This window comes from Malus sylvestris, chromosome 6 (genome assembly GCF_916048215.2).
Source record: "Malus sylvestris chromosome 6, drMalSylv7.2, whole genome shotgun sequence".
Lineage (NCBI taxonomy): Eukaryota > Viridiplantae > Streptophyta > Magnoliopsida > Rosales > Rosaceae > Malus > Malus sylvestris.
In genome coordinates this window covers 1,640,871-1,712,528 of record NC_062265.1, presented here as the reverse complement: position 1 = coordinate 1,712,528, position 71,658 = coordinate 1,640,871, and the positions used below count along the sequence as shown (strand labels likewise).

Below are 71,658 nucleotides of genomic sequence, written 5' to 3'. Positions count from 1 at the left end.
GCTTCGAACGTCAAGCCCATTGACTTAAGTTGTATGACAACTTAATGAATAATGATTCATAAAGGCCCAATTAGCCCAATAGTACCCTAAGGCCGGCCATTTAGAGATGGAGTGAGTTTTGGACTTATTTACAAGTTTGCCACTCCAATGAATTAAGGTATAAATATGACTTTATAGCCAAAATTCATTTAGGGTTTTCTTTTGGGGAAAGGATGAGAACACAAGCTCTCATTTCTCTCTAAAGTGGCCGGCCTCCTTGGAGGGTTTAGCTAGCAATCCTACTACTCCAAGGTCACTCATTTCTTCTCCAATCTAACCTTGGTGAAGAGACTTAGAGGTTCTCAATTTTGGGAACTTGGAGAACCATTTCATCCATCCAAATCCATAGATCTAAGATGCAAGGAATGAAGGCCCTCTCTTTGGGTGATTAGCCTTTGCTTATGCAAAGAGGAATCTACAAAGGTATAATTTCTCAACTAACAAATGTTGTTTTAAGTTGAGTCAAGGTTCACCAATCTACTAGGCTTTGAATTTCATGGTTAATGTTTTGTTTTTAAGTGCATACAAGCATGATTCCGCCTTTAATTTGTTAATTGCATGCTATAGATGTTGCTTAAATGAACATGTTTTTCACAAAATTTCCTTCAAGTGGTATCAGAGCCTAGGTCTAGTAGTTGGTGAATCCTTTTGGGTTTTGTAGTTCATAGTCTTTGATTCAAATGTTGTAATATGTTACAAGCTTTATTCTTGCTTCTTTGAATGTAAATTTTGTTAGAAAATTTGCCATCTCAAATGTTGTAGATGTAGTTCATATGAGCATGAATTTTGGAGCTAAAATTTGGTGCCATGTTTTTGGGAATTTTCGGCCAAATCCAAAGGGTGGATTTTTGGGTTCTTGTTTGACTTGTTAAAAATGTTTTCAAGTAACTTTTGGAACCCCTATGTACCCTAGTTTGGTTATATGTTATTTTCCTTAAGTTTGAGTGTTTTTGGGATGTCTTTGGATGAAAAATGTTCATGAAGCTTTTATGGGTTTTTTCATGAATGTTCTTCATTGTTCTTGACATTTTAGCCAAGAACAAAAAGTTTGGTGTTTTGATTCAAAGTTTTGATTTATTTCATAAAGTCTTTGTTTTGTGCTTTATCAAATGTTTTAATGTGATTAAAATTTTGAAAGGTGATAGAAATGGTGATGGGTGTGTAAGAAGTACTTCTCTTACACACACACCACTTGCATGAATTTATGTCACACACACCACTTGCATGACTTTATGACTTTGTTGAAAAATTTCAAAATTTTGCATTCCTCACTCTCTCTAAAACCGGCCACCCTACAAGTGAGGTGCTTTTGGGGCTTTTATGCAATTACATAAAGTTTTGGTACTTTTGTGTAATTTGTAGTTTGACCCAAAAGTTTACGTATTTACGTAAAGGCCCAAAATCATTAAAGGACAAATTGTTTTGTTCCTTTAATGAAGTTTTTGAATTTGTTGAAATTTTTGGGTTGTAGTTGTAATTAAATGAAGTAGTGGACTTTTGTGTTTTTACAAAATGAGCTCAAAAGTTTAAGTTTTGCAACATAGTCCAAAAAGTTGAGGTTATTGCATTTTGGCCCAAATTAGGTTGAGAACAAAATAGTTTTGTCTCTTTAAATGAGAATTGGATTTTCATTTCATTTAGCTCCATTTAAATCAATTCTATGGATACAAAAACCAAATGAAAATGTTGCATTCAGTTTAATTAGTTAAAGTATTAATTAATTAAAGGGTGATTATGAACCTAAGCCTACGATAATTGAGCTATGTGAAAGGCCGTTTCAAATTTGTTTGAACCATGGGAATGTGTAGATTAGATTTTGGTTGTAATTTGATTTGATCAAATGTTGTAAAAGAGCATAAGCTCATCTTTACTTTGAAGTACTCCTTTCTTGTATTATTTGATATGCATGAAAATGGAGTAGAGGGTCCAACGCCCCTAAGACAACACGCCTTAATGTGATTAAACGCGTAACTAAAATCAATCACCATCCCTAGACCGAGATTCAACACTAGGCTCGTGTTGAATCTAAACAAAGGTTCATAGTCATCCTAAGGCCCTAAGGCAACTATATAGTCCATCAAATGAATGCAAAGTTTATGTTAGTAGTATCATATACTCTTGCTTTAAAAACCGTTTTATAAGCATAGTGGGAGTATTATATACAACTAAATTCAATCAAATGGACCAATAGTTGTAATAGGACCAAAATTGTTTTAATAAAGATTAAAATGAATATTTATATGTGATGAGACCTAAAAACCCTCAACCAAACCATTATTAAGTTGAGAAGCGTGAAAGTGCTTTGAACACTCTTTCGTGGCCTTCCACCGTGGTAGGCTCCGATCGTTTATGACTCGTACACCAGCTTCACCCTATCATGGGGGAGTACAAAGTGCGTGCTTACACTCAGGAGGAGTCTATATGCATACTTGATGTTGTGAAAGGTAGGCAACGAGAATAGCCAACATCATATCATTGTGAGGTTGTTCTTGAACCCCTACCCGAACTTGCATGGTGGGAATGACTTAACTAAGTGCAATGGAGCCAACATCATATCATTGTGAGGCTACATTCTCTAGAGGCCAAATAAGATGGGTACTTGCAAGAGATGCAAATGAGTAAGCGTACTCTCTCATTATTATTAATGCTAGCCAACATCATATCATTGTGAGGTGGGCTTGGTAATAGTGAGTCTCCCATACCCTACTAAGAGTTTCCTCCAAAACTCTCGAATTCCAATGAGGGATATGGAATTTGCTAAAAATAGTGGGTGGTGCTATTTGATTTAAAGACCCGAATCAAATGGCTTAAAATCAATCAATTTAGATTCGTTATGTATTTATTTACCAATATATTTGCAAACGCTATCCAACACTTGACAAATAAAAGCCGAAAGCTTTAGTTTCCAGATTTGGTACTACAAAACCATAGATTGTCTTTAATGGCTTGTAAATGTACCTAAGTAGTCTCATTCTCACAATCTTCCTATTGATAATGTATCATTAGAAGAATATGTTAGAAAAAGTCTATCATAAAGAGGACAACACTTTTAATGTCATAAATTCTTCAATTACAATTTGTTGTATGAAGAAATAAGAGTTGCTTTGAACAACTCTTAGTTAAATGCAAACATTAATGCTTGTTTCTTTGTTACATGAACAAGGAACTTTAGAAGTAAGCACAAGGGCATGGACACTTTATGTGCCATGATTCTTCACTTACAAATTGTTGTATGAAGAAATGAGAGTTGCCTTGAACAACTCTTGAAAGTTTGTAATTATGTTTAGAACATAATGGTTGTTTGACAAAAATAGTCCATTAACGTGGACTTATGATGATTTTGAATCGTTGAGTGTTGAAGTGATAAACCACTTAACGAGACGGAAACTAGGCTAGGACTTCACCTTTAAGTCCCTATCCAAATGGTTCACTAAGTTTATTGTAAACTATATAGTGAACAATAACCACACACTCTCCAAATCGTTTGATGTGTATAACACAATTGAAATAAGTTTCAAGAGAGATAGTGGGAGTTTAGGGACCATGACTATTGTAGTCAAAGGAGAAGTCAAATGAAGAAAGCGAAATAACTCCAAGGGAACAAACTTTCTTTATGAAAGGATGGACATTGGAAGGGGTATTTGCAAGAAAAGTCTTGCCAGTGTCAAGAACACACCTTTCGAAGGTGATGTAAATTGTTCTTGAATAGTTCAAAACAGTTGGTTCTTCTACTTGAATGCTTGATTCCGTATTAGTAACTATGTTTTACAATCATTGTAAAAGTGTGACTAATAAGAAGTAGAAGAAATATGAGAGAAGAAAAAGGTGCTTCACATTCGGAACGTGAATAAATAAAGATCTCTGCGAAAGCAGATAGTACTTACTTCTTCATATGAACTACCAAAGAAATTGGAAAAACCCAAAGATTGTCTTTACATTCCAATTTTAAGGAACTTAATTCCATCACTATAGTAGAGATGGATGAATGTTTTGTTTGACAAAACATTGTTCTTTATTAGTCAATGATTGGATTATAGTAATCTAATTGATTGTCTCTATAGTATAGATGATATGGTAGTGTTAACTGTTTAGAATATAATGATGCTTAAAACCCAAAAGGTTGCAAGGTAGTGACTAATCCCAACTGAGTTGTGATACCTCTAAAACATAAATTACGAGTTGGTCATAGATGGATGCTTTGGATCGTTAGATCCGGATCCAATACCTTCTTATTAAAATTGTATAGAGGCGAAATGTTCGAATCTTTATTCTTTTGGAAAGAAGAAAGAATCACAAAGTTGTTGAGGTTAATTCACTTAGATGTTAGTGGCACTTGTCCACAACATAATACTACTCATGTTGTATGACATTCACCGAAGATCACTCTCGGTTGGACTATAGTTTATTTTGAATAAACACAAGTCCGAATACTTTGCAAAAGGTTTCAAAGAATTCAAGAAATGTAAGTTGATGAGTAAGACGTCTAAAGTATTTGCCTCCTTAGATTTGATCAAAGGAAAGATAACACTTTAGAACAGTTTCGTTGAATAATATCAAGGAAAGAAGCATCAAAAGATAATGGATTTCTCCATTAGGAGAAGAACGAACTTGAATAAGATTTAGTTCGTTGGATGTTATCAATTACCCATATATAGGATATATGCTTCTAAGACAATATGATTGTCAATTAGAAGATCTTCCAAAATTTTCATGACTCCATAAGATGTAGTTGGAAAGAAAGACAAATCTTAATCATGTTAAGATTTGGGGTTGTGTGCTAATAAGCAATATTTGTTTGAGAATTATCTTGTGGGTATCCTTAAATTAACATTTGGATATCACTTCTATAAACCAACTAACAAATGTTGTTTGTTGGGTAGTTCATTGTAATCCTACACTAGGATTTGCCTAAGATAGTGCAAATGAACAAGATATAGAACTCAAAGAATGGGTTCTTTGAGAAACAAGATAGTGATCAACAAATATAACAACCTAGTTCCTATATCACAAGCTCCAAGGTAGTCGAGAATGATTTATAAACCGTCTCAGTTGAATGGTTTGAACTTTATGACTATGTCATAGAGTTACACCTCTTAATTCAAAAGAAATAAGAATGAAAATCCTTATGACTACATTGAGTGTATATACGACATATACTCAAGGAAATGGTAAAGTATCATTTGACCCGAAATAATGAAACCTTTATAGCTAATTGGTAGCTTAAGGTGACTACAATTAAAGAGATTGGTTGACTTGGAAGAAACCATCTTTAACGTAGTCTTGGTTTCAATTAATTCGAAGATTGCTAGCTACAACTAAATGGTGATTCAATGTTTGGACATTATATGGGTTTTCGAAACCATTATTAAGATAGTCTTGATAATATATATGTCTAAAACTATGAATCACAAGACATGTAAGTTGTAAAGATCCATCCATCATGGATCTTAGCAAGCTAGTGGGAGCTATAAGCGTCTTATGAGAGAAAGATCAAATCATTTGATTTCTCATAAAGATGTGAATGAATTTTTTGTTTATTAGGTTTACAAAAGATTAGTGGGAGTTAATCATATTCCTAAATTTAAATATATATATATATATATATATATATATATATATATATATATAAACACATATATTATATATTAATTTTGGAAATGACAAGAATACTTCTTCGTTAAAGTTATGACTTTAAAACATTATATGAAGATAGAATGTATATGGGAGATATAGTCTATATACATGGGATGAAAATCTATATTGATAGATTTTAGGATATAATTGGATTATATCAAGCCCTAAATATAGACAAAAGATGATAGGAAGTTTCTCATATGATGATGAACTTCAATCAAAAAGGACAACTCTAGTGAGACTAAGAAGTTGCTCTTCTCAAAGAGAACATACTCTTTGACTCCCAAAGAAATAATGCGTAAATAGAATCCTTTATGCATACGCAGAAAGGTGATTTATGTATTTCATATTGTATGAAAAACATTGATATGAGTTGTACCTAGAACGGTACAAGACGATATCAGTGCAAGCCCAGGATCAGAACCATGGCAACTGTCAAGTGAGTCCTTAAGTATTTAAGAAATACTAAAGGATAAATTCCTCAAAGATCGAGGAAGAATTAGAGTAACGTAATGGAAGCATAAATGTATTAGATTATGAATCTAATCCATCATTGGATGTTTCTTCATTATGAATGAAGAGATAAACAGATATCTCTTTATTATGACTAACGAGATATTTGGATGGAAACATTAAAGTAATGACTTTAGTGTGTTCCATTATGAATGCAAAATATATTGCCATATAGAAGTTTACAACAATGTTGTTTGGATGGGAAAGTTCATTTATGAACTTTCTATTCGGTTCCAACTAGAAAGTGTCTCTAGTGTACTGACACTATGACACTAATGGGGCGATAGCTCAAGCCAGGGAATCAAGGTCTCATCACGATCCGAACCCAAATGAGAGACTGAACCACATGATTAAGAATCATGTATAATGGTGACGTCGTTATTCTCAAGGTTGCTTCTATGGATAACATATAGATATCCATTGTCTAGGCCTACTACTCAGCCATTTATGAAATGACTACAGAAGAGGTATCATCACTGATGTCCAAGCTGATTGGCTCTAGTGCAAGTGGGAGATTGATGGAAATGTGCCCTAAAACCAATCATATGATGATACTTTACGGACATTTCACATGTTAAACTAATCTAGTTTAATATGAAGGGCAAAGATTATTGTTTGAGCTGTCTCATATAAATGTTATACGCTTAAACGATAAGTCCAAGGAATATGTGATTGGGAGAATGCGATCTAAAGAAGTTAGATTCATGAGACCATTCTGTCGTAGACACATCCTAAACATTCCTGATCATAGGATTGCCAATTGGGCATTGACAATCCGTTAAGATCAGTACGTGCTGTGTCTTCTCTCAGGGAGAGTGACTAGTCTCGAGTCATTAGTGTGTGTGACATCAAGACAAGTACGTAGGTGCTCAATAGAGAATGAGTTCATTGAACACGATCAACGAAGAGTTCTCATACTCATGTCACATGAGAACTCATGGTTGGGATAATGCAAAGTAGTCATTTGACCTGAAGCATCATAGTTGTCTTGTGGTTAAGTCCTTGATCTTTGATTATGTCAAAGTCACCCCATCCGCGGGTGTCCACGGCATCGTCGGGGTTAAGCCACATAGCCATGAAGGCAAGTGAATGCGCAACAAGGGATCTCTAACCTTCAAACCGTTTGGGGGAGAATACTCTATAATATGATTAAGAATCTCTGGCCAGAGTATGAATGAGATTTAGGAAGTCGTTCCAAATCACATTCAAGGTAATCATATAAGCACACGAATCACATTGGATAGTAGACATGAATAACTATCAAACCAAACAATGTGGTCAAGAGTATTGTATTAGAGAAATACCGTATTGCATTTGTAATCCTAAACTGAATAGGTTCTCCACCTCTTCTGATTAGCTTGGGTAACCATGATATGCTGCTAGGTGTCACTCATGGTTTGTGTAAGCCCTAAATGTGTATAATCACTAAAGGGAGAATTGAAAGTAAGTTTCAATTCACAATCGATTTGAAATGGTTTTAATCGCCCACTGCCTCGCTAAAAGGAACCTAATGGATCGTACACTGTGTAAGGTGGAGATTGAAGAAACAATGGAGATGAGTAAGAATAATTAAATGATTTAATTATTTATGGCAAAGATTAATTAATATGTTAATTAATCAAACGAATAAGTTCGTTAAAGACCTCGGGATAATTTTGGAACTTAAGGCCCAATGGGCTTCGAACGTCAAGCCCATTGACTTAAGTTGTATGACAACTTAATGAATAATGATTCATAAAGGCCCAATTAGCCCAATAGTACCCTAAGGCCGGCCATTTAGAGATGGAGTGAGTTTTGGACTTATTTACAAGTTTGCCACTCCAATGAATTAAGGTATAAATATGACTTTATAGCCAAAATTCATTTAGGGTTTTCTTTTGGGGAAAGGATGAGAACACAAGCTCTCATTTCTCTCTAAAGTGGCCGGCCTCCTTGGAGGGTTTAGCTAGCAATCCTACTACTCCAAGGTCACTCATTTCTTCTCCAATCTAACCTTGGTGAAGAGACTTAGAGGTTCTCAATTTTGGGAACTTGGAGAACCATTTCATCCATCCAAATCCATAGATCTAAGATGCAAGGAATGAAGGCCCTCTCTTTGGGTGATTAGCCTTTGCTTATGCAAAGAGGAATCTACAAAGGTATAATTTCTCAACTAACAAATGTTGTTTTAAGTTGAGTCAAGGTTCACCAATCTACTAGGCTTTGAATTTCATGGTTAATGTTTTGTTTTTAAGTGCATACAAGCATGATTCCGCCTTTAATTTGTTAATTGCATGCTATAGATGTTGCTTAAATGAACATGTTTTTCACAAAATTTCCTTCAGTGAAGCAATACGAACATGAGTCTACAGAAGATTTCATGATGAGGTTTAGAAAGACAAGGATGACGTGCCAATTCCCTATCAATCATGACCAACTTATATCTATTTCTCAGAAGGCATTAAGGTTGCCTTTGAGGAAAAAGTTTATGATGTACATTTCAATGAATTGTAAGAGTTGGTGATTGCTGCCACTAAGTATGAGAAACTCTTGATAAACACTCTTCTAAATCACTGCCATTCTACAAAAACAAAGATGTCATTCATCAACTGGAGTTTGAAGGAGAGACAGAAGAAAGTGATGGTCATGAGAGAGAAGGAATGGACATGTGTGCAGCAAAGATGACTATGCCCTTTAAACCATTAACAGTGAATGGCTTAGTTCAGCCAGTCAAAGATCAGAATGTAGTAATGAATGATAGGGGATTTTTCCCAATGAAACCCTCTAAGTACCAGAGTTATTATTTTAATTTGATTAAAGCCTTAGAAATCTACGAAGAATTGGTGTGGGTAAGAGTGATTGTGCCCGACAACACCAAGAAGATGCCTAAGCCAGAAAAATTAAGAGGAAAGAAGTATTGCAAGCTGCATTATACCTTCAACCACTCCATAACCAACTATGTCTAGTTTAAGGATTGGATACAAGACCTCACAGTGAAGGGAAAATTGTTGTTGGAAAAACAGCAGGCTAATATGATGATTGACACATATCCCTTCCCAGAAGCCCTAATAAACATGATCAACCTGACTTGGGCTAAGAAAGGGAAGGGAAAAACCACTTGGAAAGTGAAAGCAAAAAGAAGGCAAATAGACAAACCTACAGAAGGTACTATCAAGTTGCCCGAGAAACCCAAATCAGCCATAGTTAATAAGCTGGTATTGTGTAGCAAATGCCAATGTGAATGTGAGCTAGAGGTGCCAGCATCAGGAGCCATTATTGATCAAGAATTGATTAGAAGAAGAGAGAAAGAAGAACAAGAAACCCGTAGAAACATCATGAGGGCTGTTGAGAAATAAACCTCTAGGAATGTCTTTCAAAGGTTGGTAGGAGATTTTCAGCCCAAAAACTTGTCTGAGGTGTTCATAAATTATGAAGCCTCAAAAGAAGGAGAAGACAATAAAGCTAAGATGCCAAGATGGGTGGAAGTAAAACCTCCACAGCTAAGTTATAATGGAAGTGATGTTAGGATAAAGGGAAGAGTGAGGAACTCAATGTCTCCAATTACCAAGAAGGATTCTGCCTGACTTGGGCTAAAATGGTATACAGTTGGAAAGAATGGGAGACTTGTCAAGAAAATAGGAGTTTCTATGATCAGAAGAGTCCAAAGGCAACACAAGGCCTATATGAACTCACTAAAAGTCCCTACTACATTAGAAACCTCTGAAAATGTGAAGTTTGATAAAGTACCTCATAGGGGAAGAAATCAGCTTCACTAGAGAAGCAAAAAGGAGGTGGAGAAGGCCAATAGCAAGACTGAGGGAAATGGAGATCATGTGCCATAAAGCCCTCATCTAGGAAAGTATAGAATCTTGAGAAGAGCTCAAGATGATATGGTAATGATGCCAGCCCCAAGATGGAGCCTAGAACCTATATGTTTTGCGACTATCTCGCCCGAAAGGAGAATGCCCTCACCTTTGTTGGTTGATACCCTTGGTGAAGTTCCTAGACAAATGCCAAATTTTGGTATAACTCAGGAGGAAAGGTTGCCCAAGCTAATGTTGCCAAAAGAAGCACAAGCCTGGTTTGATGAATTCATGGACCACATTGGGGGCAAGAAGGAGGATCTACCTGAACTTAGCAATTTCCACGTAAACATGGCGTATGTTCTATCTGCCATGTTTTGCTCCGAGCTTGATCAACCTCCCACGATGGAAGGTGACTACTTGGCAACAGAACTTATGACACATGTTAGTGTTGAGGAAGTAGGGAAAGAAGAATCGAGCAGAACATGCTTACCTAAGCTTGCAAAGAAAGAGCCCGAGATAGTATATTCAGACAGAATGGTCTTTAGTCGCTCGAGTTTGGCTAGCTAACCATCTTAAACCTATATATGTAACTGCTCATCTGGAAGGAGTACCCTTCAAAAGGGTTTTGATTGATGGTGCAGTTGCGGTCATATAAGCAGATGAAAAGAATGTGTGGAGGTGAGGATGATCTCATCCCCACAGATTTAACAGTTTCTAGTTTCTCTGGAGCCATTACTAGAACTCATAGGATACTACCATTGGAGGTTGACTTGGGTTCCAAGCAAATCATGAGCCTTCTTCGTTGTGGACATTACTTCCACATATGAAGCTTTATTAGGTTAAGATTGGATTCATCAGTCTCTCAGTGCCTTCCACCCTACATCAATAGGTAGCAGTTTACCATGAGGAAAGGGTCGTGAGACTAGGATTTTAGGAGATGGTGGAGGCTAAGTCACGTCCATTCCTCCCCACAGCCAATGTAGCAGAAACCAGCTTTTACAATCCTACTATTGGGATTCTTCAATGCTTAGGAGCAGATAAAAACGGTCGCCCGACTAAGGTGACATCCTAAAAACTGCTAGAACAAGGGTTGTCCATCACAAGGGAGGAATGGGATAGACCCTATATTGTCCCAACTCCCCAACACCAGTAATGTCAGAACAAAGAAAAAAGGACCAAGTAGTTACAGTCAGGTCATTAATAAAAAAAATTGTTGGTGTATGAGAGATAGAGAAAGCAAGAAAGGGAAAGCTTGTCTAGAGAACAAGAGAAATGGAAGGAAGAAGCGTCAAGCAGCTAGAACATAAATGAAGAAGAGTTTTTTGGGAAGAAGTTGGAAGTAGCCATACAAATGGTTGAATGTATATATGACCTGGATGAGACAGAAGATTTGCCTGAGAATCCTCAGCTAATCAAATTTTTGTATGCAGAACCTGATAAGCTACCACCAGAGGTACAAGACCTTTTAGAAACCATTGATCTCGGGACTGAGGAAGATCCTAAACCTATACAAATCAGTGGCCTGTTAGAAGATGAAGATCAGGCAAAGATAATCAGCCTTCTGCAAGAGTTTAAAGACTATTTTGCTTGGCATTACACTGAGATGCCAGGTTTAGATCCAACCTTAGTAGAACACAAAATGCCTATTAAGGAGGGATATAAACTTGTGAAGCAAGCACCACGAAGAATGTAAAAAAAATCGAAGAAAAAGTCAAAGAAGAGATTGAAAATCTGGTGAAGGCTGGATTTATTAGGCCTGCCAAATATGTCGAGTGGTTGGCCAACATTGTATCTATATTAAAAGCCATAACTAATGCAGTTCAGTATTGTGTTGACTATAGAAACATTAATGGAGCCACGCCTAAAGATGAATACCCATGCCCATGGTTGACCTATCCATAGATGCAGTTGCAAAACACAAAGTTTTATCTTTTATGGATGGGAATGCTGGTTATAATCATATATAAAGGGCCAAAGAAGATATACATAAAACAGCTTTTAGGTGCCCAAGCCATGTTCGAGCATATGAATACTTAGTTATGTCATTCGAGCTTAAAAACGTTGTTGTCACCTATCAAAGAGCAATGAATGCTATTTTTCATGACTTGATTGACCATAACATGGAATTATACATTGATGACATCGTGGTAAAGTCTAAAACTGAAGAACAACACCTAGTTGACCTCAGACAAGCCTTAACAAGAATGAGGATCCATAAGCTAAAAATGAATCCTAAGAAATGCGCTTTTGAGGTAAGGTCAGACAACTTTTTAGGATTCCTTGTTCATCAAAGAGGGGTGGAAGTTGACAAAAATAAAGCTCGAGAAATAATGAAATCACCTCCTTTTACCAACAAAGTACAACTACAGAGGCTTTTAGGAAAAATCAACTTCTTGAGGAGATTCATTGCTAACTTGGCGGGCAAGATTCAGCCGCTAACTTATTTGCTAAGATTGAAAGATAAAGAAGAATTCAAGTAGGGCCTATCACACCAAGAAGCCTTTGACAGAATAAAGGCTTACTTGGCCTCTCCACCAGTGCTTATGCCACCTCAGCGGGGAAAGCCTTTAAAGCTTTATATTTCTGCCTCTGAAAAGTCAATGGGAAGTTTGCTAGCCCAAAACAATGAAGGAGGAAAGGAACAAGCAATATACTACCTCAGTAGAATTCTTACTAAGGTAGAAACAAGATATACACTAGTGGAGAGGTTGTGTTTGGCTTTATACTTCATTGCCTGTAAGCTAAGGCATTACATATTACCTTGCCACATCCACATCATCGCTAGGACATATGTGATCAAATATATGCTGTCAAAACCAATGCTAACTGGAAGAATTGGAAAGTGGATTCTAACACTATCTCGGTTTTCAGTATGTGCCCCAAAAAGCAATAAAAGAACAAGCAATTGCAGACTTCTTGGCCGAGCACCAAGAACCACGGGATGAGATTATCAACATCCCAGGAACTCTGGAGGTGGCCAGTGTGTGGATCCTACCAAGCAGAGCATTCTCGAGCAAAGAAGAATGGATCTAGCAAGAGATAAAAAGGATAATTAACCTCTCGATCACTCATTGGAGGTTGTATTTTGATGGTTCTTGCACTCAAAATGATGTTGGAGCCGAGATTGTTATCATTGATCCCAAAGGTGTTCACTATTGTTATTCATTCATCCTGGATTATCAAGAGACTACCAACAATCGGGCAGAGTATGAGGCACTAATAATTGGCCTAGAAATCTTGATGGAGTTGGGAGCAACTGAAGTTGAAGTGTTTGGTGATTAAGAGTTGGTGATTAATTAGCTAAATAGAGAATACAAGTGCAAGCATATCACTATGGCTGGTTATTACTTGGCAGCTACTCAATTGTTGTGTTATTAGGGCACTAAATATCAGTCGGTGATAACACAATATTTATACATTTATATTGCCCATATTTGTTAAGTTTTACGCTATGTTTTCTTGTGAAATTGGTTGTTTGATGTGTTTAGTGCATATTTTGTAGATAATGGGCCGTAGAGAAAACTTTGGAGTCTTTTGGTGATTTCAAGACTAAAAGGGATCAAAACTGAGAAGAATTGAAGTAAAGAAGCATTCCAACAATCATCACAAATGTTAAATTGTTCAATCCACAACTTAATGGCTGCTGTGTGAAAATTATAATTGGAGCTGGAAGGTGCTGCGCAAAACTGTCATTTTTGTTGGGACGTCAAAAACTTCATTAGGACGAACTGGGTGTTGTGTCACATATGCATGGAAAGCTTTAGATGTCTAGTTTCGGAAAATTTTTACAGATTATGATTTGGATGCTTCTAGAAGAAGTTATACATGTTTTAGTACTAAAATGTCAGTTTAGGAATTCTACGCGGAAGTGGAGTCCAGTTTGGATCAGGAAATTGAAGTCTGATGATGTTGGGATTCCTGTTTGGGATGGGATTCAACAATTTCGGCAAAGCAAGCCTAACAAAACCTACCTATACATTCTTTATATGTTTATTTAAGAAGAGAAACGTGAAAAATAGCGAAGAGGAAAAAGGGGAGTCGCACTTCATCACAGAGGATTGACCTAAGGAAGACGCCAACACCGATGGGGTTTTCCATTGTTTTCTTTTACTTCTTTTCTGACTTGGCGATCATGATTGTGATAATGATGTCTTATTATAATTTGATGGTCGTGATGAACTAATTCTTTGTTAGGGATCTGATGTAGCTTTCATGATAATTCTATGTCTTAGTTAACTTCATTCTTTTATCAATTCACGGTTTCTAGTTTCATTCATTGTGCTTATATCATTCTTTATGTTCATGTTATTGATTAGCTACCTTTAATATGAATTTTTAGATGTATGAGACAAGGTTATAGTAGACGCCATATGCTTAGCCTTGAGATAGCTCTCTTGGATGAATGAATTGTTGTTGATGCAGATGCTATGCTAAGACATTTTTTGGTTTTCTTTGTTCTTCTTGCACTTAATGGATTTTTTATTATTGACTTAGACTAGACGCCATGGTTAAGTTGATGATTAAGAATACTTGGTTACACCCGGACGCCTAACGGATAATCATAATAAAGAGAGAACGAACCCTAGAACCTAAATTGAATTGTTCTTACTAAGTTATCTAATGATATAGAATTGGATTGATATGGTGAAGTCGGATACCTAGTGTTTCAACCATTGTTTTCAGAAATTATTTACATAAATTCTCTTTAATTTACTGCACTTAAGATTACTTGATCAACTTCTTTTTGGTTAATTATTTGAATTTCGTAGTTTAGTTGTTTTCGTTATTTTAATTATAATGGGTACTACAAAATTGGATTTAGTTAGGTGACTTTGCAAATCCCTGTGGGTACGACACTTGTATTTGCTTGCTATACTATCATATCGATTTGTGCACTTGCAAGAAATATAATTTGTTCATCAGTCAGCCATATTCCCAGAGAATCTAATGTAATGGCCAATGAGATGGCGCAATTGGCTTTTGGAGCACAGATCCAAGAAAGAAGATTCGAGGTAGAAGTAGAGGTGCAAAAGAGGAATCTCCCATCCATCTTTGATAGAGGATTCAGCCTAGATGTTATGACTAAAGAGTCAGAAATAGAAGATTGGAGATCACCTATTATTCAATACTTGAAAAATCCTTTTTTCCCCATAAGTAAAAGAAATAGACAATAAAAAACTAAGTATGTCATGTGGGAGGAGAATCTGCTAAGAAAAACTCCAAATGGATTGTTGTTAAAATGCTTAGGCCAAGAAGAATCTATGAGAATCATGGCTGAAATACATGAAGGAATCTGTGGAGCACATCAAGCTGGAACTAAAATGAGATGGCTGCTCAGGAGATATGGTTACTTTTGGCCCGACATACAGAAAGACTGCAAGGCTTATGCCCGAGGGTGTAAGGAATGTCAAAAGCATGGACCTTTTCAACATGTGCCCTTATTTCCCTTGAACCATGTGGTCAAACCTTGGCCTTTCAAAGGATGGGTAATAGACTTGATCGGGCAAATTTACCTAGCTTCTAGCAGGGGCATACATTCATAATTGTGGCAACAGATTACTTCACTAAATGGGTAGAAGCTTCAATTGTCAAAACTATCACCTCAACTGCAGTCATGAAGTTGATTGAAACCAAGATCTTACACAGATTTGGGGTGCCCGAGACAATTGTTACAGACCAAGGGCCATCTTTTATTTGAAAGGAAGTAGAGAAGTCTGCAAGAAAGTTCAAGATAAAGATGATCCAATCTAGTCCTTACTACCCCCAGTCAAATGGTCACGCAAAAGCCAACAACAAGGTCTTGGTGAATATTATTAAGAGAATGGTAGCAGAAAGTCCAGAGAAATGGCATGAGAAGTTAGGAGACACTTTGTGGGCTTACAGAACCTCCAAGAGGGGCAGGAACTTGAACTACTCCTTATGCCTTAACCTTTAGGCAAGATGTTGTACTCCCCATGGAGATTAATTTGAGTTATATTAGGATTCAAAGCAAGTTTGAGCTGCACAGTGAAAAATACATTCAGGCTATGTGTCAAGGAATTGAAGATCTAGATGTAGCTTGAATTGAAGCTTTAAATAAAATTCAAGAAGGGAAGAGAGCTGTTGCCCGAGCATACAACAAGAAAGTGAGATTGAAGACCTTCAAAGAAGAAGAATTAGTGTGGAAGGCAATTTTGCCTTTGGGAACTTAAGTTAGAGGCTTTGGGAAGTGGAGTCCTACTTGGGAGGATCATTTCATTGTCAACCAGGTACTGATTAAGGGAGGATATTACTCAGCAGATATGGAGAGAAACTTGCAAAGGCATCTAGTTAATGCTAAGTTAAAAAAAAAATCATCTAACTTTGTGGGATGCTAGAGATTATTATATTGAAGAGGGTGAGTTATTGAAGGATAGATAGTGCAGTAAAACTTCAATATAAAGCAAGGATTGAGACAAGTAGAGATAGGGAAAAGATTCATTTCATTTCATAAGAAGGGAATTACAATGACCTTAGCCTAACAGATTCACGTCTTCGCCTAAAGTAATTATTCTAAAATGATAAGTTTGCATAATTGTGAATATTCTAGTAGGTTCGGCGAAAACAATACTGCTATTAACTAATTGAGACTCAGCATACTCTAGCTCCAAATTCTTCTTCTTCACTTCTTCAATTTATCGATGAAGTTTGCTAAGAAGAACTCCTTGCTCAGCCCTTAGCATAGCCAGTTGCTCCTCTAACTTATGGATCTCAGAAGTTACTACCTTGATCCTCTCCTCTGTGGCTGAACCCTCACCCATAAAGTGTTGAATATGAGCATAAGTCTTGGATTGTTTTTCCTTGAAACACTTCACTCGATTGGCTTGCCTATTAACCCGCTGATGTTGATCCCTCAAGGCCCTCAAGTTTTCGAAATAAGAAAGGAATAACTTATACTGAACCTTTGATAGTTGGTGAGCTTTATGCAATTCAATGATGGGTTTTTCTACATCATGAAGAGCCTTAAGACTGAAGGACGCTGAGAAGTCCCTTTTCACCCACTCTTGAAAAATCCGGCGCTAATCCTGAAAGCCTTGAAGCTCGGAGGGATGCCTTGAAGAACTCAGCCTTGTCTTAAGTTGCCCGAACTCCTTGAAGAACTCGAGCAAGGATGCAATTGCAAGAGTAGGTGCAGAGGGTAAGGGTATTTCTCCAGCTTCTTCAGAAAATGCAGCAATTAAAGCGATCTCAGTAAGAGGAGGTGGCCCATAAGTTGGAGTAGAGGTAGTAGTGGTGGTAGTAGCCTTAACTTTCTTCTTTGGCCCAAGGATGGGGATCCCTGTGACCCTAGAAGCTAGATGAGGTCGTGAAAGATCAGATTTGCATACCAATGACGGAGGAGACTGGCCCGAGCCTTCTCCAAGACCCTGTTGCAACTAAAGAGAATAGGTTAAGTAAAGAATCTATAATTCAGAAGAGATGAAGGCAAGATAAGAAAAGTTAATATACTTGGGTTGAACTTGGAGCCTTGGAAATATGATAAGTTGTTTTCCTTGGTTGATGAAGGGAATCATCCTTGCTTGCTGGAGAGGGAGAAATGTTGCCAAGCCTTCCCCAAAAGCCTACAAATGTCAAAAGAAAAGACAAGTGTTAGTAATTTGGTTTGCAGAAAGTGGAAAAAGTCTAAATAATAGTATACCCAAGGTTGGGAGATAGGCATTTCTGACGCCACAGCTGCATCAGTAGAAGCAGCCTGAGAAGCCTTCGGGCTAGGTACCTCCGATACCACGAGGATCTTAAGGACTATGGGTTAGGGGTGGGTGGGAAAAACCGAAAACCGAAAAAACGGACAACCGAGGCAAAAAAAAAACCGAACCGAAAAAAACTGAACCGAATATGTTGAATCGAACCGAATCAAATTTGGTTGGTTCGGTTTCGGTTTTTGAGGTATGAAAATTTGACCGGACCGAAATATGGAAATAAAATATAAATACTCAAAACCTGATGGAGTGAAGATTCGAACCCTTTCCGTCCAGGTTGGGGATAGCTCATTCAAATCAACTTGACTGTAGGCTTTGTATTGCTATAATTGTACCAGTATATTATTTATAGGTATTCTAATCTTAATGTTTTATAAAATTTATAAAGTTTACAAACCCTAGCCGTCACTCCTTTTCATTCTTAAACACTCTCACATCCGCTAATCTTCCTCTTTGCTTCCTCAGTCTCTCTCTCCCTCATTCTTCTTTTCCTCCCTTCAACTCTCCTTCCTCTCTTCCTCTCTCCAACCTGCCAAGTCCATGGTTGTAACATGGATCTTACTTTTTAAAGGATTACCACAAGAGGCGTAGGGTTTGTGATGAATTTATTTGACAATCCCCATTTTTTCCCTTTCCAAATCTTACGCCTCTTGTCTCTTTGCTCCTCGTCTAATAGACTCTCTCTATGGACTCTCACCTACAACAACAACAACTTCTTCACTCCTTTCTAATATTCCTTTCTTTCACCATAAACTTTCGATCTCTGCTTTTCAAATATAAGCCAAATAGTTTTTTACTCTGGGATTCATATGGAGGTCGCACCAAACATCCATCTTTGTTCCTCCGGATTTCTTTAACAATAAATATTCAATTTTTTTTTTTTTCTTTTTCTTGTTTAATTCTTTGAGTGTTGAAAATGGTAGTTTTTTTTTTATGTATTGATTAATAGTTTTTATTTCTTTGGTTTGTTGACTATGCTATGTGAATTTATTTGTTGACTATGCTTTGTGAATTTTTGAAGAAAAATTGGCCGATGTTGTTCTTGGATTTGTCTTTATGGAACCCTATGTGGTAAAGATCTTTGGTTTTTGGATCTTTATTTTTATTAAACCCTTGGATCTTGTTTGTTTGGCTGTGTTCTGACAGGTGCTCGTGGCCGGATGTTACAATTGGCAAGGCGTCGGTTAGTTGGTGGCGAGGATTTGTGCTAGTAGGGATGCTCAGCGACGGGTGCTGCAGTAGAAGCCTAGGTTTTCTTTTGTTGTATTTTATGGCTTGGGCCTTTATTGTTTGTTGGATCTATTGGGCTAGTTTGGCAGGTTCTCTTTTGGGCTAGTTTACTAATATTCATATCTAAAATAATAATAATAATAATGAAAAAAATGGAACTGGACCGAAACCAAACAAAAAAAAACTGAAACCGAAAAAAACCGAACCGAAAAAAATCGAAATTTTTTTGAACCGAACTGAAATTTCGGTTCGGTTTCGATTTTGGCAAAAAATCGAACCTTTTTTAACCGAACCCAGCCCTACTATGGGTTCCCCAAAGGCTATTGCTGCTGGTTGATGAAGCTCCTACCTAGGGGATGGCTAGGAAAACCAAGACAGAAAATAAGTATAAATAAAAAGGATGTTTAAAACAGGAAGATTCAAGTTAAAGGTACTCATCGGATTACTATCGTTTTCCACAAAGTGTAGCATATCCCTAGTTGATGGGTTAAACTGGGAAGTCGGAGCCATCACCAAGGGAGGGGAAGTTAAAGGAATGGAAGTAGAGCTTTGCCCGACTGAGGATGCAGCTGCTTTAACCTTGGCCTACAAAAATGAAAGCCAGGCATTAAAGCTCTCAAAGTGACAAAAATACAAGTTCAAGAGAGGGAATATGAGATATACCTTTGAGGATCTAGCCCGAGAATGAGAAACATATGCCATTCAGGTTGAGGAAGCCTCGGGCTGTGAGATCCTTTCTTCCCTTATGGCCTGTTTCAAGCAGTCGGGCAAAACAAATTAATAAAAGAAGAATGGGAGAGAGAAGGAAAAACTTCAAATGAACAATTTGAGATGAATGCCATACCTTAAGTTCTTCCAGGGTGGTATCATGAAGATCCTTAGCCTTTTGGTGTATCTCCGCGCCCAAATGCTCTTCCCTTGAGGCAATTACAGGCTTCTTAGTTGCTTGCGGCCTTGATTTCAAAGAATAAAGAATTGTTAGCCCATAAAGGGAGGTTGCAATTAAACAAAATGGATAGACAACTTACTAGAAGCCTTATGTTTTTTCTTGCCTGCCTCAAGTACATGGGCAATAGAAAACTTAGAGGACTAAGCCCTGGTTCTCTTCTGTGTAAGGGTTGCCCGTTGACCAGGTATGAAGAGTTGAGCTCGAGGTTGCTCTTTGGGCTCGAACTCTGAAGTTTCCACTATTGTTGCCCTTGTTCAACTCGTTGCCCGATGCTCCACTACAAGCTCAGCCTCATCCTCTGAATCTTCAAATAATTCGAAGACATTGCCGCATGTGACACACCCCGATCCTAGAATCAAGGCGTGACGGAGCGGGCCTGGTGGGGGCCTGGGCCGGGATATGACAATTTGGTATTAGAGCCTAACCCTGGCCGTAGTGTGCCGACGAGGACGTCGAGCCCCTTAGGGGGGTGGATTGTGACATCCCACATCGCCCAAGGGAGTGATCCTTAAATGTATATTCCTATCCCTACCTAGCACGAGACCTTTTGGAAGCTCACTAGCTTCGAGTTCCGTAAGAACTCCGAAGTTAAGCGAGAAGAAGGCCAGAGCACTCCTAGGATGGGTGACCCACTGGGAAGTTGCTCGTGAGTTCCTAAAAACAAAACCGTGAGGGAATGGTAAGCCCAAAGCGGACAATATCATGCTACGATGGTGGAACGGGCCCTGGCCGGGATGTGACAGCCTGCCCCAACATTTTGTCTTTCTACCTCATCCATAACTTCTTGGAGGAAAAAATCGTCTGCAACATCTTCATCTTGCCCGACGTCCATCTCCGCAGGGTTGCCTTAGGCTGCAAGTATAAAGTGACCAATGAGGAGATTAGAAGAAAACAGATTCATGGAGTATCATATAATACAAGTCGAGAAAATTAAATGATACCTATTAGAATAAGTTGATTCTTTTGATGGATCATCTCCTTTCAACCTTCAAGCTCACTTGGCTTAGGATAAGACTTGATAGTAAGGTGCTTGAAGATGCGGTCGTGAGACTCTTTGAGATCTCCTCTATACTTCTTGGTCCATTTAGCTTCCCACCAAGAAGAGAAGAAGTGAGTGCACTCAAAGTTTAAAGCTATGGGCTTGCAGGCAACCTTGCTCAATGCTCAAGACTACGTCGGGCAGCTTGAAAAGTGATTTCTTGAAGAAAGCGAAGGCGATAAGAGGTGCCGTAATGAACTAAGTCAAAATAAGGGATTAGGATGGCTTGCCTAAAGCCTAATTGCCTACTACAGAAGTTTGGGTGGTAAACATTCAGCCCGCCCTCGTAGCAATCGCTGCAGACTCCCCATGCCAAATCTTTCGATTGGATACAGATGATAAACCTCTCATTGCATAAGGGGTTAACATCCTTCCCGAGGGCATCTTGGAAAGTTTGGTAAAAAAACCAAGGGTATCTCCTCAGCACCAAAGCTCCCCACTTCAAATCTGCCCGAGTCTTGCAGACTCTGAAGAAGTAAAGGCTAGAGAAGGTGGAATGGTTGGTGGGTGAGGCCTCGGCTAGAATTCAGGTAGGGGTCACTCATTCTAGAAATTTGAGATTGGGTGCTCGAAGCTTGGGGAAGTACCATTACAACCACAATTGGACCATCCAAGTTGGCTAATTGAGGTTGGTTTCAAATGGTTTTCCCCGAGTCATCTCTAAGAGAAGATGGTAGAGATGTAAGAGAAGGAAGAAGCCCATTGCCATGTCATCAAAGTTGTGAAGAGCTTCCATTAGATGGATCCATTCGACCTTCACACCCTTGGATTTATTGGGGAAAACGTGCTTGTTGAGCAAGTACAATAAAAAAATACATGTGCTTTTGATCTTTGTTGGCAGTAGAGGAGGTTGGGCCAAAACTCATCTTAGCAAATGGGATGAAGCCTGTAAATGAGGTTTCTATAGCTCTTGAAGGTTAATGAGTTATACTCAATTTAAAGAAAGAGGGCAGAGCTACCTGAGCTTTCTGCCATCGAATGGGAAAAATGAGACCAGTCTTGGGTGACATCCATAACTCAACCCGAGGGCCTCAGCTCGAAGACTTGGGCCATATCGAGGATGGTCAGGGACATAGGACGTATCCTGAAATTAAAAGTATTTGTCCCTTAGTTCCAAAAGATGAGAGTTGTGGTCAGCAGCTCGAGCTTGGCAATAACGGTGGTCTTCAAGAGCATTATTAGCTCGTATACACCATTGTTCATCCATTTTTACTTGAAGATAGGCTTGAGCTCATTTATCCACTGTGCCCAGCCTTCATCCTTCATTAAAGGAAAACCACGACGGTGGTTCGACCACTTGGAAGCCGAAATGCCTAACTTAGCCAAGTAGGGGTTAGTAGTGAACCACTTTTCCTTGGGCATATTGTTCTCCACGGCAATTGGGACTTGGGAAGTCTATGCAGGTCCCAGAGAGTGTACGCATTCCTCTTCGAAGAAAATCGAGGTTTGCAGGCCAGCCCAAGGGCGATGAAGGCCATCGAGCAAACGACGCATAGTGGCGATGCCCTCGCTAGTTTCATAAGAAGATTGGGTAGTTTTGGGTGCATTGGAAGGTTTTAGAAGGGAATTGAGATTAGGAGGCAAGAATTGAGAAAGCAAGAGGAATTCTACAAATTCTGAAGGTTCTGAGAATGTTGGAAATGTGCCCTAAAACCAATCATATGATGATACTCTACGGACATTTCACATGTTAAACTAATCTAGTTTAATATCAAGGGCAAAGATTATTGTTTGAGTCGTCTCATATAAATGTTATATGCTTAAACGATAAGTCCAAGGAATATGTGATTGGGCGAATGCGATCTAAAGAAGTTAGATTCATGAGACCATTCTTTCGTAGATACATCCTAAACGTTCCTGATCATAGGATTGCCAATTGGGCATTGACAGTCCGTTAAGATCAGTACGTGCTGTGTATTCTCTCAGGGAGAGTGACTAGTCTCGAGTCATTGGTGTGTGTGACATCAAGACAAGTACGTAGGTGCTCAATAGAGAATGAGTTCACTGAACACGATCAACGAAGAGTTCTCATATTCATGTCACATGAGAACTCATGGTTGGGATAATGCAAAGTAGTCATTTGACCTGAGGCATCACGTTTGTCTTGTGGTTAAGTCCTTGATCTTTGATTATGTCAAAGTCACCCCATCCGCGGGTGTCCACGGCATCGTTGGGGTTAAGCCACTTAGCTATGGAGGCAAGTGAATGCGCAACAAGGGATCTCTAACCTTCAAACCGTTTGAGGGAGAATACTCTATGATATGATTTAGAATCTCTGGCCAGAGTATGAATGAGATTTAGGAAAGTCGTTCCAAATCACATTCAAGGTAATCATATAAGCACACGAATCACATTGGATAGTAGACATGAATAAACTATCAAACCAAACAATGTGGTCAAGAGTATTGTATTAGAGAAAGACCGTATTGCATTTGTAATCTTAAACTGAATATGTTCTCTACCTCTTCTGATTAGCTTGGGTAACCATGATATGCTGCTAGGTGTCACTCTTGGTTTGTGGAAGCCCTAAACGTGTATAATCACTAAAGGGAGAATTGAAAGTAAGTTTCAATTCACAATCGATTTGAAAGAGTTCTAATCGCCCACTGCCTCGCTAAAAGAAACCTAATGGATCGTACATCGTGTAAGGTGGAGATTGAAGAAACAATGGAGATGAGTAAGAATAATTAAATGGTTTAATTGTTTATGGCAAGGATTAATTAATATGTTAATTAATCAAACGAATAAGTTCGTTAAAGACCTCGGGATAGTTTTGGACCTTAAGGCCCAATGGGCTTTGAACGTCAAGCCCATTGACTTAAGTTGTATGACAATTTAATGAATAAAGATTCACAAAGGCCCAAAAGCACAAATCCCTTATGTGGCCGGCCATGTGTGTTGAATTAGGGTTTTTTGATTTTTTAGGTCATTTAAAGAAGTGACTATATAAAGAACTTTATAGCCTAAAATTCATTATGGGTTCTTTTGGAGAAAATTGGAGAGAACATGTCTCTCATTTTCTCTCTAGGAGGCCGGCCCCCTTGGAGGGTGTATCTAGCAATCCTACTCCTCCAAGGTCACTCATTTCTTCTCCAATCCAAACTTGGTGTAGACACTTAGAGGTTCTCAATTTTGGGAACTTGGAGAACCATATTCTTCCATCCAAATCCATGGATCTAAGAAGCAAGGAATGAAGGCCCTCTCCTTGGGTGATTAGCCTTTGCTTATGCAAAGAAGAATCTACAAATGTATAAATTTCTCAACTCACTTTGATTTGAGTTGAGTCTTGGTTCACCAATCTACTAGGCTTTGAATTTCATGGGTAATGTTTTGTTTTTGAATGCATGCAAGCATGATTCCGCCTTTTAATCGTTAAATGCATGCTATAGATGTTATTCAAATGAACATGTTTTCACAAAATCATCCTTCAGAGAATTCTGGGAAGTTTGGAAATTAGAAGGTTTGGAAGTGTTAAGTTATTTGGCCAAAGTGTTTAATTGAGGATTATATAGTCACAGTTACTTAACGTTGGAATTCATGGGTTAGTGTAAAGGCTTTGTTAAACAACGACTGTCTTAAATGGCGCAAGTCCCAAGTGAAGGCATGCGATGGTTGTTTAATCATTATTAACACCTCGATTTACAGACTCAACAATGATTAAATGGGGCACTGTTTTGGTTAATATTTGAACATTGGGCTTAAATGAAGGATAGTCCAAGGATGCCAATTAAAAGGGGACTTGCCTGAAGCCCACCATCGAGCCATGAGGAAAATTGAAAGTTTCTCAGCCAAGATACAAGCCACATGTTTACCATTAAAATGACAAGTGATAGAGACTAACCTACTACCAGCCAAAGAACACTTTCCAGTGGCATTACAAGTAAAAAGTTGATGACTCACTACCCTCCATATGCATTCGGGCAAAAGCAAAAGTTACTGCAGTTGGGCTAATTTGTCTATAAAAGGAAGAAGAGGCCCCAGAGACAAGGACACTCAAGCAATCAAGCAAACAAACATACAAACTTTGCTCTTAAGCCAGATTTGCATCTAAAAACTGAAATCAACCCAGATTCAGTCATTCTTAGCGATAGTTCTCTGAAAAAGCTATCTCTTGTTTAGTATAAAAGCTCTGCTACCTCCCTCAATGGTGTAGTATCAATTCCTTTGTGTAAACTTGTTTACCATCCATCCATTTTTAGCATATAAACCCTGTAAATACAAGGAGTAGTGACTGCAAAAAGTTCAACCTTGCCAGACAAGGTGAAATCTTGCCTAAAGCTCTTTGTTTGTTTTCTAAATTAGTAGATCTATCGCTTAATGTATTATCCAACATGTATTCAAGTCATTTCCACTTGTTTTTCTATTTCAAGAGTCTTATTCGCATTTGGATCTGGTTAGTTTGATCAATATGTTTTTCATTAAAAGAAATCTAGGATCAAACAAATGACTTAAAGGGCTTTGGACTCCCTCTATTTGAACATACAAGATTTTGAACTAAAAGTCTTTGTTTACAATGCAAGAAAAAGAACTTAATGTGGACTTAACCCATCCACGACAATCCTTTGATAACAAGAAGTTTGAAGTAACTTGGGGCGTAAGTAACCAACTTAAAACACACTTATTCTACATCTGCTATACTAAGATAGCAGCGGCGCGCCTAACACTTAGTTAGTTTTGATTGCGAGTCTTAAGGCCTACAGCTCAGGCCCCACAAAGGCACTTTTTAGAACTAACTTTGTTCTCTTCTTGTAGCACATCGACAAGCAAGAGCCCGACTACACATTCAAAGTGCCAATCCTTTGGGGAGCTATGTTGAGGTCCGAGGAACCTTCTCCAAAGAAATCTTTGCCCGAACAAGTCCTTAATCTTAGATGCTAATTAAAGGCATCCTCATATTTGTGAATGTCCATGGTATTATTGAGATTAAACTACGTACTCATATAGACAAATGAATGAACAACAAGGATCTCTACGTTCAAGTAAAATGCAGGTAGAATACTCTAATACGTGTGATTATGATAATTTTTTTTTGTCAAAGTACTAAGACATTGTCTTAAAAATGGATTTATTAATAGTATTTAATAATTCTTAGGTTTTTATTTTACTATAGTGTTGGGAAGGGTATTTGTGGTGAATTGTTTCAATTTCATTGCATATTTTTGTGCCTTTATTGTTCGTGTTTTGACTAAATGGTTCAATATAATCATATTGTTGTTATACATCTTATTGGAACAAAGAAGTGGATAATTGATACAGCGGCCAATGATCATATAACTGGTGACCCTAGAATGTTTTATGAATTATGTGATTATGTGCATGATTTGTATATTACTAGTGCAAATGGAGACTGTCACCTGATAAAGGTGAAGGCACCATCTCTCTTACTCCGACCTTATCATTGGTCCATGCTCTAGTTGTCCTTTATATTAAGTTCAAAGTTCTATTGGTAGGAAAACTACTTGATACCTTACATTGTTCCACTTACTTCTACCACATATATAGTTATTTTCAAGGCCTTAAAACTCAGAAGATAATTGGTCGTGTTAAAAGAGTTGAGGGTTTGTACATCTTGACTATAGAGGATACAATTGTTTAGGTTGAAGCAATTATCAAGTTTTAAGTGCCAAACTGGATGACAAACATCAATTTTGGTTGTGGAATCGACATTTGGGATGTCAACTAGCAGATCTTTTCACTAAAGCTATCACAATTAGCTTAGTTAGCAAGTTGGTCGTTGGTGATTTCTATAGTATAGAGAAGAAGCTTGATGTAATGAAGTACTTAGCTTGTACATAACCCTTGTATTTTGTATATTCCTCCTTATGGAGAAATATAATAAAAATATCCTACATGGTTAGCACCATTTTCCTTCTCTACTTCAAACAATGAATTGTCTCAAACCCAATTGTGGCATTGTTTAGAATTATTCAGTTCTGTACGATATGAAGACACTTTGATATTCAGATATGATGCAAGGCAACACCTTCTTTTATCTATTTGTCAAAGTGTTTGAAATAATCTTGTACATCGCATTACATAAGACTAAAATGGAACAAATTCTACAACATTTATAAGAGAAATAGTCTTGAAACTAAGAACAATCAATGTACATTAAAACAACTCATAGTAGCAGTACCAACATATCATCCGACTATTTAAATGACAACCTTGCCAATTGGATATGAATTTTTAGTATTTATTATTTTGAAAACCAATCTAAATGGATCGTAACTCATTTGTTTGATAATATAATTGCAGACGGTCTCTAAAGCTCAAATTATTTATAATAATCTATTGTTTTGGGTGATCTACACTCTTCTATCAACTAAAAACAAAAAAATATGAGTTGATTTTCCTCGGACGGTCCGCGATGCTCGTAAAGCAACCACAGACTGCACAATCCCTTTTAAAAATTTTGCCACGGCATTTACCCGGCGCCAATACACACAGCCTCCAAATTCCCATCACGTTTTTCCACGTGGCAAGCTTTAGCGAGGACACGCCTTTTTTACTTACGTGGGATCTCCCACTTTTGGCCGTCAGAATCGCACTCTCAAATTCGCTGTCGTGGGATCATACAGGCCCTCGCTGACCACCCCAACTTATACGTCGTCGTTTTGCATCGTCGGCTCTCGGCCATTTCACCCACTTCTGAATAACACCGCCACCTGTTAAACTGTTTCTCTCTCCTCTTCCTCTCTCCCATTTCTCTCTCCTCTAGATCTCAAGGAATTCGACATTCCACCGAACTTCGATCTCAATGTGGAATTCGGAGCACTAGGTCGAGATTTGCTGGATTTTTCGGTAATCTGGTTCGAACGATGAGTGATCAGATTACATAGTGAAAGAGTGGTCTCGCTGGAAGCGAAGGTTGTGATCGGAGCTTCCGAGTCGGTGAGAATTTCGGTTTCAAAATTTAGATTTCGGACTCCGGCAGCGTTTGGATTGAAACGATGTCGTCCAAGGTTGTGTACGAAGGGTGGATGGTACGATACGGGCGGAGGAAGATCGGCCGGTCCTTTATTCACATGCGGTATTTCGTGCTCGAGTCTCGGCTACTCGCCTACTACAAGCGGAAGCCTCAGGATAATCAGGCAAATTCTCATTTACTTTTTTTCACTTTTTGATTCAGTGAGTCTTTAGGTGAACGAATTTTCAGCTCAATTGTAACTTTTTACTGTTTTGTAAGACTGTAAATGGTGTTTTTGTTGCGTGTTTTGATTAGGTTCCGATCAAGACGCTGTTAATTGATGGAAATTGTAGAGTGGAGGATCGAGGATTGAAGACTCACCATGGGCATGTGAGTTAATCAATTTGTTTGTTTTGTATCTGTGCATTTCTTACTTACGGAAACGCATATATATCTGTTGATGTGGAAGAACATCATGTATATTTGAAAATGTATATACATATATGTGAATATTTAAATGCTTGATACTTGATGTCGGTTAGTTTAATACCGAATATGTCATTTAGTTAGAAGTTCTAAGCATTGTTTGTTTTCATCATTTATTTCTCGGATGGGATGGGAGTGTGTTTTGTTGATGGAAGTTTTTGAACACTAATTGACGAGAAACCGTGGGCTTGTTTATGTGATTTGCAAACATGTAGCATTGTTGCATGATGAGGTTAAAGTAGATATGTTGGCGTCAGTAGAAATCGCCTAAGGCATCAATAGGTCTGGATGAAAGACATTGAATCCGAAAAGGTGATTTATTAATGTGGTGCGTATTTTGTAAAGAGGGGGAGGAAAGTGTGGATCATGTATGTGTTTCACTGTTGTCACTCCTTACATTTGTGGTTGAAGCTGTTTAAATGATTCATTATGTGCTGGGTTATCCAAAGTGGTGCTTTGAGTTGTTAAGTATTCAGTTCAACGCTTTCCAAGGGGTCTTTGGTGTTTGCAATATTTTGGGTCATTTGAATGGAGTTTAATATGAGTACCTTTGATGATTACAGAGGGGTTGGGGCGGAAGATATTTGGGGTGTGCATTTTGGTTGTTGATTTCTGCAGATTTTGGGGGATTCCTTGTTCATGTATTTTTTGGATCTTCAAGCTCAGTTTGGTTCTTTAATGATGACTTGTTTAATTTGTAAGGGTGGAAGCGTTGCCTATATCCTAGTGTTCTTAACATTTATATACAGCTAATATCTAATTCTCAGATCATGTGATCATGTGTTTTTAGGTGATTGTTGGATGATCTTGTTTAAAGGAGTGCTGTAATTGACTATACCGTGTTCTCAGAGTGCTATTTATGTTCATACTCCTTTAAAGAATTAGAACTTCAAGAAATATTTTTAGAGGTTATGCGTATGATTTAGGGGCAGCTGGGTGAACATGCTTATGTGCCACCTAGAATGTTTCCAGAAAAAATAGAAAAGATTTTTTTTTTTTTTTAATAACTTTCTGATTCTTTGATGCTTGAATGTTGTATTTAAATCTTTTTTGGAAAATTAATGGATACAAGTTTCCTTTGGATATTGAAAAAAATCAGTTAGCTGCCTGTAACTTAATGTTGGCTTTGCTGTACTTGGAACTGTGTTTCTGTTACATCTACTTTTTTATTTACATTCCATCCTAATTATGATAGTTCGACAGTGCTTTTGATATTCATCCCAATGATGGATTTTTTTTAATATTTTTTTCTGAAAGAGATTATTTTGGTGCAGATGGTATATGTTTTGTCTGTTTACAACAAGAAAGAGAAATACCTTCGAATCACGGTGAGGGCCCTTTTGCTTTCATATTTTGAAAGTGCATGAAGATACTACCTTTGATGTTGTTTTAGTCATCTATGTTCATATATGCATGGTTAAAAAAGTTTAATGAGTTCAAATATTGTACATCTGTAAACTTCATTTTCTTTGTACTCATTCCTATTTATTGTTGATTTCACATGGTATGATGGTACATAGAATTTAGTTGGTGTTGTCAATAACATTTGATTATCTTAGGGCCAGGATCATTTTGAAGTGACTTGTTTGTTATAAGGCCTAATAGATGGTACTTGTGTACCCTTGTGTTACGAGGAGCATTTTATCTCTATGTTTCTGCAAAATGATAGTTTCTACTCATTCTTAAGCTATAAAGTATCTGTGCATGAGATAGCTGTCGTTATTAAAAAGTTATCCATATACTTTATGGAGCATTGACCTGTCTGATTTTGGACTTTATTAAGGGCTTGGGTGGAGCCTGATATAATAGGGCCTGTTTGAAAGGGCTTTCAGGTAAACAAAAGTTCTTTTGACAGGGGTTGGGGGTGTGACCATGAAATTACTGTCATTTTAATTATATATCTTATTAAAGAGGAGGGTTTACACCTATCCGTTTCTCCTTAAGCATCCAATGGAGAGGAGAGATATATCTTTTTTGTCCTCTTCCCTAGAGATAAAACCTATTTTCTCCTGTCCTTTCCTTCCTAAACTTCTGATCATAGTGTGAAGTTTTCTCCTCTCTAATTTGTTATGTTATCAGGAGCTGTATAAATGGGCCCAATAAGAAAAGGCTGTTGCACACGTCTGAGAGTAGGAGACTTTTATTTTAATGGGAATTGCCAAAAGTAGTAAAACACTTTCTGTGGTTTATTCTGGTTATGGACTTGGGTTTTTATTTTAATTTATTATTTTTCTATTTTATTTTTAAGTGTAGCCTTTTGTAGTTGGTTGTTGTGGTGTTCTCTTATTTATACATAACTGTTTTGCTCTGAACTCCTGACATTCACCTATACACACGTATGTGCATTTCTTCTGTTAATTGTTTTGAATCCTGAGTTCTGAAAGTCATACTGCTTAAATTTTGTTGCGAGTACTTATTCATTTGGGTACTGTCCTGCTCCAGATGGCAGCATTTAACATCCAGGAGGCACTAGTATGGAAGGATAAAATAGAGTATGTCATTGATCAGGTAGTTACTTTTGGACCTCATGCTAGTGAGACAATTAAGTTTCCTCCCGATTTCTCATGGGCTAATGAATACAGGAATAATTGCATATTGATCTGTGTGCAGCATCAAGGTTCACAAGTTACAAATGGTAACAAATATATTTCTTTCGAATACAAATCTGGCATGGATAATGGGAGGACTGCTTCCTCATCCGACCATGAAAGTCAGTAAGTACTATAACTTATGGAATACGACCAGACATTGTATGTTGATGGCCATTGGATCTTTTGTCATTTCTCCTTTCTTTGTGCTTCATGAGCATTGGCATGTCCCTTTATTTATTTATTTTTTCAAAAAGAGATTTTTACCAAGAGAAAAAAAGTACAAAAAGTGAACAAGATGTCCACCAAAGATCAATTGCTATAAGGAAACTAACCAAAAGCTATAGCTCCCAAACAAAATTATAGAAATAAAATTTTATATATATGTTTTTGATAAAGAGACAATTTTATAGCTGCCTTCCAATGTAGCAGAGTAAAAGAAAGAGAAATGTCTCTGAACTCTGACGTTATAGAACCCCAAAGTAAAGACCAAAACCTCCTGTTACCCAGAGTTAGGGTTTAATCTGAGCCGGCAGCATCCTCACAATTCTTTGGCCCTGTTTCCTTTACCATATCCAACATTACTTTTACTAAGCAATGAGTAGCACCTTTATGGTACTACCCAATTCATTCCAGCCTCCGTCAATAATAAGACCTATTTTGTTTAACTGGAATGGTGGAATGGAAATGCTATCACATTCAATTCCGTAATTATTCTAGAATGGAATGGTTTAAATTATTGCTAGTCTAAATGTTTGGAACAACTGGAACAACTACGGACCCGTTTGATAATCATTTCGTTTTTGGTTGACATTCTGTGGAGATATGAGGTAATGGGAGAGAGGGATGAAGAAAGGTGATAGGAGAGAGCGAGAGAGGGAGGAAGAAAAAAAAAAGCATCCATGAAAACAACTCTTGAACGTGAAAACAATTCAATATAGTTTTTGGGCTTTGGTCTTTAGTTTTCATTTATGTGTTTTCCTCATACTGTTTGTTTCTACATCTCTACCACCATCCTTGATCCACCCGTCCTCATCCCTAATTTCCCTTTTGTATTTCCCTTCTATCTCTATCATAAAAAGTGAAATAAACAACCACCATCCTTGATCCACCCGTCCTCATCCCTAATTTCCCTTTTGTATTTCCCTAATTCTTCTCAAAAAAAAAAGTGAAATAAAAAAACTAATAGAGATGGTTTTGAAACTCTAAACTTGTGTTGCCAATTTTTCATCTCAACCATTCTCATCATGGTTTTCATATTCACTCCTTTACTACATGTAAAAAAGACTCCCTTAACCTTGGAAATGTCCAAAGCCATTTTTTTAGAAGTACATGTCCCTTTAATGTCATAAGAAAAAAGGAAAAGGAAAAAGGAAGTAAAGCAGAAAGAAAAATTGATAGTTGGACCTATTCTTGGGAATTTGATGTGCTTGTCATATTGGCCCCCGGCTGTGGATGCAACTATATTATCTTAATCTGTTTTTTTCTTAATGCGTTGCAGATTTAGCGCCCAGGAAGATGAAGATGATGCTCATCCTAATTTGATGAGGAGAACAACAATTGGAAATGGTCTAAACTGATATCTTTCCATCATTGAGTTTTGGATAGATTGGTGGTATCTTTTCCTGAAGCTCACAGTTTTGATGACTGCAGGTCCTCCAGAAACAATATTAGACTGGACGAGAGATTCAGATCTGACAAACCAGAGTAACAACAACCAAGCATTTTCCAAAAAGCATTGGCGTCTTCTCCAGTGCCAAAATGGTGAACCACTGTCATGTCGTAGAGCTTTGTTTGTTATGCTAGAAATGGAATCTAGGAAAATAATCATCTACCCTATTTGGTAATGGTTTTGATGGTGCATAATGATTTATTCTTATTCTGGTTTTGGCGCAGGACTCCGCATTTTTGAAGAGCTTCTTGAAGTAGATTACCTTGTATGGAATTCTGTCTTTGTTTACACTATGTACGTTATGATATTTTACCATCTATCAGCTTGTTTTAGGTTGCAACTGCAATTTATAATTCTGTATATGCAGCCAAGGAGTTGCAGTAGAGCCATGAAGGCTGTTGGAGTGGTGGAGGCTACTTGTGAAGAAATTTTTGAGCTTGTGATGAGCATGGACAGAACACGGTTTGAGTAGGTGTTTTCCTTTTACAATTTTCCTTTTTTTTTTTTTTTTTTATGATTTGCTATAATAGCTTATTTTATGTAGCGATAAAAGAATGAACTGCTCTATTTTTATGTTAATCCTGCTTTGGTTTTTTAATCTAAACTTGTCTGGCCTGAACTAATGGTATCAGATTGAAAGAGAGAATACATTGTTGGTGTATTGTATAGAGTTACATATTGCAAGAGGCTAATCATATAAAATGAAGGATGGAAGGGAATTGAACTTGTGATCCATCTTTGGGTTCTCCTTGGTCAAGGCATGGGATTATAAATTGTATCATACCTTCAAAATGGTCAATTTGCTTTATTTGAGCTTCTGATGGGGTAAAAAATAGTGCAATTATGTTGTAGAGAAATGTGGATTTTAACCCTGTGATTTAGGATGTTTTATTTTTTGGGTGGGTAAAAGATGGTTTCAGATGGCTGCTTTTGTGTCTCAAGAGCACACTCTTTTGATACCATGCATCCAACCTAAAACCAGTTGGCAATTTAGTGAGAAACCACACAGGGCTTTAGGATTACCATTGTGAGATTATATATTCTTAACTGCCTAATATCTTTGATCTATTCTTTTTCTTATTTTCCTTTGTGGCAATGCCAACATGTTTGTAGTATCAGCTGTCATATTTTTATGATTGCAGGTGGGATTGCAGTTTCCAGTATGGTAGCTTAGTTGAGGAGGTTGATGGACATACGGCAGTACTTTACCATAAGCTTCAGCTAGACTGGTTCCCAATGTAATCTCTAACTTAAATTTCCTGTTTCTTCAATCACCACGTTCCTGGCTGCAGCTTCATATTCTGTTGTTAAGTAAAATGTAGTAGGAGATAATATTTAGTAGTCTATGAGTAGATGGTTTCTTAGAACCTAGGTGGGTATTTGGAAAACTTGGGGGCCTGTTTGGTTCATGGTTTGAACTTGATTTTCAAAGACTCATACAATTTGAGTAGTCTGTTTGTATAGTATGTATACAGATTTTTATTTATGTTAAATATGAAAATATGTTTGGTTTTAGTTCTGAAAATTGTTTTCATAATGTAGAATAACTTTTCTATTGATGAGTGCTTCTGTATTTTGAAAACATTTTTTTTTTTTTGGTACAGGTATTTTGAAAACATTGAAAAATGATGTTATTTTGTGCATTTCCTAAAAAGGGTTGTTTTTGAGATTCTTATTTTTAGAAACTATTCTACCAAAACAGAATTTGTTTTTCAAATGCAAAGTGGTTTTAAAATCCTATATCAAACGAGTGGTTTTAATTTACACTAAGTATGACTTAAAAATGGAATATACGGTATCTAAAATTGGATTTTTTTTTTTTAAATCCTATACCAAACGGGAGGTTAAATTTTGTGAATAATGACTTGTGTTTCATGTTCTATTATGATTCCCCTTATCTCTTCAGACCAACTTTGAAGAACGTTGTAATTAAGAATGAAAGGTGCTTGACTAATGTCCTAATTAGCAGTGTGCAGTTATAGTTTTGTTGCTCAAGACTCCTTTTGGTTGCAGGGTTGTGTGGCCGCGTGACCTTTGCTATGTGCGCTATTGGCGTCGAAATGATGACGGGAGCTATGGTATTTTTTATGCTTTTCCCCATGCTTAAAATTCTGGTTAATTGGTGTATGGAAATTTTCAATTGGTGCTTTTCATGGTGCAGTTGTGTTATTTCGTTCTAGGGAGCATGAGAACTGTGGTCCACAGCCTGGATATGTGCGGGCACATATTGAGAGTGAGTTCTTTACATTATTTAGAGGCCTTATAGTGCAAAGGATGAGAACTAGTTGGGATCTTTGTCCTTATGTTTTAATTTTTCAGTTATCTCAGAAACCTGATGCGTACTGATTTTTCCAGGTGGAGGTTTCAACATTTCCCCTCTTAAACCTCGAAATGGGAGGCCTAGAACTCAGGTGCAGCATTTGATGCAGATTGATTTGAAAGGATGGGGTGTGAGTTATGTCCCATCCTTTCAACAGCATTGTCTTCTTCAGGTGTTGAATAGTGTTGCTGGTAAGTTCCTTGTTTACTTGTTATAATTTCTTGTCCTGTGTTATTCCAATACTTAGTGATAAGTACAAAGTTTTGAGCATTGCAGTTTGGTATCACTTTCCTCGTTGATTTCCATTTTTGCTGTTCAATTAGATACCCTTTGTCTATATTCCCACTCCTCTTTCATCAAAGAGCAGAAATTTTATTGCTTAAGTTAAGCTGCTTGGAAGCCGAAAAACAATTCATAAAAGATGTCAAAGAATATTTTTCTTGTAATGGAATTTAAAGTTGGGATTCTATTTTTCTTAAACCTCGTTCCTTCTGAAGTGACAAAATCAACAGGAAGCTATCTCTTGTATAATTGAGTCTTTGCTTTTATGATAGGACTACGTGAGTGGTTTTCCCAAACAGATGAAAGGAATGCTCCTCCAAGAATCCCCGTTATGGTCAATATGTCCTCGGCTTCTGTTTCTTCACGTAAGGGGCAAAAGTTGCATGATTTTTCTGTTAATTCCGCAAACAGAAATTCTGTGATGATGGATGAATACTCGGACGAAGATGAAGAATTTCAAATTGCTGAGGCTGAACAAGAGGTGTGATTCAGACTAGTGCTCTTTTTCTTTCCGCATATTCTTTTTAGATATGAGTTATTTATTGGAGTTATTATTTTCTTTATTAATACTTTCAGGCATACCAAAATGGTCTTGAGAACGATATGAAGAAGACAGGTATACAATTACTTTTTCTGTTTCATTCTAAACTATGATCCTCGTTTGAGTATTTGGGTTTAACACCTTATCACTATGTTTGTCATGATAGCCGTAGAAGAAGAACCAGCTGATCAAATTGATTTATCCTGTTTTTCGGGTAACCTACGGCGTGATGACCATGATAATGCTCGTGATTGCTGGAATGTTTCTGATGGGTGCAACTTCAGAGTTCGCAGCAAGCATTTTTGTTATGATAAGTCAAAGGTTCTCTTATGTTGGCCCATTCCTATGTAGTTTCTTATTTTTGTGGATCATCATTTATTGATAATGACTTTTAGGCTTTCTCTGATAACATTGTTGGCCATGTCTCTCTGAAGATTCCTGCAGGGAAGCATTTAATGGATCTTGTTGCTGTTGATTGGTTTAAAGACACAAAAAGAATGGACCATGTTGCTCGGCGTCAGGGATGTGCAGCACAGGTATGTATTAGAAGCTCCATTCCTTCTTGGGTTGATTCAACAATTGAACTACACTCTAATCAGTAATCATTATAGAGCATTAGCAGATATTCCATTTTGGTGTTAAAATATTGAAATTTCACTGAAGGTCATATAATACAGTTGGGTTGTTTTTGTCTTGTAGTGCCACTTGAGTTACCTATATTAGGGCATTGTCTGGACTTGGATGATATTCCTTACCTATTATTTTGTTGTTAATAACATCTGAGTCTTGTTTGTAAATTTCTGTAGGTTGCCTCAGAAAAAGGGCTTTTCTCTCTAATTGTTAATTTGCAAGTAAGTTGCTTTATTCCATCTGGTTCAGATCTAGAAATGATTTTTGAGAATCTAGGAAGTGACAAAAATCTATACTCTTACAGGTCCCAGCATCAACACATTACAGTATGGTATTTTATTTTGTAACAAAGGAATTAGTACCTGGATCCCTCTTGCAACGGTTTGTTGATGGTGATGATGAATTTCGTACAAGCAGACTGAAGCTTATTCCGTCTGTTAAAAAGGTATTAATATCAGTTTCTTTATATATGAAAAAAATAAATGCTCATATCAAATTTCAGGACTGTTGTTGTCTGACCACCATTTTGAATTTTGGCTCATGAGTTTTATATGAATCATAGTATTGATCAACTTTTAGGAGATTCCTTTACTTAAAAATGTGCTTGTGTACTATTTATACATATAAATAAAGCAGAATTTATACATATAAATAATTTCTTGAAGGATAAGGTTACAAAAACAAGTATATCTGTTCATAATGCTGCGATATTTCGGAATTTTTGGGGCATAGAAATCGGAGATAATTTGGATGATATATCTGTACCGTATCATTCCTGGTTCACTACAGAACAAAAACACAAGGGACACATACTCCCTGGGTAGAAAAGAAGGCCAACACAGCACCAAGGGGAAACAACAAAAGAACAAACAAAATCTTAACAAGGATTTCTGTACAACGAATAAAGAGGAGCAAAACAAAGTAGACAACAGCCACAGTATGGGAAATCGTATACTTAGGCTAAACCTCATCTTAGATTTGAAAAGACAGCAAAACACAAGAACACATATAAGAAAAGTGCTTGTACACTACCACATGCAGCTAAGGAAACAGAAACAAACAGCTGCCTGAGTACTATCCCTGAATCCTGTTGCAACAAGGAAACAAGGACCAGTGAGTTTCCATTTTAGAACGACCTGTGATGATTAGGCTAGTTCTTGAGCTCAAGAGAGTATGCTCTTTGTGAATCAAATTAGTTCAATACCTGAGCAATATGGTAATGATTAGGCTAGTCCTTGAGCTTCACAAAAGACTTATCAGGGAACTAATGTAGGTTGAAGATCATTAGTAATGCCAACTTACTCTTGAAGGGTGTCAAAAGGGTTGCAGGTGGGAATGTCTAGTTGGGAAATAGTTAGGAAGGGATTAGGTGGTCACAAGTCACGAGTCACGACTCACTTACGTTAGGGTTTGAATGGTTTCACCCGACCTTGTTATTTTTGTTGGGTTTTTCCAACCCATGATGAGTTGTCCCAAGTCTATTAGAAATTATAGACTTAGAGGATTTAGTTGTTTTCCCAAACAATTTGAGTTGGTTTTCCAATTAGAAGTTTTTTCCCAATTGAAGTTGTTTACCTAATTGAAGAAGACCTTCTATATAAGGGGGGCTATTGTACTAGTTTCGAATGGGAGCAAAACAATATTTTGTATACCACTCAAGGGATTAGAGTGAGAGAATATTGTCAGGGAAAAGTGTGTGTGGGAGAAAAGAAAAGAGATAAAGAGTGTATTTCTTGTTCTTTTTCTTTCAAGTTTATCGCCAAGTACTTAATTTTAGAGACTTGGCAAGATTATTGGTTGTACTCATTATTGGTGTAGTGAAAGATTGTTGATGCTGTCCCGTGGACTTAGGCACATATAGCCGAACCACGTTAATTCTTGGTGTATTTATCTTGGTTATTTTGTTTTCGATTTCTCGAGTTTGTTCTACTTTTCCCATTCTTAAACGCAATATTCACAACAATTTTCATCCTTGATTTGTATTAAGAATAAGATACCCAATATGTCAATTGATAGTGTCATATTAGCATACACTTTCAGCTAATAAAATCTTAGCAGGGTTACTGATATGAAATTTCTTTTCCCTTCATCCTTGTAACAGTGTTGATTTTTTGTGTTTCTCACCACACTTCTTCCTTCTTTGTTATTTTATTTTTGTTCTTCTTCTCTTCTATCTTTTTGTACCATATAAAGAGGTTCTTTTATGGATGTATATTATTAACATTATTTATGGAACCATGCAGGGTTCATGGATTGTCCGCCAGAGTGTTGGAAGCACTCCTTGTTTGTTGGGAAAAGCTGTTGATTGCAACTATATCCGTGGTCCTAAGTACTTAGAAGTAATATAATCTTGCCAGATATTTTTTGCATTTTTATTAACTTATTGGGTCTTGTGGTTGGCAAGGTTCTTTTAAGTATAAATACGTAATTTGGTTTATTATTCTGCAGATTGATGTGGATATTGGTTCATCTACTGTTGCTAATGGGGTTTTGGGGCTGGTAATTGGCGTAATTACCTCATTGGTGGTTGACATGGCTTTCCTTGTACAGGTATGCTTCTCGTAAAATATTTTATCATAGACCATGGAATACTGTACTGTTCATCAAAGGCATGTTCAGCAATACATTTGAACTAGTGAATGAGTGATCGATTGAATAATAAATGAGGCCTAGCCCCTAGTTTATGTAGTTCAGATTGAAATAATAGTAGTTTAGGCAATTAATATTATTGAATAATTTTTCAGCGTCAAATATAACTTGGGTTGGTAGATCTGGTTCAGATATGTCCTGGCAGTATGCATGCAATTAATTATGGGGGTTTTAGATTTATTCTAGCGCTTAAATATAAATTACTTTTTCTTTTTTTCTTTCAGTTGGGTTTGGTACCTCTTGCAACGATTTGTTTGCTAATTTCTTTTAGCTCGCTATTAACTTTTGAGAATGTTGCTAGCTTTTAAAGTTTCAAAGCTTCAGATAGTACTTGTTGCATTTTCTGGGAATCGAAATTGCATATATGCTATTCTATAACTCAGAAACTCGCATTTATCAGGAGCCCCAACTAAAGTTTATAGTTCCTGTAGTTTTAATTTCTGGAAACTAAGGAATATAATCTGTTAAAATCTGTCAAAACCGTTCTGACAAATCTATTAAATGTCTGGATGGAAGGATAATGTGCGTAGCATGTGTACACATGGTTTCCAGACTACCCAAAATGTGTATTTTCTCTTTGCACGTTTGTAAGTTCATATATTCATCCTCCCATTTGATTGATTTAACGGATTGAAGTTGATTACAAGTTCAAGCAAACGAAACTGCATTCTTTTAATTGCTAAACTTGAGAGTACATGGACTGAAATGGATATCTAGCGAAACTACAGATACAATAAATGTCATTTACCCCTAGCTCAACCTACCTATGTCAGACTTTGATTAAATTGAATCATAAAATAGATGTAATTTGTTGGAACATGTCTCGAATATGATATAATATGCAAGACTCTGAAGATTACAGTAAAATTTTTACCAGTTTCTGTTTGTGTTTGTTACCAATAACATAATGATCCACGTTTATTGTCACGTGTTGGGTATCCTGTGTTGCCTTTGATAAGGTCTCATTTCTGGCAATGGGCACTTAAAAGGTAGAAAGGCCAGTTTCGCCTAGTTTTTCTTGTTTATGAGTATTCGCACAGGCCATGTCAGCCTCATTTTAAACGATTCCAATGGATTTTATCTCTCTGCGATGCTTAGTTTATCACTAAGACACTAGCTTCTCGCTATTTCATTGCTTGATTTAATGCTTGCAAGCTCACGTTAGCAAAATATTATGTTGTATACTGACTATGAACTGGTTACCTGCAGGCAAACAGTACAGATGAATTGCCAGAGAGGCTAATTGGTGCCGTTCGTGTTTCTCATATAGATCTCAAATCCGCCATTGTACCAAAGCTGGAACCGGATCCATCATGACCGACAGACAGACAAATTAACCGCTCAGTTCTTCCATACAAAATCATTTGTTCATCAGATACGCATATAATGCCTCCTGATTTCATTGCCATATCTCACTTCAGGAATGGTCATCTGATTCAAGTGCAATTTTTTTTGCATAAAATTGTGACAAGAGTTTTATAATACGTACAGAACAAGGTAAGCGTTTTTGTTTCTGTTTCGAGCCTTTCAGGACTGTTGCGTATTTTGTCGTGAGTTTTAGGTGGTGTTTGAGTGATTGGTATTGGTAAAACCTGGTTTTATGGCGGGTACCCATCTTAGTACGCCTTTGTGAGACGTTATACAAAATGGGGACCGCATAGAGCCCTTTTTTCGTGTTCTAACACGTATGGCTTGACATAACGATTGACATAGCTACTTATGGTGTTAACCGTTGACATAGCCACTTATGGTGTTATGCATCGAAGATATGCGACTTCTTGACTAGCTTTGTTGCAAGTTTAAACAGACGAAAGGATCCTGGTGAATGAATTTGAGGTACATTGATGCCAAAAATTCAGTAAGAGAACACAATTGGGGCAACCTAACCAGAGACGATCTGCTTATTTGGCAAATTTTACTCATTCCCCGGACCGCCGTTGAAAGAGTTTGGTTTTTGCTAGAAAATCTTAAGTCTGGCCTAACATTTGGCATTTCTCATCCATGCTCTTTTATTTTACTCCAACCATGAACACCAGTTTGGGGAGACTTTTTAGTGTGTCAGGAACACAGTCAGGTACCGTAAGTGTTAAGACACTGATCGACCATTTTAAGGTAAATGTTGTCTTTAGCATGGTTATCTTAGATCATGAAAAGGTTTCACTTTAAAAAATGGCACATGATCTCTAAATCTCAGGACCTGCCCTTCATCAGTTTCATGGTAGTAAATGAAGATTTACACTATGTTTGGATGAGGAAAATAAACTTGGAATTTGGATAAAAGTCAGAATTTATAAATTGATATGCACCAATTCCCTTGTTTGGATTAATAACATAGAAATTTAGAATTTTCGCATGGAAAAAAAACTTGGAATTTGGGGCCTCTAATTTCCAAGCTTAAATTCCATGTAAATAGGTGTCATTTCCTAATTTCTATGATTGGGAGTTTAAAATTAACAAATTCCGTTTTCAATTTCATTATTCTTTTAAGTTAACCAAACAACAAAATTCACAAATTCTAGAAAATAAAATCCCTTTATTTTAGTTTCCGTCATTTTAAAATTCCTTAGTAATCTTAAATTTCTTCATCCAAACATAGTGTTAGGAAATTGGAATTTGGTCCGTTATTAGATTGTCAATATTGTGTCACAGCGCCATTTGTAAAGCAATATTGCCGACTGAGTGATATGATTATTTTTTTGCACGATCTGTGAATTTGACTGGTAAATCCAAAGTTTAAGATCAACCCGTTAACTAGTGAAATCTTTATCAGGTTGCCTGTTAAAATACCGGTATAACACGAAAATAACATGAACTTGACAATCACGACCAGTTTGCGGTGTCTAGTCACCACCACTACCCTTATCTTTCATATTTGGGCCTTGTTAAAATAAGAACTTTGGAAAGATGATGAATAAGAAGACTTCAAGTAATTCATAAAAATATGTGTCCTGGACAGTTTGGTTTATTTATTGCTTAATTGTAGAGTGTTTGGTGCCAAATAAAATACGTTCCAACAATAAAAAGACCATGAAATGAATTAAGGCACAACTAGTTCAAATTTTCTTCTTTCTTTAAATGTTTTTTATAAGACATTTCTTCTTCTTGCATGTGAAGATATTTCTTTATATGTACTATCTCTAACAGAGATAGAGCCCGCCAACACATGCAGATCTCATCTCTATTAGAAAGATGGTATAACGTGCTATGAAAAATGTGGTATTACCAATTTTGTTTTATTTTATACAAATCCATTTTTACATGAGGATCTTATAGATAGTTGTCGCATGCGTGTTGAGGGTAGTTCACTGGGCATGTGGTGTTGAGTGAAGTAGGAAATGGGATTGGTGTATCCACTTCCTTCAATGGAATGCTTCAACATGTAATAAATACTCAGTGATTTCAAGGTTGATCATATCTGATATAAACACACACATAACATTCCAAATTGTAGTAAGAAGTGTGACATGTGTAGTAAAATTACACACGTCATTATACATTGATACATTGAAGAAAAGTGAAAAATCAAACAAACTATCAAACAAGAAAAAGCTGATCACGAAGAAGCTGCTTTTGGCTTTTGGGCAACAAAATCTCTAAAAGCATCCAAAGCAGCAACCGAACTTGTTGGAAATCCATGCTCAAATTTCTCACTCAGCTCCAAAGCTCGTCGTTTCATGTCTTCGTCACTTATCAGCATCTCGATTCCCTTCCCTATATCTTCCTTCTTAATTAATATTTTCTCGTCAGGAATAGGGATATGATACCCTACTTTCAGAAAGCTCGCCACCAATTTGGCATCGTGGTATTGGTCCCCTCTGATTGGCCACGCTAGGATCGGGACCCCACGTCCGATTGCCTCCACTGTTGAATTCCATCCACAATGTGATAAAAATCCACCTGTTGATGGATGGCTTAGGATCAGCAGCTGTGGGGCCCATCCGTGTATTATCAAACCTCTTTTCCCCACTCGAGCCTCCATTCCGTGTGGATAGTATCCTTCTTCACCTTCCGAACTGGCCCGCGAGAGACCTTGCGGTCTGTCTGAACCGCCCCGCGGAGGACCCGGCGGTCTACCCGAACCGGATTGGACCACCCATATGAAAGGCTGGGTGGATGATTCCAATGCCTCAGCCAATACTTTGTACTCCTCCACTGTAGGTCCCACCTCGCTGCCGAATGACACGTAGAGTACTGATCCGGACGGCTTCGAGTCTAGCCACTCGACCACCTCGTCTTCGGTGATGTTTGACCGTCGGGTGCTGGTTCGGAACTCGCGGTCGTGGAGAATTGAACCGGCCGATTTCCAGTATTGTTCGGGCAAAAGCGGGCCAACTCCCCAGACTGGTTTTCCAATTTGATCCGCAATGTACTTAAGGAATGGACGCTCCAGATCATCACACGTATTGATCATCAACGCAATAGATCGGTCAGCATCTTCTGTCCACGGTGGTTTACCTCCTGGTTGCGGAGGGCCCCTTCTTCCCGGGCCAGGTCCATTAAGAGGCGGGTCGGGTGGAGGCATACCGTGCCCCGGTCCAAATGGAGGAAAACCAACTGCATCTTGGCCCGGCAGAGGCATACCTGCATTTGGGCCAAATGGAGGAAAGCCACCTACACCTTGGCTCGGTTGCGGAGGAAAACCTGCAGCTGGCCCTGTTAGTGAGCCGCCACCATGACCGGGTGGCGGAGGAAAACCTGCACCTGGCCCTGTTGGTGGGCCGCCACCATGACCGTGTGGCGGTGGTCCGCGAGACTGTCGTTTAACATCAGATAGAGTGAGAGCCATTTCCTCGGGTAACCCGTCGAGCAAACGGGTCTCGTCGGATTTGATATCCAAGGGCTGAGCCTTCCACATGGCATACTCCATGGCGGCAGAGCAAGCACCAGAGGTGAAGAAAGCTACGGTTGGAATTTCAAATTTCTTAAAAACTTCGGCAGTCCAGCCCATCATGACGTCAAGCACGGCACATACGGGCGGCGCAGAATCCGAACCCTGGCATCGGGTCGAGAGGAGTTTCTCAAGACCGATAGCCATCTGGTTGTGCTGATCGTGGTGGCGGTGGAGCGGCGGAGGAGTTGGCTGAGGCGGCGTTGAAGGATCAGAGGATGGGATTGATTCAGGGATTTCGGCGATTTGGACAAGAGGGTGTTGGCGGAGGGAAGAGGGGACGGAGGAGGAGAAGTTGGAAGAAATAACGAAAACGGATTTGAAGTCTCGGGAGGCTATTTGCTTGCAGAGCTCCATTAGCGGGAAGAGATGTCCCTGCCCAAAAAAAGGAACGATCCATATCTCATTCGCCATCTTTTCAATATTTGTGTTTTGAAGTCGTGAGATCGTTTGGGATTTTATAGGGAAGAATTAACAAAGAATCAGAAGAAAGTTTTTTTTTTTTCGGTCAACGATCAGATGAAAGCTTAGCTGCGAAGGAATGGTTTGGATTTTGAAAGGGAGAGAGACGAGAAGTAGGCTAACCGCTACGATGCATGGACAGATACACGAGATACGACATCAGAATAAATTAAATTACACTAAAAATGTGGGATAAATCTCAAAAGTAGTCATAATAATATGATTGATATTCGTTTTTGGTGAGAATCGAATTTAAGATCTCATATTTACCGGTGATGACTTGCTCAGAAACAAGACCGTAGCCCTAGCTGCCTTGTACCTATCAGCCTTCTTCCACCAGACCGAGTCAAAGGCCATGACGGGGATATCCGCAAACCATCGGATTCCCGTATTTAAACTGTCAAATACTTGTATTCATCTTTTAAATGCCGTATTGTCAATCTAGTTGCATATTCAATACGTAACTGACCGTATTAAAACGTACTGTATCTATTCATGTATTTGATACGCAATACGTGACAGAACTGCCGTATCCGTGCATAGTAGGGAGTAGGGTTTGACTGTTAGGTTTGTTTAAACAGTTAAGAATGAAACTTGTAAAGCATGCAAGTTTTGGTCGACAAGGTGATGTAATGCTCTGAAACTTTGACACCTGGAAATCAAGAGTCATATTTTTTTTGTGACGGTGTCATTCTCTTATTAATTAAGTTTCTAAAGGAGCGAAACCGAGTCAACCGACCACTGTGATTAACTCGGTAACAACGATGACGAATGAACGTAAATTTTCTTCATGAACACGTATTGTAAAGGGCGTTGACCGTTAGATGGAAAGGTTGCTAGTCTTCTGACTGTATGGTAAAACTATTATAGTTAAGTCATGTTAATTAGGATTACTGCTTCTGTTGCATAATTGAGATGGATGTTCTACCGTTTTGTACACGTCTTTGATGTATTATTGTATTGTATCGAGTTCGAAAGCATTTTAAGTCGTACTCGTAAGGTATGGTACTCGTATGGGAGCATTGGTGATTGAAGATTGTATTTGAAGATAAAACTTCATGGAGCGTTATGTATATCATTCAAGGTTTTAACAAGGAAGTTATGCCGTCATCAGCCAGAATGCTAATTTTATCTTGTGTTCTGCAGCCTCGAGCAAAGTTTCTAAATTTGTTTTGATGCATTTTTTGAAACCCTAAGTCAGCCTCCAGCACAAACTCATTCTGAACAAGCTTTTCTGAGTTTGGGTAGTAGGGGTTTTATTGACACAATGTTCTTTTGGTCATTAGGTATCTAAAGAATGTATAGTCTCTTATCCTTGTAACGTGATGTCAAGGTGAAAAATAGATGGATGTGATTTTAATGTTTTAATCTCAACCTTTGATGTTAAATCCAATGGTTGGTGACCATGAATCCTTGGTCACTAGGTGACTTTGAGAACGGATCTTAATATCAATCCCAGTCTGAACCAAACATAAGATTATTTAAGAACTGGATTAATTAGCATTATACATTCACTAACATGACTTATTTAAGCCATTTTAAAATGTGGGCCTTAAATGAGGCCGAGCCGAGCCTATCCAAACCAGTCCCTACAATCAGTTGAAGCCAAGCCTATCCCGTGCAACAAACGGCTTTAAGGTTGTTTGGTATTCAATTTGCACCCCTTTGAGTTTCTGTGAGTTTCTTCTTCCTTAAACTACTAGACAACCTCCTGCATATCTTGTTAGTAATGCATTCTACAGATGTACAACATTTATGACACTTTTGACAAGCAATTGTTCTATTAGCCAATTCAATTTTACCAATGTTATATAGATTTCTCGTAGTGACTGAAGATTAAGTTTCTGTACTACAAAAGGCTACATACATGATACATGTAATGAATGAATTAACTGGAGTCTTACAATGGTATATTCCGGTACGCTCAAGCCGATGGAAGACTATCTAAAGCAACTTCCTTGAGCGATGGCATAGTTCCTTACTTTTTGGAAGACTTCCCATGGACCTGTGTAGCTCCCAAATGTCGCACAACATAAATAACAAAGAAAAAAGAGGTAAAGAATGGACTCATATCGCAGAGATATTGAAAATGAGGAACTATATATAGCAAACAACTATTTCTTAGTTTGTACATCACTGAAACAAATTCGGTATCAGTAACTAGCAAACCTGAAAAGGGTCCCTCCGTGGTGTCCCTTAAAATTGTGAATGTAGTATACAGTCTCCTTAAGTGGAATTAGGGGTCTCGGAAAGTGCAGCGATAAGGTCACTAATTAATGGTTACAAGTTATATGCTTCATGGATTTGATTCCTGTCACTAATGCTCTACCACTTACTTGAACCTCCAGTTTGATTTATGTAATGCATTCATGGCTTGTGACGGGAAATAATATGAGGACATTGATCTATCAAAACTATAGGAAATCCCCGATACTTGGCGGGGATAAATATGTACTCACGCTGCACATCAAGGTTGAGTAAATGAGCAAGTGATTTATATTTGAAGGGTGAATGCGTGAAAACACAAAAGGAAACAAATTGGAATATTTGCTAGTGATCCTTTTGCAGATCACTGCAGATAATCTTAAGCAGCGAAGAGTTACCTCTCGCAAAAGTGTCGACGAGGGATTTTATTATTATTTCACGCTTCACCGAAACAGGCTCTTGTTGGAAATATTCCAACGTTTTCTTTGTTGTCCCATACTCGACGTGGATTTTCAGCTACGTTAAAAGTCCAAAAAAAGGCTTACCCTGGTGCATATGGGTTTAGGAATTCCTAATTATTAAAGGATATTAACCAAAAAAAAAAAAAAATTATTAAAGGATATTGAATTAGGGTCTAGCTAGGAATCCTTGGAGGAGGGTGTGCAAACCTCTATATAAACAGATACCCTGCACATATGCCAGAACACACCACAACATACTCTCTCGAGTTTTATCAAGGCCTGTGAGAGGACATTTAACTCTCTCTCTCTCTCGCTCTCTCTCTCTGTGCAGCTCTTTTGCCATTGAGGAAAAAGCAACCAAAACCGAGAAATGGCAGTCACATTCTTTGGCCTCAACTCGGCTGCTGGCCTGAAAAAACTGGATGACTACTTGCTTGATCGCAGTTACATCACTGGCTCTCAGGCTTCCAAGGATGATCTCACTGTGCATGCAGCTCTTTCTAAGCCACCATCTTCGGAATTTCTGAATGTGTCTAGGTGGTACAACCACATCGCTGCTCTTTTTTCTTCTGTTTTTGGAGAAGTATCTGGTGTCATTATCGAGACCAGGGACGCAGCTTCTACTTATACTCCTTCTGTAGCTGAAACAAGGCCTCAGTTGACGATGATGACGATGTTGATATCTTTGGCGAAGAGTTCGTCGATGTTGATCTCTTTGGCGAAGTGACCAAAGAGGAGAAGAAGGCTGCTGAAGAACGTGTGGCGGCTTTCGTCAAGGCATGTACAGAGAAGAAAGAGTCTGGCAAGTCATCGGTTTTGTTGGACGTGATGCCAAGGGATGATGGTTAGACGAAGTCAACCGTTGATGGTAACCAACGCTTCTTGAAGAGTCGTGCTGTGCTTAGGAGTCTTATCTCCTTGTTTATAGGACTTCCTTTTGAATTATTCTTCTAACTGAAACTGGTTGTAATCTTTGCAGATTCAGTTTGTATCTTTTGAATTTTGAACTTCCGTGTAAGTAGGGTCAATTCAAACCCTGATTGTAATCTTTAAGTGGTTATAAATACATGCATCCCACGCATTCAAGGGGTATGCAACTGAAGTGAAATCTCTGTGTTCTTAAGTTTTACATGGTATTGAGCCTTACTGTCTAACGACAACGATCCTTTTTTTTTTTCCTCGCTTCCAATGGCTGAAAACAATGGTGCTTCTTCTCAACCATTCAATCCCGTTTCCCCAAACAATCCCACCCATCCCTTTTTCTCCATGACTACTGTGGTAAACATTAAGCTAAACAGGACTAACTACCCACTGTGGTTGGCCCAAATCCTTCCTATTCTCAAGAGTCGAGATTTAATTGGGTATGTTGATGGCACTCTGGTGTGTCCCCCGAAGCACATACCTGGTGTGGCAACTGTTAATCCTGCCTATACCTCCTAGATGCAGCAGGATCAAATGATCCTAAGTTGGATCAATGGCTCACTTACTGCATCGGTTTTGTCTATTGTGGCCAGCAAGCGAAGTGCTAGAGCAACCTGGGAAGCGCTCGAGCAGTGGTATGCTTCTTCTTCAAAAAATAGGATTTTATTTTTTAGGAATGAATTGCTTCAGACAAAGAAGGGTGATCTTTCGGTAGCCGACTATTTGGATCGCATGAATGCGATTGCTAACAACCTTGCCCTAGCTGGGCAACCTGTGAGTGATGATGAATTAGTACAGATTGTGTTGAACAATCTTGGACCTGCTTTGTTCCACCACAGGAGCAGCATGCTCCATCATTCTTCTTTCAATGGTCAATAATAGCGCCTTAAGAGTTGGATACGTGATAAGTGTATCACGAGCTTGAGCAGCACTGACTGTCATCTCGAAAACAGGTCCAAGATTGTTCAACACAATCTGTACTAATTCATCGTCACTCACAGGTTGCCCAGCTAGGGCAAGGTTGTCAGCAATCGCATTCATGCGATCCAAATCGGCTATCGAAATATCACCCTTCTTTGTCTGCAGCAATTCATTCCTAAAAAATAAAATCCTATTTTGTGAAGAATAAGCATACCGTTGCTCGAGCGCTTCCCAAGTTGCTCTAGCACTTCGCTTGCTGGCCACAACAGACAAAACCGATGCAGTAAGTGAGCCATTGATCCAACTTAGGATCATTTGATCCTGCTGCATCTAGGAGGTATAGGCAAGATTAACAGTTGCCACACCAGGCATGTGCTTCGGGGGACACACCAGAGTGCCATCAACATACCCAATTAAATCTCGACTCTTGAGAATAGGAAGGATTTGGGCCAACCACAGTGGGTAGTTGGTCCTGTCTAGCTTAATGTTTACAACAGTAGTCATGGAGAAAAAGGGATGGGTGGGATTGTTTGGGGAAACGGGATTGAATGGTTGAGAAGAAGCACCATTGTTTTCAGCCATTGGAAGCGAGTAAAAAAAAAATAAGGATCGTTGTCGTTAGACAGTAAGGCTCAATACCATGTAAAACTTAAGAACACATAGATTTCACTTTAGTTGCATACCCCTTGAATGCGTGGGATGCATGTATTTATAACCACTTACAGATTACAATCAGGGTTTGAATTAACCCTACTTACACGGAAGTTCAAAATTCAAAAGATACAAACTGAATCTACAAAGATTACAACCAGTTTCAGTTAGAAGAATAATTCAAAATGAAGTCCTATAAACAAGGAGATAAGACTCCTAAGCACAGCACGACTCTTCAAGAAGCGTTGGTTACCACCAACGGTTGACTTCGTCTAACAGAAACTGACATGAAACTGCTTGAGGAGGCTGTAAGAAGTGTGGACACGGAAGGGTTGCACTGGGGAGCATCCAAACTTGTAGATGTTGGGTACGGGTAAAGAAGTTGCAAATAATGCTTACAATTGTTGATGACCTGGTCTCTGTCGACACTCTTATTGAGGAACATCTTACTGCTGAACCAATAAATGAGCATGTGCAGAGCTATGATATCGTCGCCTTCAACAAAATATGATTGGAGCTTGCAGATCTATGGCGAGAGACGATAAATACATGCTGGGATTGAATTATTGCCAAAAATTCAGTAAGAGAACACAATTGAGGCAACCTAACCAGAGATGTTGATCTGCTTATTTGGCTAATTTTATTCATTCCCCAGACCGCCGTGGAAAGAGTTTGGTTTTTGCTAGAAAACCTTAAGTCTGGCCTAACAATTGGCATTTCCCATCCATGCTCTTTTATTTTACTCCAACAATGCGCACTAGTTTGGGGAGACTTTTTGGTGTGCTGGAAATACAGTCAGGTAGATTAAAAACATAGGAGGGGGCACCATTGTTGATCATTTGGTAGACATTGATCGACCATTTGAAGATAAATGTTGTCTTTAGCATGGTCATCTTAGATCATGAAAATGTTTCACTTTAAAAAATGGTACACGATCTCTAAATCTCAGGACCTGCCTTTAATCAGTTTCATGGTAATAAGTGAAGATTTAAGAAATTGGAATTTGGTCCGTTATTAGATTGCCAATATTGTGTCACAGCGCCATCTGTAACGCAATAACGCAATATTACCGACTGAGCGATATGATTATTTTCTTGCACTACCCATATCTTTCAATTTGGGCCTTGTTAAAATAAGAACTTTGGAAAGATGATGATGAATAAGAAGAATTCAAGTAATTCATAAAAATCTGAGCCCTGGACGGTTTGGCGTATTTATTTCTTAATCGTAGACTGTTTGGGGCCAAATAAAATATGTTCCAACAATAAAAAGACCATGAAATGAGTTAAGGCACAACTAGCTTTCTTTATATGTTTTTTTTGTAAGACAATTCTTCTTCTTGCATGTGAAGATATCTCAGATATTTCTTTATATGTACTATCTCTGTTGATGCACAAAATCAGCGAGGACTTTGGTACAACAGAAAGTGTCAGGTTTGTAACCTTCGCTTGGTTGCTTCGATCACTAGTGAAGATAAATACGTAAATGAATAAGGACAGGGAAGCAAACACAAGATGTACGTGGTTCACCCAGATCGGCTACGTCCACAGAGTAGAAGAGTTCTCATTAATTGTGAAGGGTTTACACAAATACATAGGTTCAAGCTCTCATTTTGTGAGTTCTAGTGAATAGTTTAGTACAAAATGACATTAGAGATTATTGTGGGAGAATGATTCCTATTTATAGAGGAGAGTTTCTAGTTTTGTTCTAACATTGACACGTGTCGTGTTGTGATTGGCTTCTGATGTTGACACGTGTCGAGCTGTGATTGGCTTCTGATGTCGACACGTGTCGCATTGTGATTGGTCTCCTGGTTGAAGGGAAGCTCTTCTGGGTCCTTGATGGTATAACGTTGACCGGTGCTCAGTAGTTTCGGGATTGGTCAAGTATGGTACAAACAATCTCTAATAGAGGTAGGGCCCACCAACACATACAGATCTCATATCTATTATAAAGATGGTACAACGTGCTATGAAAAATGTGGTATTACCATTTTCGTTATATTTTATACAAATCCATTTTTACCTGAGGATCTTATAAATGGTTGCCGCATGCGTGTTGAGGGTAGTTCATTGGGCATGTGGTGTTGAGTGAAGTAGGAATGTTAGAGTTAATGTAGAAAAATAGAGAATAATCCGAATAATGATTTTGAGGTACGACTTAAATCGTTTCTTTAAAGTGTTATTTGCCCCCACTCGAATGAGTTTGCTAAAGGGTTCTTGGCAAGTCACTTCTAAGATACAACAAAGTATGAAATATTCGATTAGCAAAATCGAATTATATTCCCTTAGAAATAACTAGAAAGAAATTGTATGAATGTGATGGAGAGACAAGAGAGCAAAGAAATTGTGTAGATAACAAATTTATGAAATTAATGAATTCTCTTCTACTAATGTTACTCATATATATAGAGAGAATTGCACCTGTTAGACACATCATTTAATTTGAGTATGTCTTTTCACCATGGGATACAACACATTACAACAGTATATCTAATGGACATATATGATACAAAACACCAATTACCTAAAAATCACATATGTTGTAAAACATTCAGCAACCATTGGGTATCTCTATTAGCAAAAGCTGCAATGCTTTTCGAAAAGATATAATTGTTGGGTCAATGACCCAACTTCCCGTCAAACATCCTCATATATATATATATATATATTTTAAATATTCAACAGGAAATGGGATCAGTGTATCCACTTCCTTCAATGGAATGCTTCAACATGTAATAAATACTCGGTGATTTCAGGATCGATGATATATGATGTAAACAAACACAAAACATTCCAAATTGTAGTAAAAAGTGTGACATGTGTAGTAAAATTACACACATTCATTATAGATTGATACACTGAAGAAAAGTGAAAAATCAAACAAATAATCAAACATGAAAAAACTGATCACAAAGAAGCAGCGTTTGGCTTTTGGGCAACAAAATCTCTAAAAGCATCCAAAGCAGCAACCGAACTTGTTGGAAATCTGTGCTCAAATTTCTCACTCAGCTCCAAAGCTCGTCGTTTCATGTCCTCGTCACTCATCAGCATCTCGATTCCCTTCACTATATCTTCCTTCTTAATTAATATTTTCTCGTCAGGAATAGGGATATGATACCCTACTTTCAGAAAGCTCGCCACCAAATTGGCATCATGGTATTGGTCCCCTCTGATTGGCCACGCTAGGATCGGGACCCCACGCCCGATTGCCTCCACAGTTGAATTCCATCCACAGTGTGATAAAAATCCACCCGTTGATGGATGGCTTAGGATCAGCAGCTGTGGGGCCCACCCGTGTATTATCAAACCTCTTTTCCCCACTCGAGCCTCCATTCCGTGTGGATAGTATCCTTCTTCGACTTCCGAACCGGCCCCTTGGGGACCGGGCGGTCTGCACGAACCGGATTGGACCACCCATATGAAGGGCCGGGTGGATGATATCAATGCCTCTGCCAGTACTTTGTACTCCTCCACTGTAGGTGCTACCGTGCTGCCAAATGACACGTAGAGTACTGATCCGGACGACTTCGAGTCTAGCCACTCGACCACCTCGTCTTCGGTGATGTTTGACCGTCGGGTGCTGTTTCGGAACTCGCGGTCGTGGAGAATTGAACCGGCCGATTTCCAGTATTGTTCGGGCAAAAGCGGGCCAACTCCCCAGACCGGTTTTCCAATTTGATCCGCAATGTACTTAAGGAATGGACGCTCCAGATCATCACACGTATTGATCATCAACGCAATAGATCGGTCAGCATCTTCTGTCCACGGGGGTTTACCTCCTGGCTGCGGATGGCCCCTTCTTCCCGGGCCAGGTCCATTAAGGGGCGGGTCGGGTGGAGGCATACCGTGCCCCGATCCAAATGGAGGAAAACCAACTGCATCTTGGCCCGGCAGAGGCATACCTGCATTTGGGCCAAATGGAGGAAAGCCACCTACACCTTGGCTCGGTGGCGGAGGAAAACCTGCTCCTGGCCCTGTTAGTGAGCCGCCACCATGACCGGGTGGCGGAGGAAAACCTGCACCTGGCCCTGTTGGTGGGCCGCCACCATGACCGTGTGGCGGTGGTCCGCGAGACTGTCGTTTAACATCAGATAGAGTGAGAGCCATTTCCTCGGGTAACCCGGGGAGCAAACGGGTCTCGTCGGATTTGATATCCAAGGGCCGAGCCTTCCACATGGCATACTCCATGGCGGCAGAGCAAGCACCAGAGGTGAAGAAAGCTACGGTTGGAATTTCAAATTTCTTAAAAACTTCGGCAGTCCAGCCCATCATGACGTCAAGCACGGCACATACGGGCAGCGCAGAATCCGAACTCTGGCATCGGGTCGAAAGGAGTTTCTCAAGACCGTTAGCTATCTGGTTGTCCTGATCGTGGTGGCGGTGGAGTGGCTGAGGAGTTGGCTGAGGCGGCGTTGATGGATCAGACGATGGGCTCGATTCGGGGATTTCGGCGATTTGGACAAGCGGGTGCTGGCGGAGGGAAGAGGGGATGGAAGAGGAGAAGTTGGAAGAAATAACGAAAACGGATTTGAAGTCTCGGGAGGCTATTTGTTTGCAGAGCTCCACTAGCGGGAAGAGATGTCCCTGCCCATAAAATGGAACGATCCATATCTCATTCGCCATCTTTTGAATATTTGTGTTTTGAATTCGTAAGATCGTTGGGGATTTTATAGGGAAGAATTAACAAAGAATCAGAAGAAAGCTTCCGTTTTTTTTTTCGGTCAACGATCAGATGAAAGCTTAGCTGCGAAGGAATGGGTTGGATTTTGAAAGGGAGAGAGACGAGAAGTAGGCTAACCGCTACGATGCATGGACAGAGACACGAGATACGACACCATAATACATCAAATTTTTAAAATTAAAGACAAAGTATGGTATGGTTACAACTTACAGCAATTTATCTCAGAAGTATGTATTCAATAAAAATATTTTTGAATGAAAGATATTATTTACGGTGTCATTCTCTTATTAATTAAGTTTTTAAAGGAGAGAAACCGAGTCAACCGACCACTGAGATTAGGTCGGTAACAACGATGACGAATGAATGTAAATTTTCTTCATGAACGCGTATTGTAAATGGAGTTGACCGTAAGGTGAAAAGGTTCATAGTCTTCTGACTGTATGGTAAAACTATTATAGTTAAGTAATGTTAATTAGGATTACTGCTTTTGTTGCCTATCATTGAGATGGATGTTCTGCCTTCTTGTACATGTCTTTGATGTATTATTGTATTGTGTCGAGTTATTTTAAGTCGTACTGGTAAGGTAAGGACCGTAAGTTATTTGTAAGGGAGCATTGGTGATTGAAGATTGTATTTGAAGATAAAACTTCATGGAGCATAATGTATATCATTCAAAGTTTTAACAAGGAAGTTATGCCGTCTGATGAGTAGATTTTATATTATGTATTTAATTTTATTCTTAGTATATTTTGGTTATTCTTTTTGAAGAATTTTGATACTTTGAATTGTATTTTTAATATAGGACTTTCAACTTCATCTGGAGCAAAACATGATCAAATAGATGAGTTTTGAAGTAATTTCAGTTGGAGGATGTTCGTGAGTCACTAAGCTTGATTGTATCAAAATTTGGATTTTTTCACCAAAAAGTGATTTTCTGGCGATAGAATATCACGCCGTCACCATTGATGACCTTGAAGCTGTGTTCACTGCATTTCTACAGGGGTTTGATTGACACAATGTTCTTTTGGTCACTAGGTGTCTAAAGAATGAATGGTCTCTTATCCTTGTAACGTGATGTCAAGGTGAAAAATAATTGGATGTGATTTTAATGTTTTAATCTCAACCTTTGATGTTAAATCCAATGGTTGGTGACCATGAATCCTTGGTCACTAGGTGACTTTGAGAACGGATCTTAATATCAATCCTAGCTTGAACCAAACATAATATTAATTAAGATCTGGATTAATTAGCATTATGCATTCACTAACATGACTTATGTAAGCCATTTTAAAATGTGGGCCTTAAATGAGGCCGAGCCAAGCCTATCCAAACCAGTTCCTACAATTAGTTGAAGCCAAGCCTATCCCGTTCAACAAACGGCTTTAAGGTTGTTCGGTATTCAATTTGCACCCCTTTGAGTTTCTGTGAGTTTCTTCTTCCTTAAACTACTAGACAACCTCCTGCATATCTTGTTAGTAATGCATTCTACAGATGTACAACATTTATGACACTTTTGACAAGCAATTGTTCTATTAGCCAATTCAATTTTACCAATGTTATATAGATTTCTCGTAGTGACTGAAGATTAAGTTTCTGTACTCCAAAAGGCTACATACAAGATACATGTAATGAATGAATTAACTGGAGTCTTACAATGGTATATTCCGGTACGCTCAAGCCGATGGAAGACTATCTAAAGCAACTTCCTTGAGCGATGGCATAGTTCCTTACTTTTTGGAAGACTTCCCATGGACCTGTGTAGCTCCTAAATGTCGCACAACATAAATAACAAAGAAAAAAAAGAGGTAAAGAATGGACTCATATCGCAGAGATATTGAAAATGAGGAACTATAGCAAACAACTATTTCTTAATTTGTACTTCACTGAAACAAATTCGGTATCAGTAGCTAGCTAGCAAACCTGAAAAGGATCCCTCCGTGGCGTTCCTTAGAATTGTGAATGTAGTATACAGTCTCCTTAAATGGAATTAGAGGTCTCGGAAAGTGCAGCGAGCTTTGAGTAGAAGAAAGCCAGATAACATGTAATCGATAAGGTCACTAACTAATGGTTACAAGTTATATGCTTCATGGATTTGATTCCTGTCACTAATGCTCTACCACTTACTTGAACCTCCAGTTTGATATATGTAATGCATTCATGGCTTGTGACGGGAAATAATATGAGGGCATTGATCTGTCAAAACCAAACGAAATCCCCGATACTTTGCGGGGATAAATATGTACTCACGCTATTGCTGCGCATCAAGGTTAAGCAAATGAGCAAGTGATTTATATTTGAAGGGTGAATGTGTTAAAACACAAAAGGAAACAAGTTGGAATATTTGCTAGGGATCCTTTTGCAGCGAACAGATTCGTCGAGAAGTTCACTGCAGATAATCTTAAGCAGCGAAGAGTTCCCTCTTGTAAAAGTGTCGATGAGGGATTTTATTATTATTTCGCGCTTCACAGAAAAAGGCTCTTGTTGGAAATATTCCAACTTTTTCTTTGTCGTCCCATTCTCGACGTGGATTTTCAGGTGCGTTAAAAGTCCAATAAAGGCTTATCCTGGTGCATATGGGTTTAGGAATTGCTACTTATTAAAGGATATTGAATTAGGGTCTAGCTAGGAATCCTTGGTAGAGAAGGGTGTGCAAACCTCTATATAAACAGATAACCTGCACATATGTCAGAACACACCACAACGTACTCTCTTGAGTTTTATCAAGGCCTGTGAGAGGACATTTAACTCTCTCGCTCTCTCTCTTTCTCTCTCTCTCTCTCTCTCTCTCTCTCTCTCTCTCTCTCTCTGCAGCTCTTTCGCTCTTGAGGAAAAACCAACCAAAACTGAGCAATGGCAGTCACATTCTTTGGCCTCAACTCGGCTGCTGGCCTGAAAAAAACTGGATGACTACTTGCTTGATCGCAGTTACATCACTGGCTCTCAGGCTTCCAAGGATGATCTCACTGTGCATGCAGCTCTTTCTAAGCCACCATCTCCGGAATTTGTGAATGTGTCTAGGTGGTACAACCACATCGCTGCTCTTTTTTCTGCTGTTTTTGGAGAAGGATCTGGTGTCATTATCGAGACCGGGGACGCAGCTTCTACTTATACTCCTCCTGTAGCTGAAACAAAGGCAGCTGACGATGTTGATCTCTTTGGCGAAGAGTTCGTCGATGTTGATCTCGAAGAGACCAAAGGGGAGAAGAAGGTTGCTGAAGAACGAGTGGCGGCTTTCGTCAAGGCATATACAGAGAAGAAAGAGTATGGCAAGTCATCAGTTCTGTTGGACGTCACTACTACAAAATAGAGCTTTTATGACACTTATTAAAATTTTTAATGACATTTTTTTATTAAAAACGTTATTAAAATAAATCGATGACGCAACTAAAAAAACCAACGGGAAAGATTTATAAACGCAACTAAAATAAAAGACTGGTATGCGAATTCATCAAAACTTCCCAACCCTCACGACTCATTTGCTCCACTACCCAACCCACTCCCAGTCTCCCAGTCCCAGGCCAACTCCCAGATAGAGAATGAAATATCAACCCTCACGACTCATGGCGGAAGACTCCCTGTCTTTCTCTCTCTGGGACGCCCAGAGTCTTCATCACAGAGTCTTCATCACGAACACTCACTGTCTTTCTATCTCTCCCTCTCTTTCTCTCTCTCTCTGGGACGCCCAGCCTTCATCAACCAGATTGATTGTCTTCCCCAAATTTCACTCAAAACCTAATTGTGTAAGGTAAGTTTGTTGGAATGGTTATGGGTTTTCTAGAAAATAATTTATATATTAATCTCTTTTGTGAAGTTGTATGGATTATTTGGAGCTATGTGGCTGGACAGATTTTAGTTTAGCCTTGTCATTTGCTAAAGTAGTTGTTGTACAAATTGTAGTTGAGATTGATTATTTGATTTGATTTGGTTAGTCATTGCCATGATCGTTGTTTTTTTTTTTTTTTTTTTTTAATAACTTTGTCATCCCCTTAATACCAATTCTGAATTAGATTAACTATTACTTTTATCTTCTTGTTTTTTTTTTAATCTTTAGATTGTGTGTTCTTGTGGGAGTTGGTGCTTATAGCACACCACATGTTTGATAAAACTCCTCATAAGCTCTGTTTATGGTCTTATGTGACATATGAACTGGACATAATAACTCGTGTTGGCTAATAGCAGTATGGTGTCTATCAATGCATTCAATTGTTTGTAGGTAGACAGACACACATATCTAACCCACAAGTGCACATTGGATAAATGAGCTTTATGTTCAGTTTGTCTTGAATTCACTCTCGTCTATTTATACGCTGCTATACACACACACATATGTACATGCAAATCTATGTGCACACACACAATACGTGACCTTTGGCTTGCATTTACTATAGCTGTAAATAATTCAAGAAGTAATAAATTCTTTTTTATCTTTAGCCTGCATTTACACACACATACGTACTTGACCTTTGGCTTGCATTTACAATCTGTTTTAGATGGATAAATCTTGGATGTCTATGGATAGAAGATCACAAATGTATTCTGAAGGGGTTGAAAACTTTTTGAATTATGCGATGCTTCACGCTACTGATATTAACTACATACGTTGTCCGTGCCTAAAATGTGGTAACATTAAATCAAGGACGGTTAAAGAGATAAGAGAGGATCTCTTTTTCAATGGTATAGATCAAAGTTATTGTACATGGTATTGGCATGGAGAAGCTGTTCCAGATAGTAAGAATGAGAAAATGAGTAATCGGGAAGAAATAGTTGAAGATAACATTATCGGGATGGTGGAAGCAGCTTATGATCATTTTGCGTCAAATCCTAAACAATTTGAGAAGTTGTTAGAGGATGCAGAGAAGCCTGTATACCCTGGTTCAAACTTCACAAAGTTATCAACCTTGGTCAGATTGTACAATATAAAAGCAAAGAATGGGTGTAGTGATAAACTATTTGCAGATTTACTAGAATTTTTAGGAGTTTTGCTCCCACAGAAGAATGAAATACCCCCCTCTGTGTATGAAGCAAAAAAAACATTGTTTTCTCTCGGAATTGAGTACGAAAAAATACATGCATGCCCCAATGATTGCATCCTATACAGGAAAGAGCATTTAGATGCAATTGCATGTCCTACATGTGGTTTTTCTAGATGGAAGGTTAACAAAAGTTCTAGGGAGCCTAGTAAGGGGGTACCTGCAAAGGTACTATGGTATTTTCCCCCTATTCCAAGATTTCAAAGAATGTTTTATAATAGCAAGACAGCAAAGAATTTGATATGGCATGCCCAAGATAGAGAAGTTGATGGTAAGTTGCGTCATCCGGCTGACTCTCCCTCATGGAAGCTTGTTGACCACATGTGGCCAGAATTTGGTGATGACCCAAGAAATCTCCGACTAGCAATTTCAACAGATGGGATTAATCCCCATAGTGCTTTAAGCAGTAGATATAGTTGTTGGCCAGTGATTATGGTCACTTACAACCTTCCACCATGGTTATGCATGAAGCGAAAATTTATGATGTTAACACTGTTAATATCCGGCCCTAAGCAACCAGGTAATGATATTGACGTTTATATGGCACCACTTATTGATGACTTAAAAACTCTATGGGAGATTGGTGTTGAAACTTATGATGCATACAATAAGGAGAACTTTATGTTAAGGGCTGTGTTATTATGGACCATCAATGACTTTCCTGCTTATGGAAACTTATGTGGGTGTAGTGTGAAAGGATACTCTGGATGCCCTATATGTGGTGATAGAACATCTTCTAAATGGCTAAAGTTAGGGAGAAAGGTAATCTTTACTGGTCATAGAAGATTCCTACCACAAAATCATCATTACCGACAACAAAAAAAACCATTTGATGGTACTCAAGAGTTTGGGTTAGCTCCATCTCCGTTGAGCGGGGAAGAAATATTGCATGAAGTTGAAGGAATCAAAATATCATGGGGTAAGAAGAATGTAAATCTCCTTGGAAAAAGGAAGGTGAGGAGTGGAACAAAGGCAAAAGTAATTGATAAAAAGGCTGATGCTCAAACTCGTTGGAAAAAGAAGTCAATCTTCTTTGATTTACCATATTGGAAGTCACTCCATGTTCGACATTGTTTAGATGTTATGCACATTGAGAAAAATGTTTGTGAGAGTATCTATGGTACATTACTTAACATTCCTGGAAAAACAAAGGATGGCGTCGCAGCCCGGAATGATCTAATTGCTTTGGGTCTACGTACGGATTTGGCACCAAAACATGGAAATAACAAAACATTTCTTCCCCCAGCACCTTATACATTATCTAAGGCTGAGAAGATTTCAGTTTGCAAAGCATTGTCCGAACTCAAGGTCCCATCAGGATATTCTTCAAATTTCAGAAACCTTGTGTCAATGGAGGAGCTGAAACTGTTTAATCTTAAATCTCATGATTGTCATATACTTATGCAGCAACTACTTCCTGTGGCACTTCGTGCAGTACTGCCAAAGCATGTAAGATATGCTATCACCAGATTTTGTCTATTCTTTAGTCACTTATGCAGCAAAACAGTTGATGTTTTAAGGTTAGATGAAATACAAAGTGAGTTGGTGATTACTTTGTGCTTGCTTGAAAAGATTTTTCCACCTTCGTTTTTTGATATAATGGTCCATCTCACAGTGCACTTGGTTAGGGAAGTTCGCTTATGTGGCCCGGTTTATTTTCGTTGGATGTACCCTTTTGAAAGGTACATGAAAATATTAAAGGGTTATGTGAGAAATAAATATCGTCCAGAGGGTTGTATGGTTGAATGTTATATTGCAGAAGAAGCTATAGAGGTTTGTAGCGAGTATTTATCAGGGGTAGACCCAATTGGAATTCCGTTGAAGATTCGTTCACATCATAAAGATGTTGGCCATCCATTATCGGCTGGAAAATTTTTGAAGGCGGATAAAAAGTATTGGCAGCAAGCACATCACTATGTTTTGGATAACACACTTGAAGTGGAACCTTATATCAAGTAAGTTCAACCACTCATACTCATTTATATAGTTTAACTTAGCATTATTTTTTCATTTACTTACAACATTTCCTATCCTTTTGACCAACTCAATGTTAATTATCAGGGAGCATAAGAAATCCTTGATTAAGGAGCACCCCAAAAAATCAAAAAATTTGAAGTGGCTTCAGGATGAACATAATCGAACTTTCATTTATTGGCTGCAAAAAAAGGTATTAAACTCGCATTGTACTTATGTACTAACAGTTTTGTTTATGAACTCAAACTAATTATGCAAACATATGCAGGTTGAGGATGAGCTTAATGTCCCTAATAATCACATATCCGAAACCTTGAGATGGATAGCACATGGCCCTCGAGATGAAGTAACAAAATATTCTGGATATTCCGTTAATGGTTGTAATTTTCACACTAAGTCTCGTGATGATTCACAAGTTACTCAAAATAGTGGAGTAAGCTTAGTGGCCAATACGATGCAAATTTCAAGCGCTAAGGATAAGAATCCTATTATCGCAGATATGACTTTTTATGGGGTGATTCAAGAGATATGGGAACTTAATTATAACGCATTCACGCGTGTAGTATTTAAGTGTGATTGGGTTGAAAATAAAAGTGGCATCAGATTAGAAGAGTTTGGGATCAAATTAATTGACCTCAACAAAATTGGACATAAGTCAGATAGTTTTGTTTTAGCTACTCAAGTGAAGCAGATATTTTACATTGCAGATCCAGAGGATTCAAGGTGGTCGGTTGTACTGCCAGGGCCTCAGTATGATTGGCTACATGATGATGAGCTAGGAGATACTATAATTGAATGTGAATGTCTTACTACTAAATTGCCACCCGTTGAGTCATTTGATGTACTAACTGAGGAGTCTGATGATATCTACATGCGGGATGACTGCGAAGGCATTTGGGTTGAAAATACATAGTATATCACTCAGAGGAATATCTACTCTATTTCATATGTTATTGAATGCTATGTTGAATGCATATTTTAAAATTACATTAGGACTTTATATTTTCTCCATACTTTTGGATTTATCTTGTTTAGTTGTTACTTATTGGTAAGGCTTAATTTTTTAGAGATTATTAGGCTGAGATGAAGTATGATGAAAATGTTTGTGGAAATGGGAGTTGAATTCATGTTGTTATGTTTTTTCGAGTATTGACAATTGTCACTTAGGGAGTATTTGTTTATTGAAATGAACATTGGAATTGAATTGAATGAAGGTTGGTTTTATGATTTTGGAGAATGGTCAATTGCCCTATTTCTTTATTTTTCTTTCTTCCTCAACCAAATATTGGCATGAGCCTATCCGTTTAAGGTTCATTGAAGGAACCAAACATTACCTTTAAGGTTCTTTATATTTCTTTCTTCCTCATCTTACTAATTTGATCATTGTCTTGATTTTAAATGAATCTTGCAGAATATCTTGATGAAATGACAGATTCAGAAGAAGATGAACAAGATTTTGTAACAAGGAAACCAAGAGGTGCAACTCAATTGCAAGAGTTGGTGCAAGGTAGAAGTGATGGGGATCGGTTGGAGGTTGGATATAACAGTAAAGGACAACCGTGTGGACTTGCAGGAGCAAAACTAGCTAGTTTTATTGGTGTTATGGCGCGTACCACAGTTCCAATTACAATTCCAACTTGGAAAGAAGTAGAGTCATCTTATAAAAAAAAGATTTGGGACATGGTCCAGGTATGTCTCCAAAAAATTAAACAAAAAAAAAAAAAAAGCTTTTACATCTGTACGACTTTGTGAAAGTAATGATTAATTTCTATTATGCATTTGTAGAAAGCCTTTATAGTACATTCAAACAGCAGAGCGGATGTTTTGAAGAGTGCTGCAAAGACATGGCGAACGTTCAAGAGTAGTCTAACATGTGAGTACATATTAAAGTTCAAAGATCAACCTGAAGTCTTAAAGAAACCACCAGAAATCTATGATTTCATTCGTCAGCCGGTATGGGATGAATTTGTGAGGTCGAGATTGACAGAGAAGCATATGGTACGTATATATGATTTCAAAATTAAGTAAGAAGCATTTGGTAAATATTGTGTTTTGCTATTATTAAAGACTAATTATTGAATTGCATTTGATAGAAAATCCATGAAGAACAATCGAGGAGGCGAGCTAAGCATAAGTACCCTCATCGACTTTCTAGAAAAGGCTATGCAAGATTGGAAGAACAAATAGTAATGTCCTGTTTCTTTTGTATTCATTTAATTATCATACAAATAAAAACTATCTGATCTAATTTTGATATGTTCATCCAAATAGAAATCAGCTTATGGAATCACTGCTGACATTGACCGATCAGTGCTTTGGAAGCTTGGGCGTGTTGATAAAAAGGGAAACTATACGAATGAGATGGTGAAAGTACGCGCTGATAAAATAGTAAGTTTTATGTGTAAGGTTGGGAAAGATACTTAATTGATGTATTTCATACTAATGCCAATTGTTATAGGATGAAGTAACTAAGGCCGTTGAAGATGGGACTTTGCGAACGTCTGGTAGTAATGACATATTGACAATTGCTTTGGAAACACCTGAATATTCGGGTCGTGTAAGAGGTGTTGGAACTGGCATCAGTCATAAATTGTACTTCAAGACTCCAAGATGCAAAACTCAATCGAGTCAACAACAAATGATGCAAACACATTTGGAGCAGCAAAGTTTACACATTGAGGAGTTAAATAAGAAGTTCAATTTGATTGCTTCTTTGTTAACTCCAGATCAGTTGAGCAAGATGCAAGAGTTAGTCCAATCTAATGTGGTACAGTCCAATCATATTTCTGAGAAAGCTAGTTGCACAGCAAAGAAAGAAAAAAATGAAACATCTACTGAGAAAGTGAAACAGGGTGATCTGGTGGAAATCATGTCTAAGAAGAGAGCGAAACATGACGATGTGCCGGAAATCATGTCTAAGAAGAGAGTGAAACAAAAGGTTAGCAAGAATACAAAAACCATGGATAAGATTGAAGCTATGAAGGTATGTACTAGTCATGCAAGTTTTGTTCTTCTTAACTATAATAGTAGCATGTTAATCTAAGTTTACTTTTCTTAGGTCAAGCAAAAGGATATGCAGGAAATATCTGATTTGAACATCATGGAAAAGACGAACAAAATTGCAAATTCAAACGAAAAAGAAAGTGATATCAAGAAGTATTTCAAGGTACATAGTCATTGCAGTATTTGTTCTTCTTGGCTATTTGAAGTAGCGATTATTAATTAAATTTAATTTTTCAAGGTAAAGCAAAGTGACCAACAGAACATATATGATGTGAACATCAATAATGAGACAAACAAAATTGCAAATTCCATGGAAAAAATATCTGATATCAAGAAGGTACATGCCTTTTATGTCTTCCCTATTTATGCTATAATCCCAACAGTAGTTGATTATTAATGAAATATTTTTTTAAGGTACAACAGTGCAAGCTCGCTATAGACACTGCTAGTAACATTGTTGCATATGGATCAGTCATTCCATTAGACGGGCCAATACATGGAGTTCCACTTGGGCCTATGAATCTACGTGTTTCTATTGATGTAGCAATTAAAGAAGATGCTCTTCTTCCAATACCTAGTTGTGAAGCTGTGAATATCAAACAAGCAATTGGGAGTCACGTAGCTTGGCCACGGCATCTTGTTGTGACAAATGATGAGGTACTCCTACGTGATTTTCTTATGAATATGTGGAAAAAATTATAGTACTAATATGTCTCATTTCACTATATTAATCTATCTATGCAAAGTCGAGAACGAATCCTCCCCTCAGACAAAGATCCCAAAAACAACCTTTGGCTTTACGTTCACTTATGCTCATAGCTCAAAACATGCATAAGGATGTTACAGTGCCTATCATCATGGAATCTGATCTATTTGGAAATGAGCACACAACATTTATTGGTGGAGATGACATCATTCAATTTTGTTCTATGGCTGAAATATCGACTGTTTGCATTTCAATTTACATCAGGTTTGACATAATCTTAAATTTATATACAATACAATCTATTGCATGCAATCCACATTGGGTAATGATAAGATACTAATTGCCTCATTTTTTTGTAGGCAACTTTGGTCAACGTTGAAGAAGAACAATCTTGATGGATTGTTTGGATTTGTAGATCCTGGCAGAATCTCTCAAAAGGCTGGCAGAAAGGAACAAAGATCAAATGCACTGGCTCTTAGATTACAGAACTGCAAAAAAGGACAATTAATTTTTGCTCCGTATAACAAAGGGTTATTAGTACTATGTGTTTTGAATTTTTTGTTCCTAACAGATCAGTAGTTGACCATTGTGTAATAAAGAATGCAATTATCTATGTTTTGTAGGTTTCATTGGTTGTTGGCTATTATTGACCCCTATGAGGAATTAGTGTATTATATGGACTCGCTTAATTGGATACAGATAGATCCTGGAATGAAGGACATTGTTGAACTGTAAGTATTTGGATATATGTTTGTCTTTATTTCATGCATTTCAAGATTTGTATATATTCATGTGTTCTTATCCTCTATGTGCAGAGCACTGAAGATGTTTAAAGCTCAAAAGGGAATAAAGGGTCGAAAAAACATCAATTGGAAAGTAGTAAAGGTAAGGAACATTGTGTTTTGACTTTAAATTAATCTGACTAACTTACATTTTATTCTTTTTTATTTGTATATGCAGTGCCCTTTGCAAGAAGGAACTGTAGAATGTGGATATTATGTGATGAAATACATGAAGGAAATCATTAATGATCCAAACTGCTCAATTATTACCAAGGTTAGTACTCCTATTACAAAGAGCACTTAAGCGGGTGTATTCGCTACTATCTTATTAGTATTAGTTCTTTGTAGGTAATTTATAGTTCAGGCAAATTAATTTACAGCTAACCATGGTTTTTACTCAAATCATTGGCAACCCATGAAGGAAATCGGCATAACTGAACTAAATTACTTGAATGTTCACACTATTGATGATGAGATGGATTGTTGTTAGCGTGATTTGTAGTGTTTAATTAAAGTTAATTACAATAGAAATTGGAACTTTTGAATCTTCCAAAAGATGCCCAATTGGATTTTAGCTCTTCAAAACCATCCTAGGTATTCGTGTATTGAGTTGATTCAGGTCATCAATGAGTTTGTTTTTTTTTTCTTGTCTGGATTCAGATTCTAATTCTTGATTTTTTTTTTTTTGTCTTCAATAAAATTGTAATGCTAGTCTATCTTTTGTTTACGTTTGAATGTGATAAATAAATAGGTTCAGAGCTGATTTTGTTAAGCCATGTTGTGTTTGAGCTTGGTGTTATTTACCATCAAGATGAGGCCTTTAAAGTTTAAATCTTTTGCTAGACCGCTTGACGTTTTATTAGCTCTATACCAAGTGGAAAAAAAAAAACACATTAGCGAAAAATACGACTAGAGAACCCTTGTTCTTTCTGGGCTAGTTGATGCTAATTGACCACCTCCTTATTAGTTAAATGATTGAAATTAGTTTTTGTCCTGACATGTTCTCTTTGGTTGTGATTTGTTGCAGTTCAAAGAAAAAGCTACATACACTCAACATGAAATTGATGCGTTAAGAATAGAGTGGGCTGAGTATGTTGATGACTTCATCCCAATAGATGAAACACTAGATTAGCTGGTTTGTGAAATTTTAAATTAAGTGAACTTATAGTTTTATTTTAGTAGGAAACTCTACACATTATATTGTCTTTTGTAATACTTTGGTAGTGGATGAATTACAAATTTATGAAGCAATACTGTTTAATTTGAGGTAAATATCTTGCTTCTTGGATGAATTATGTAAGTCTTCTTATATGTCATCATACATATTTTAGGACATGTATTGAATCGTTTATGACACGCTTTGTGTGTCGTTGGTAATATTCAATGACACTGCAGTGCTATGGTAAATGACGCTATACAGATGTCATGTTTACTATACCATGACGCTCATTCCTCTGTTTATGACACATATTCTGCATCTCAAATTGAAATAGATGACACGCGTTTTTAATTCAATGACGCTTGTTAGGTGTCTCTAAAAGCTATACATGACACTGTGTGTATGTCATGATTAGTATATCATGACGCTTATTCCTATGTTTATGACACTTATTTCATGTCTTAAATGGTAATAGATGACACAAGTTCTTAATTCAATGACGCTTGTTAGGCGTCCTTAAAAGTAATACATGACATTCTTTCAACGTCATTAAAAATATCTTTAATGACACCCACAAAGATGACGCTAAACCCTTGTGTCATTAAACTTTTAACATGACCCATAAATGCGTCATGTATGTAAAAATTTGTAGTAGTGCGTGAAGCCATGGGATGATGAAACTGACATCAAACTGTAAGACTCATGTTGAGTTGTCAATTATTATGAATCGAATTACTTGAAAGACAAATAACTTGATCTTCAAGATATTTGGCTTTTAATGTGATTCAATATTGGTTGGCAAGAATCATGGAACCAAGATATATTTAGTTGACTAATTGGAACCCTAATCACTATATTAAGGGTGTCCCTGCTTTCACAAAACACACGTTCCATTCCGAGCAAACCCTATTATTGCTGGAACACTTCCGCTTGTTGAAAGTAGAAGACTCATTTGTCATCCGCAAGAGCCATGTCTTCCATATTCCAAAGATAAGTAAATTGTAATTGATTTATTGTAATTTTGGTTTATCAAATCTGTGATCCTAATCTCTTGTTGTTGTTCTTATGATTTCAGAAATATCTTACATGTGGTATCAGAGCCACACAACAAGCTTAGGGTTCGGATTAAAGGTAATTATTTGATTATAGAATATTATTTTGGTTGGCTGATTTCTATCATTCTATCCTATGAAATCAGTTAACATGCTTCCGCGATTCTGAATTATGTATCAATTAAATTTTCGTAAGTTTATTATGTTTATATTTTACGGAAAAATAAAAGTATATATTTATATATATATATATATATATATATATATATATATATATATATAATCAAAGTCACTATTGTTCTAGTACTTCACCGTTAAAAGAAAACTTCTTTTCGAATTGCAATATGAAATGGTTTCTTTTCGAATTGCATGAATTTTGTAAACTAAGTGCAGGTTTTGATGGCGTTTGACCAAACCTAATGTTGGATGATATTTGGATTTATTATATAATCCTCTTATTATCGATTTAGTTGCGATAATTCGATTTCATTATTATTAAAAATTAAAAAAGGTGAGATAGGGTGTTGAAACAGTACGGGGTCTTCTCTCTTACTTGTGAAGTCCTTAGCTCTCTTGCAAAACTCCTTAATAGCGGCTTTTTGGATCTATTCGGCGTTATCCGGTAAGAATTCTCTCCGGAAAGGTATGAAATTGTGCAATTTAATCTACCTAATTTGGTTGAGTTAAAATTAAGCTTTTTGGTTCCAACTAAATTGAGAATTAGATAAAGATGATGTTGATTCTGGGCAATCAACCTTTATTTTCTTATTTATTTCTCCATCTCAAAATTGATTGAGTTAAGAATTTACGCTTCCGCTTATTGCGTTGCAAAATCTAGCCTTTAAAAAAAAAATGATTAGTTTGCTTATATTTTGGACTATTCTTTGTTACCATTCTGTCAAATTATTAAATTATCCTTGCAGATGTGAGTTTTCTGGATGAATATTGTATTGGATTTCATGCTTTCATGATTTAAAATTTGGATTTAGCATTGTTAATTAATATGTTCTAAAAGGCATTCCCAATTTGTTTGTTTTCTAATGAACCGATAATGGTGAAACTATTTGGCAACTTACGTACATATAAACAAATTATTGTATTAGGAAGGATTGCTTGCTGTCATAATTTTGATGTGTGGTTAATTACATTATTATGAATTGCTTTCAGTCGGTTCGTATTGGGGTTTTCAAATTTTTAATAAATTGATTCAATTGTGGTGTGAATTATTTCTTGCCTAAACTTTTGTCAAAATTAATCATGCTAAATTATAGTCTTTTCAAAATATAATATTATAGGGGTATGACTCCATTAAAGTCTCATTAAAAGGAAACCCATTCATGTCAATAACCTGGGCTTGATAGACTTCCATAACTCCAAATATTATGAACTTCGATCATGTCGTAATAATAAATGGATTGTAGATGCTGGTATCTTTCCACGTTTTTTGGACAAAAAATAGATTTATGGTAAATTTTTAAGTGTGATACCATGTTGCTGGAATTCTGCAGAATAGTGTGTTTGTAATATTATTTTGATATATCAATGTAATTCATAAATTCATGAAATTTTAGTATGATATACATTGAGATGTTTATTTTAAGTATGGAAATTTTCACCAGCATTGGTCTGAAAATGAGTTACTGGTGAATTTTTAATCCCGGGACTATACTGCAGAATTTATGCAGCTTCTGCAGCACATTCCATTTCGAATTTAGTTTTAGCCCACTTTTAAGATTGCAAAAATTATGGAACTTTGGGTGACAGTAAACTTATATGTCTACTTCATTTCTGAAAATCTTCATGCATGTTGGAGAAAAATTGAATGTTTGGTGAATTATTTAGTCTCCAGTATGTATTGCATAATTTCTGTTGTTTCAGCAGCACAACTTATTTCGAATTTGTTTTTAGTACACTTGTAAAATCTCAAAAATTATGAAATTTTGGGAAATAACAGATTTTTATGTTTACTTTATGTTTGAAAATTCTGATGCATATCGGATGAACAATGAATATTTGGTGAATCTGTAATCTCAGGTAATTTCTGAACATTTTCTGCTATTTCTGCAGCACTCTCTTTTCAAATTCATTTTTGGCTCGCTTATAAGATTTTAAAAATCATAAAACTTTGCAAAATAGTAGTCATATATGTCTAGTTCATACTAGAAAATTTTCAAGACAATCTAAAGAGAATTGAATTTTTTAGTAAATTTGCAAACTAAAGTAGTACTGCTGAATTTTGGTACTTCAAAACTAGTTTTGTTATGTGATATTGTTTCACTGATTTGTGCACATCTATTGGTACCAATTATTATACAAGGTTATGGTTCCAATATGTCCTTATTATATGCAAATTCTCAATACTAATGAATTTTATATAGACAACACTGATTAAATTTTGATTTAAAGATGTATTGGTTTGTTTTGCTTAAACCAATGTTTTGTTTGGTCATCAATTCTGATTATGATGATTGTCTTTTGAGAGAAAATTGGAAAGTGGCATCAGTTTACTAATTGATCATTTTGGTCGCTATCGAATAACTGAATAACCATGTTTTCTCTTTCGAGAACTCTATTGTTCAATGTCAATAACGACATACTTTTGTGTCTGATAGAATCTTTTGAGAATCATTGAATATCCAACTAAACGGTTATTTAATACTATTCTAAAGGATTATTTTGAAAAAAAATCAGAATTCTAATTTATATGGTGAATACTTTTGTCCTAATGGGAATTTTAGGAAATCACTCACCAATTATAAATTAGTATTATAGCAAATCATAAAGTACTTCTAACGTATTTTCATCTGGCCAAAGCTGTTGAAGCTATATGTATTTTGTGTATTTTATGTTTTGGCTAGCTATGCAGGTATTTTCTTTGCATGATGAGTTTCTGCCCAAAGGTGTAACAATCATGCAATTTGAAGTTGGTTCGATCCACCACAACTCGACTACTTCCATGATGAATCTTGCAGAATCAAGAATGAGTAGGTAAATTTGCCAATCTTTTGCCTTAATTTTCTGTGAGTTCTAAATTGGATTAAAATTATTGTTAAAAATTGATGTTGTTGAGATATCTATGTGTTTACGTTAATTCTACTTTGTTTTAGAATTAAAACATAAATTTTGAGTTTGGATTCTCTTATTAGGTTTCATTTTAATTTATGACCTAATTTTTAACACATATGTGAGTCTTCTCTCATACACTAAATAAATTTTGTAGCCATTGGTTTATCTATTCTCTTGTCACTTTTAGATCAATTAATAATGTTGAGATATTGTTCCTTATATAAGCCTAATTTTGATACATATAGATTGATTTATTATGTCCAAACCAACTATTTTGTGACTCAACAAATTTGTTTAAGAAATTTTAATGTTTTGGGCATATTAAAGGTTATTTATCTAATGAAATGAACCTTTAATTTACTTAAGAAATTCTCGTGTTTTGAGCATATTAAAGATTGTAAATTGGTTTTATTTAAATTATGATTAAATCTGAAATTTTGGTAGAGCTTGGGAAATACTGATGGAGTTTTGCATACCTTGCAACGTGTCCTATTTGATTACAATTTTGATAGATTTTTCTAACTCCAAACTTTGTAAAAATTTGCAATGTTATATTATATAATGGATTGTGTACACTATCTTTATTGATTCAACTAGCCTATATTTTGTTATATGAAAACCACTTTCTCTAGTGTTTAATCTTGCAATTTTGAGTGTTTGCGGGGAGAAATAATGTATTATAGGCTTCACACTCATCATTTTTTGCATG

At 37.4% G+C, this 71,658-nt stretch overlaps 5 protein-coding genes and 1 pseudogene across 7 annotated transcripts; 4 read left to right on the top strand and 2 right to left on the bottom strand.

Annotated features, from left to right (window-relative positions):
• The first annotated feature begins 27,459 nt into the window (after window positions 1-27,459).
• On the top strand, window positions 27,460-40,499 carry LOC126625070 (protein ENHANCED DISEASE RESISTANCE 2). 2 transcript variants are annotated; one of them, XM_050294143.1, is made up of 22 exons: window positions 27,460-28,001; window positions 28,133-28,207; window positions 29,578-29,631; window positions 30,746-30,811; window positions 30,914-31,017; window positions 32,393-32,460; window positions 32,545-32,655; window positions 32,788-32,828; window positions 32,931-33,031; window positions 33,706-33,801; window positions 34,577-34,641; window positions 34,725-34,796; window positions 34,919-35,074; window positions 35,438-35,646; window positions 35,742-35,781; window positions 35,873-36,027; window positions 36,141-36,242; window positions 36,513-36,557; window positions 36,641-36,781; window positions 38,580-38,675; window positions 38,785-38,886; window positions 40,195-40,499. In XM_050294143.1, the coding sequence occupies exons 1-22, from the start codon at window positions 27,861-27,863 to the stop codon at window positions 40,300-40,302; spliced, it is 2,148 nt and encodes a 715-aa protein (XP_050150100.1). In that variant the 5' UTR covers window positions 27,460-27,860; the 3' UTR covers window positions 40,303-40,499. The 2 variants fall into 2 exon arrangements, with proteins under 2 accessions (XP_050150100.1, XP_050150101.1); XM_050294144.1 differs by lacking the exon at window positions 27,460-28,001 and having other exon boundaries at window positions 30,886-31,017.
• A 1,902-nt stretch (window positions 40,500-42,401) lies between these two features.
• Window positions 42,402-44,389, bottom strand: LOC126625071 (UDP-glycosyltransferase 73D1-like). The gene has a single exon (XM_050294145.1). It carries the CDS (start codon window positions 44,285-44,287, stop codon window positions 42,539-42,541), a length of 1,749 nt encoding a protein of 582 aa, XP_050150102.1. The 5' UTR covers window positions 44,288-44,389; the 3' UTR covers window positions 42,402-42,538.
• A 2,019-nt stretch (window positions 44,390-46,408) lies between these two features.
• LOC126625074 (elongation factor 1-delta-like) lies at window positions 46,409-50,013 on the top strand (annotated as a pseudogene).
• A 2,281-nt stretch (window positions 50,014-52,294) lies between these two features.
• On the bottom strand, window positions 52,295-54,332 carry LOC126625072 (UDP-glycosyltransferase 73C6-like). Its single transcript, XM_050294146.1, has one exon. It carries the CDS (start codon window positions 54,117-54,119, stop codon window positions 52,404-52,406), a length of 1,716 nt encoding a protein of 571 aa, XP_050150103.1. The 5' UTR covers window positions 54,120-54,332; the 3' UTR covers window positions 52,295-52,403.
• Window positions 54,333-56,611: 2,279 nt separating this feature from the next.
• Window positions 56,612-57,484, top strand: LOC126626768 (elongation factor 1-delta-like). The gene is made up of 2 exons (XM_050296164.1): window positions 56,612-56,712; window positions 57,103-57,484. Exons 1-2 carry the CDS (start codon window positions 56,612-56,614, stop codon window positions 57,482-57,484), a joined length of 483 nt encoding a protein of 160 aa, XP_050152121.1.
• A 17-nt stretch (window positions 57,485-57,501) lies between these two features.
• Window positions 57,502-67,002, top strand: LOC126625069 (uncharacterized). 2 transcript variants are annotated; one of them, XM_050294142.1, is made up of 15 exons: window positions 57,502-57,922; window positions 62,593-62,870; window positions 62,967-63,179; window positions 63,275-63,367; window positions 63,453-63,569; window positions 63,640-64,119; window positions 64,240-64,347; window positions 64,423-64,521; window positions 64,599-64,841; window positions 65,021-65,154; window positions 65,250-65,408; window positions 65,514-65,621; window positions 65,706-65,775; window positions 65,851-65,946; window positions 66,700-67,002. In XM_050294142.1, exons 2-15 carry the CDS (start codon window positions 62,607-62,609, stop codon window positions 66,802-66,804), a joined length of 2,289 nt encoding a protein of 762 aa, XP_050150099.1. In that variant the 5' UTR covers window positions 57,502-57,922; window positions 62,593-62,606; the 3' UTR covers window positions 66,805-67,002. The 2 variants fall into 2 exon arrangements, with proteins under 2 accessions (XP_050150099.1, XP_050150098.1); XM_050294141.1 differs by having other exon boundaries at window positions 64,931-65,154.
• The last annotated feature ends 4,656 nt before the right edge of the window (window positions 67,003-71,658 follow it).

Bases quoted from the DNA above. Each gene is read 5' to 3' on its own strand.
- LOC126625070 (XM_050294143.1), top strand. From the start codon at position 27,861: ATGTCGTCCAAGGTTGTGTACGAAGGGTGGATGGTACGATACGGGCGG. The intron at 32,461-32,544 runs GTCTAAACTGAT...TGATGACTGCAG, and splicing joins GAGAACAACAATTGGAAATG to GTCCTCCAGAAACAATATTA. The intron at 34,797-34,918 runs GTGAGTTCTTTA...TGATTTTTCCAG, and splicing joins TGTGCGGGCACATATTGAGA to GTGGAGGTTTCAACATTTCC.
- LOC126625071 (XM_050294145.1), bottom strand. From the start codon at position 44,287: ATGGCGAATGAGATATGGATCGTTCCTTTTTTTGGGCAGGGACATCTC.
- LOC126625072 (XM_050294146.1), bottom strand. From the start codon at position 54,119: ATGGCGAATGAGATATGGATCGTTCCATTTTATGGGCAGGGACATCTC.
- LOC126626768 (XM_050296164.1), top strand. From the start codon at position 56,612: ATGAGGGATTTTATTATTATTTCGCGCTTCACAGAAAAAGGCTCTTGT. The intron at 56,713-57,102 runs GTGCGTTAAAAG...GCTTGATCGCAG, and splicing joins TTCTCGACGTGGATTTTCAG to TTACATCACTGGCTCTCAGG.
- LOC126625069 (XM_050294141.1), top strand. From the start codon at position 62,607: ATGACAGATTCAGAAGAAGATGAACAAGATTTTGTAACAAGGAAACCA. The intron at 62,871-62,966 runs GTATGTCTCCAA...ATGCATTTGTAG, and splicing joins AGATTTGGGACATGGTCCAG to AAAGCCTTTATAGTACATTC. The intron at 65,155-65,249 runs GTTTGACATAAT...ATTTTTTTGTAG, and splicing joins TGCATTTCAATTTACATCAG to GCAACTTTGGTCAACGTTGA.